Source organism: Pongo abelii, chromosome 12 (genome assembly GCF_028885655.2).
Source record: "Pongo abelii isolate AG06213 chromosome 12, NHGRI_mPonAbe1-v2.0_pri, whole genome shotgun sequence".
Lineage (NCBI taxonomy): Eukaryota > Metazoa > Chordata > Mammalia > Primates > Hominidae > Pongo > Pongo abelii.
In genome coordinates this window covers 53,333,978-53,406,066 of record NC_071997.2, presented here as the reverse complement: position 1 = coordinate 53,406,066, position 72,089 = coordinate 53,333,978, and the positions used below count along the sequence as shown (strand labels likewise).

The 72,089-nt window shown below is 36.3% G+C and overlaps 2 non-coding genes across 2 annotated transcripts; both read left to right on the top strand.

Moving 5' to 3' along the window:
- The first annotated feature begins 39,045 nt into the window (after nt 1-39,045).
- On the top strand, nt 39,046-39,153 carry LOC112132126 (U6 spliceosomal RNA). Its single transcript, XR_002913941.1, has one exon. It is a non-coding gene; the product is annotated as a U6 spliceosomal RNA (small nuclear RNA).
- Nucleotides 39,154-39,227: 74 nt separating this feature from the next.
- On the top strand, nt 39,228-39,334 carry LOC112132240 (U6 spliceosomal RNA). Its single transcript, XR_002914035.1, has one exon. It is a non-coding gene; the product is annotated as a U6 spliceosomal RNA (small nuclear RNA).
- The last annotated feature ends 32,755 nt before the right edge of the window (nt 39,335-72,089 follow it).

Sequence of the window (72,089 nt, the reverse complement as noted above, 5' to 3'; positions counted from 1 at the left end):
ATCTATTTTTCACTTAGCTGTGGGATCACTTTTATTTCATGAGTTTTCTAATTATTTAATTAGAAGGGCCATTAGTTATGCCTGAGTTTTTCCTTTCTTTGATCAATTCTAGGCTCTGATGTTCTGCTAACTCCTAGAATTCACCTAAAGAAGCAAATGGCCACAGGGTGCTGTGGCTCATGCCTGTAATCCCAGCACTTTGGGAGGCCAAGGCGGGAGTTCAAGACCAGCCTGGCCAACATGGTGAAACCCTGTCTCTACAAAAATACAAAAATTAGCTGGTCATGATGGTGGTGTCTGTAATCCCAGCTTCTCAAGAGGCTGAGATGGGAGAATTGCTTGAACCTGGGAGGCTGAGCTTACAGTGAGTTGAGATCGCGCCTTTGCACTCCAGCCTGGGTGACTGAGCGAGACTCCATCTCCAAAAAGAGAAAAAAAAAAAAAAAAGCAAATGGCCAGTCAGAGTTCTAAGCAAATGGCCAGCCGGAGTTCTGTTTTTTCTTTATTATGCTACTTATTAAAATTTATTGAATGTCTATACAGAAATTAGAGAGGACAGTAGGAATGTCTTTACCCTCTAGTAAGTCTGAATAGTCCTTACAAGTTTGGGACAGACTAGATGGTCCCTAAAATCAAGAACAGATTCTGGTTTTCTTTGTTTATAATGTTAGATTTTAGGCCAATTAATATTCCAGTTAGAACCTTGGGGATCCCTGCAAGGAGGTCCTGCATTATTTCAGTTCTGCTTTTCATATCTTTTTTTCAGTTGATGCTAGATCAAGTTGGACTAAATCTTCTTGGATGTGTCTATTTGGCTTTGTCTACCCAAATTTTAGCTTCATTAGTTGACTTCATTTGCTTTCACCTTGTGTCATGAAGGCCAGTGCAGTCATAGCAGCATCAGCAACAGCCATCAAGGAAACGTCCATCCTCAAGGTACAAAGGGAGCAAGTTCCACTGGGCATATGGCAGTTGCATCTCAGCAGATAAACAGGAGAGAGGACATATGGAGCAGCCCTTGTAAATAACACAAAGCTGGATTCTTTTAAATGTTGATTTGCAAATCTTTAGTTACAATAGATAATTAAAATAAAAAAGTTAAAAGTTAAATTTGATATTGAACTTGATGATTGTGAGTTCAGCTATTACGGCATAAAATCTGTGTTTCATAAACATCGCTTTCTAGATATATTTTAAAAAGTAAGGTGATAATAGTCATAGTCATGATGATTATAATTTGTAGAATAAAGTAAATATTTCAGAGCTTTTCTGAAAAACACTACAAAATGTGTTTGCCAAATATAAGTTCATTAGATCAATAACCACAATATTGTTAATCAATATTAACAAATATATAACAAAGCCATTATGCAAATAATAGCTTGTTTGCTTGAAAAAAACTGGACAAGTATTTTATCAAAAAAGAAATAAAGCTTTATTAATAAATTGAAGAAAACTAACTAGGTGTTCAGCTATAGAAAGACATGCTATGTTATAAATGTCAATTATCTTGACATTGTTCTACAGATTCCGTGCAATTTTAGTTTTTTAGAGGCATTTTTCATGGAATTCACAAATCATGTAAATAAATATAGAAATTCAAAGGATCAAGAAAAATTATGATACCCCTGAAGAAGAATAATAAATGGTACTTACTCTGTCAGACATGACAACATATTACACTGCTATAATATGCTGTAATAATCAAGACAGTGGCAGATATAAGTAGACCAATGTAACTGAATGTTAAGCCAAAGCACCACTTGATAAGTGAGATTGGTGTTATCTGTAGATCACTTCATGCTCCTAGGACAAATGATTATTCATAAAAATCAGTTTAATTTCCATATTTGCTTTAACTATGTAAAGCAAAACTAAAAACTTTTATCTGGACATATAGGAGCTATCATATGAGAATTTCAGGACTGGCATAATGATACAATGTAATTTTTCTATCCAATATAATAACGATAGATATTCTGACTCAAATATGGAATATCCTGTATTTGGCTTTTAATGTTTATCCCAAAATTTTACAAATGATATAGAAGAGCAACATAGGCTTTTCCAGGTAAGTTAGAGTAAGCACATTCCAATCCTATCTCTTATATGAAATGCAACTATATTAAACCTGGAGAGAATTCAGACAACAGCTATTTGAGGATTCTAAAAAGTGAATAGGATCAGACAGAGGGAAAAAGACCAGAATTCAAATTACCACCAAATCAGTGGTGAGTTTATCATTGCTTTTTTCCTCCGGCATCCCTCAGCCTTGACATATACAAGCCTTAGATTAATGGTCAGCCAATATTCTTGTATACAAACATTTTGGAAAGGTCTGTGGGTCAGTGCTAGAATTATTTTTCTCTGTGTGTGGGTGTTTTGTTTTTTGTTTGTTTGGTTTGGTTTGTCTTTGTTTGTTTGTTTTTTGAGATACGGTCTCACTCTGTTGCTCAGGCTGGAGTGCAGTGGTGCAATCTCAGCTCACTGCAGCCTTGAGCTTCCAGGCTTAAAGCAATCCTCCCACTCAGCCTCCTGAGTGGCTGAGACTACAGATGTACGCCACCACACCCAGCTAATTTTTGTGTTTTTTGTAGAGACAGAGTTTTGCCATGTTCCCCAAGATGGTCTGGAACTCCTGGGCTCAATGGAGCCTCCTGCCTCAGCTTCCTGAGTAGTTGGGACTATAGGCACATGCCACTACACCTGGCTAATTTTTTCATTTTTCGTAGAGATGGGGTTCACCATGTTGCCCAGGCTGATCTTGAACTCCTGAACTCAAACGATTCTCCTGCCTCAGCCTCCCAAAGTGCTGGGATTACAGGCATGATCTACCACTCTCAGCCTAAAATTCTTAGTTACATATTTCTCCATCAGGAAACATCTTTCATCTGTATAGTAAAAATAGGACATGGTGGAATTCTTAAAATCAAAACATACTTGAGATCAAGGTATTAGGAATTTATAAAATCTTTGATTCCCCTGTTGTGATGGTCAGAAGCTTATTAAATTTGATGTTTTTTATACGAGTATTAAAAAATACTTATATAAGAACTTTGTGTATTTTCTAGTTACTATTCAAATTATATAACATGACTTTCAATAAATATTATTTTTATTACCATGTGGTCCTAAGTAATTTCTTTTTCCTCTCAGGTTATCTTCTTTGATAAATTGAGAAGACTGCTTTAAATATTTCTCCCAAAAATAATGTCCCCTTCACAGTTTTTGCTGCTCTTGTCCTTTAATTAAGCTGTACACAACACTGTGGTATGTGTGTGCATGAAACTGAACATTTGATATTTAAGAATTGTTTTGCAACCTAGAGTTTGAACATTATTTATAAGTGTTCCATATGTGTTTGGGAAAAATGCGTATTCTCTAATTGTTTGGTGAGGATTTCTAAATGTCTATTAAATTATTCCTAATTGTGCTGTTCAGATCTTCCGTGTGTGTGTGTGTGTGTGTGTGTGTGTGTGTTCTTCTGCCCAATCTCTCAATTATTGAGAAAGGAGTGTGGCTGATTGGTAGTTTTATAAATTTTTACATTATATGCTTTGAGGTTACTTTTTAAATCCCCTCATATGAAACTGTTAATTTCCTGGTGAACTAAATATTTTTCTTTTTTCTTTTTCTTTTTTTTTTTTTTTGAGACGGAGTCTCGCTCTGTTTCCCAGGCTGGAGTGCAGTGGTGTGATCTCGGCTCACTGCAAGCTCTGCCTCCCGGATTCATGCCATTCTCCTGCCTCAGCCTCCCAAATAGCTGGGACTACAGGTGCTTGCCACCACGCCCGGCTAATTTTTTGTATTTTTAGTAGAGATGGGGTTTCACTGTGTTAGCCAGGATGGTCTTGATCTTCTGACCTCGAGAGCCTCCCATCTCGGCCTCCCAAAGTGCTGGGATTACAGGCATGAGCCACCGCACTCAGCCAAATATTTTTCATTTTACAGTAACCCTCTTTCTTCTATGCATCATTTTATTCTAAAATCTAAATTGTCCGATATTAAAATAGCTACTCTAACTTCTGTTTGGCTTATATGAGATTTGTAACTTTTCCATTATTTTACTTCTGTCTGTGCCTGTTTTCCTTACAGAGAGTACAGAGTTAGATTTTTAAAAACCTAACATTACAGCCTTTACATTTATATGTATTATCATTGCCGATGTGTTTGTTTTATCGTTTGAGCTTTTGACTTTTCTATTAATGTCTCTCCCACTTTTTAAATACTTCATTTTTATTTCTATATAAATAAACTTCCGTTGGATTAATTGGGTCCCTATTTTCTTACTCTAAGTTTTACTTCTACAGGTTTGAAAGCTACATATATCAATATTTAGTCTTCTAGTGGATATTTTGGCATACTTAAATTTATAAAGTTTCAATTAAATGAATATTTTACGTCTTTCTCTCAGAAAATAAAAGATTATCATATTTTAACTCTACTCAACCGTTCTCAGGATATATTCTACAGACACCAATAGACATTTTCTTATGTTTACCAGTTTCTTTATATACTCTTGCATCTCAAAGCTTCCTGTTAGTTAGGAATTGCATCTGGCTCCTAGAATTAGGTTGGTGCAAAAGTAATTGCAGTTTTTGCCATTACTTTTAAATTATTGCCATTACTTATTAAATTATGCCATTATATTTTAAATTTTAAAAGTAAATTTGCAATTACTTTTCCAGTGCCATAAAAATGTATATAATCAAGTCACAGAAGATTGGCGATAAGCAGTTCAGAGACGTGCTATGACTCCACAAACTCACTAGGAATTGTAAAAGAAAAATCAGCAAGACAAGATGAACAGATGAAAAGCGATTTTATTCTGATACTATTGCCAACCACAGGAGAGAAAGCACAGACCAAGTCTGGATTCTTACTCCACTGAAACAAAGAGCAGGGGAGTTTTTGAAGGCCAGGGTGGGGGTTGTCATAGGCCATATATGTTTGTTGATTAGCTTTTCTCAGAGGAAAAGTAGACTTTCTTCTATCTTCATGACAAGGCTTGCAGCCAGGAAGAAGCTTGTCTAGAACTTAGTCAATTTGAGGGAAACATTAAGGACATCTTTTTCAAGATCCAGAATTTTCTCACTTTTTGCCAACCTATCTTTTGTGTGTTGTTTCCATTTTCAAAGTCACAAGAGAGCTGTAGTACCCAACCCACAGTGTTTGTGTTCCAGGTTGGAAAGAAAAGGGCAAAAAAGAAAATGGCAGCCCTTATGACTGATCAGCCATCTTAAAAAGAATTACCAAAAGCCCTACCCAGCAACTTCTCTTGACATGCCCTAGTCCACTTTAACCTTCAAAAGAGACTGAAAAATGTGTGCTTTTAGCTGTGAATGAAATCAGACCAGAGTAACATATGTAAGAATTCTGTATTAAGGAGGAAAATGAAATAGAAATTGGTGGTCAAGATAGTCTCCATGACAGCCCTATTTAACTATTCACATCTCTGCATACACTTCTTCCACTCATTTGTTTCCATTTGAAAAGGCAAGAGCAGTTTCTGCATCTGTATCCCGCTCAAAGTCCGCATAATGTACAGCCCTTTCAGTCGTGTCTACAGGCAGCTTCTGTGGTCCAACTAACTATAAATTGAGGATATTTTGGAGATCTTCCACCCTGGGACACTTAATACAAGAGGAAAAAAGTATAAGAGGAAAATAAGTAGCTGTAGTAAAAACTTCCATGTGGAAAAGAGAAAAATGGGAACCATACAACCATCAGTGTGCCAGAGCAATTAACCCAATCTGATTGGAAGGAATAGTGAGAACTCCTTTTCTTGGCAATGGAGTACATTCTATGATTAACCCATCTGACAATCTCTGGTTCTGTTTTCCATTTCCCTCCATGGCCTCTGGCCCTTCCATCTGAGAGGTACATCTGTCCGTTTTCTCTCATGCTCTCAACAAGGTGGGCATTGGCAAAGTTGCCCTTCCTGGGGGCTGCAAAGCTTTACAGATTAATTCCTCTTAGTTGAGGTCTGGAGGCCTGGGATTGTTTGGGTAATTAGGCTGTGAGAAGATATTATACGCCTGGCTTGGAGAATCTTCAGAAATATTATTTTCTCAAAACTTGTTAAGTTCTCAGTGTAATTACTTCTGGTCGGGCCCATCTTCAAGTAAATACTTGAAGCCCACGGTCTTGACTAAACATGGTTTTTAAGTCTGAGAATTCACGTTTAACTCAGTGGCTTTATACTTGGCCCATTTCCTAAACTCCAAAATTAATGGTGACTACTTCAAGATCATTGAAAATAAAAGGCTGCATAAGAAAGCAATACCATTAATCTGACCATTGACTCTATGCTGTGTGTGATTATTCTACCAGAAATTTTTCCGCTTGATCCATTAGACTCTAAAGTATTTATATGCTAAAATTATTCCTGTTATATTGCCAATGTCCTTGAGAAGTGTTATGGAGCCCCAGGTTCTTCATCTATGAAATGCAAATAATCCCCCAAATACTGCTGCATTTGCATGCTTTGAAGCAACACACAAACAAAACAAATTATTTATTAGAAGATGCTGGAAAGTCAAGAGAACAGTGACAAAAGAAAGAAAAAAAACACAGAAAGTTATAACTTTCTTTTAGAAATTTCTCTTGTATTTGTACTTCTCTAAGTAAGTGAAAAAGCACAACATTGAATTTAGGTGTTTTTTCCAAAAATTTATACTAATATAATGATGATGACAATGATAATAATGATGTCAATGGTGAATAAGTCTTATAGCTGGGCACCATGCTAAGATCTTCACATGAAATATATCAATTCATTTTTAGGACAATCTGCTGCGTCATGTTTTGGAAGCTTGCTACCAGAGTCTCTGATGTGGTCTAGGAATAAAATATTTAAATTATTTTATGTTTGAACAGTTCCTATGCATTTACATGGAAATGAGATCTATAGTAAAGAAACAAAAGACATGCATATATAGTTGACACATACTGAAATGTGTACGACCTCTTTTTATTTTTGTTATTTTAATTTTGGGTGTTTATGCAGCACTTTGAGACCTCATGATTCTCCAAGGACTTTTTATTAAAATCCATCTACTGTTGATCCTTTTATAATGGACAACTCTGCCTGTTCCAGCTGTCACTGTAGCAACAAGATGTGTATTAACCATGACTTTCAAGCCAGAAAGTTTCGCATTTGTTTGGACAGCCTACAGTGAATTATCTACCAAAAGCAATTTCTTGCGAGACTATTATGAGCAAGTCCTTGCAAAGTGGAAAGTCTGGGGATCTTTGGATGTGAGAACTTGCTTTCTCTGTATGGAAAGACATTGCATTGTTGACCAAGGCTGTTCCCTACCAAATGAACTATTTTATAAATCCAGTTGGTTTTCAAGATGGTGAGCTTAGCTTTCAAAATACCTTTTTCAGGTTGAGACAGTAAAAATGTAGAAAAGATGAACAGAATTCTGTCATTTGTAAAATGTAATCTGTGTCAATGATTTTCTTGTCACAGAATTTTTTGCAATAGGAAATAAAATAGAGGCTGGTAAAAAAGAGGTATACATTACCCTCTTTATGTGGAGAAACATACTGTGATGTTGCCAAAGGTAGAAAGCACACAAAAGAAAAAATGTAAATAATTGGCTACATAAAAAGTAGAAGAGTGAACTCCTTTGTGAGTATGTGTATGTGTGTGTGAGAGAGAAAGAGAAAATGCTAACAATAAACAGATAAAACTACATGTAACATTTGACATAAATAAAATGTTTTATGTTTTTTAATAGCAGGTAATTTTTTCAGCATTTATAGTGTGCTAAACATTGGACTAAATACTTTACACAAGCTATTTTATTGAGTCTTCCTTCACAACAGTCCAATGATATAGTGTTATGGTTGCATTTGTGTCCCCCTAAAATGCATATGCTGGAGTGTTAACCCTCAGTATATCAAAATCTGACCTTATTTGAAAATAAAGTCAATAAATATGTAATTAAACAGGAGTTAATATTAGTTAAGTTGAGGTCACACCTGAGCAGAGTGGGCCCCTAATCCAATATGACTGTGTCCTTGTAAAAAAGAAATTTGGAATCAGGGCTAGATAAACAGGGAGGACATCCTGAGAAGCTTAGAGATATCCTGCCAGGAGCCAAGGAATGCCAAAGATTGGTGGAAAACCAGCAGAAGCTAGGCTAGAGGAATGGAGCAGATTCTCCCTCATAGCCCATACAAGGAACCAACCTGGTTGACATCTTGATTTTGGACTTCTAGCCCCTGGAACCGTGAGACAATACACTTCTATTGTTTAAGCCACCCAGCTTGTAGTACTTTGTTATGGCAGCATTAGCAAAGCAATACAGTAGAAATCATCATTACTCCCACTTACAAAGATGAGGAAACACACGATCAAGACGTTTAAATAATTGTTTTATTGTCATGCAATTATTATTAAGTGGATATTTGAACTAGGCCTTTCTAATGACAAACCAGGTGTTTTCTACAATTTTAGAATAGGGAAGAGAATATTCCAGGCAGAAGGAACAGCCAGTGAAAAACATATGGAGCCAAGAAATGCACATCATTTGGTGGAAATGGAGGATAACTTCATTATAGGTAAAGATTAAAGTCCAGGATTAGGGAGGTAAATGGAGAGGGGAAAGAGCAGTAGATCTACTTGACATAACTCTTCTAAATAGTATTGAAAGTTGGATTATGCACTATTTTGTTGCATGGCTGGCAAAGATTTCTTCCTCCTCTTCTTCTCCTTCTTCTTCTGTTTGTTTGTTGTGTTTTTGTTTTATAAAGGGTTTTGCCATGTTGCTCAGGCTGGCCTTGAGATCCTGAGCTCAGGTGATCCTCCCAGGTTGGCCTCCCAAATATTAGGATTATAGGCATGAACTACCATGCCCAGCCCTAATTTTCTTCATATTACTTCACGTTCTCAGGAAAATTTCCCAAGTAATTTTCTTTGTGACACATTAACAAACGGATCTGAGTGATGTTATGGACCTTTTTCACAATGTTCCATGGCCAGTGACCTCTCGTTTACCCAGTAGGGAATCTCACTATTCCATAGTGCAAACATCAAATGATGAGTGAGTATAACTATCTATTCCCAATCCCTCATCTTTGTACTCTTCATGGACACTCTCGCCTCAATTTTGCCTGCTCTAATTATTATACCACTGTATAATGGACATTACTCTGGCATTCAGCCTTTAGTATCTGTTTTTGTTAGCCTCATTTACTAAATTTAAAAAGATGCATTTTTAATTTTTATAGTCAGTATAAAAGACATAACATTCTATTTTTTTGTGTAGAATGTTTCCAGCTTGTCTCAAATATAAATTCGTATAATTTTATATTCTTTGAAGTCAACTATCCAAGATTTTTTTCTTTCTGAACACTACCCTAAATACAGCACAATATTTCATTTCTGATATAAGCATCTCTTTGTATGTTTACCCATTTTTCATAAACTAAAATAAATTGTAACATTTGTTTTGTGTGTATATCATGTATCTAAAAGAGTGGAATGACAACAAGAAAAACCAGGAAGGCCTCCTTCTACATAAATAAAGGCAAATATCATGTTATAGCTAAATTATTTATGGAAGAAAATATTAAAATGTCACTAAAATGTCAGGAAAAGATCTGGGAGATAATCATTGATTTTTGGAATCTACTTAATTGCCAAAACATTTAAAATGTATAAGTGACCATTACAACACAACTTAGAATAGTAGAATCTATGCTTCAATATACTTCAAATTATTCAGAAGGTTATTTATTTAATGTAGATATCAAGTTACTGAAAGCAATGTTTATTCACTCAATTCAGCAAATAAACATTAGGTCTACCAGGCTGAGCGGTATAGCAAGAAAAATAAGATCCTTTCTACAGAGATTTTACAATCTACTCGGGGATAAATCAACAAAAAAGCTTATTACAGATTGACATTGTGATAAGCACTATGACCAAAATAAAAAGAGTGATAAAATAGCGAGTAAGTGGAAGATATCTCTTTAATTGCATGGTCAGGAACTTAAGGAATGAAACTGGCTTAGCCATCCAAAGAGTTGGAAAAAAAAAGAATTTGTAATAGTTTTCAATCTCTGCCTAATGAATTAGCATAAACTTAGTGGCTTAAACAACAACATCCATTAATTAACCTCAGTTCAGTTGGTCAGACAAGAGGCAGGCTCCACAGGGTTCTCTGCTTAAGTACCACAAGTTCTTAACTAAGGTGCTGGCTGACTGGGCTTTTATTTACAGATGCTTGAAGAATCTGCTTCCAAGCTCATATTCAGATTGTTGGCAGAATCCAATTCCTCAGGACAATATGTTTAAGGTCCCAGGTTTCTTGCGGGAGCAGACCTTGGCTGTTCTCAACTTCAGGGATACCCCACTATCTTCAACCCATCAATAGTGCACTGAATCTTACTCATTTGTCAAACATCTTTGACTACTCCTGTCTTTCTTATCTACTGCTATTAGAGAAAGTTCTCTGTTTTTACACATTCACGTGATTAGATCACACGTCCCAAGATAAGCTCTCTTTTTTTAAAGTCAACCATACCATATAGCATAAAACAATCACGGGAGTGATATTTCATCACTTTCTTAAGTTCTGTGAATTTGGAGGCTTGAAAGCTTTGCAGGAATTTTTAGAATTATGCCTACTACAGAATTCTAAACACTAATGGGCACACATAAAAACCTAGTTTGATTTGCAGTTATCTTTGCAGATAGACGGTTTTAAACACAAAGCCCATGAATGGGTTAAGAGTTACCATTTATAAGATCATAATTGTTCTCACAGTGCTGAGGATATCTGTAAAGAGAGTTATGCTGTGTTGCAAAATTTTGGTCTGATTAGGCACCTTGCCTTGGACTATAAACAAGGGTCAGATATTTCATTTGGTTTTATTGTATTCCAACTTGATCAGCATAGCAGGACTCTAGTCCATTGTCACAACTACTAAGCTTCTCTCCAAGAAAAGCAAAAGAGAATTTGGTTCTGCAGATATTACAGCAGAGGAAGGAATCATCTTCTCTTCAGGTACAATAAAATAAAATAAAATAAAATTGACTGGTTTATTTATGAAACCACATATAATTACAGCATATGTAAAAATAAAGAAACTTTTGCTAATTATAGAAGAGAAAATATAGAGCTCCTGGGTGAATAAGAAGTTGGATCTTCTTTGTACATAATATGAAAAGCCAAACATTATTTTTTCAGTATGTTGTCCATTCTTCCACTTTCTTATCTGTAGAACAAAAATGATATTAAGACTCTAAAACCTAACCCATAAGACACGGGCTAATATACGTGCGTATGCATTGCATCATGTCTACCATATAGTTTTTACTCCAAATGCTAAGTCCTGTTTTTTCCTCCCTGTATGAACCCAAGGCCTTCTTAACTATAGCAAAATAAAAATGAACTGCTGTCCCTTGTCCCTTTTTATCAAGCATTGTATAAATCTGCATGATTTTAATGTCAAAATGTATTTAAAAATATAGCTTGCCATTTACAGGTTGTGTTATATTTTTCTGTGCAGTGCTCTCCAATTAAAGCATTCTAGGTAGGAGTCTGTAATTGACTGCCTGGTTCTTTAAATACTTTCAACACCAAGAAAAGAAGTACTGTGGGGAAAACTCATCATGAAACCAGTTCTCTCAATGCTGAGTGGCAGCTAGAGTGGCAGTTCATGTACTGTAGGGTAGAAAATGAGAAAAGCTGGCTTGTACATTGGTTTTTTTGGAACCAATGCTCAGATACTGAGCATGAAATGATTAAAATGTGGCCACAACAAACAAGAAATGCTTAATTGTATTCTACCTGAGGTGTCATCATTGGATGTAGTTTCTACTCTGAATTCAAGCTGGAAGTGACTCTTCTCACATGCATGGAGATAAGTGACTTTTCTACCACTACTGTTAAGCAGAGAACCTTAATAGCTGGCCAGGAAAACCAAAACCTCAGAGCAGCAGTTCCGACTTCAGTCTCTTCCTCAGCATGTCGCAAAAAAGAAAACCATTCCAGAATGTGGCTTTTAACAATCCTATGTATTATGAAACAGATACTATATGAATTAAAAGCTAATGTTAATATAAAAAATTAAAATATTTTATGCATATTATATTTCTTTCTGTGTAATGATATATTTTATCAAATATTTTTATTTACTTATTGTAAATCTCTCCCCCTTTTTCACTTAAATGAAGACAGCCTATCTCACAATCTGTATAACTTATAAATTATCTGGCAAGAGAATTGAGACAGGAAGAATAAAATATTGGGATTTATGGATCTACTATTGTGATATTATAAAGCAAAATTGCAAGTATTCCCAGACCTCCCTAACAAGGATCAGTCTAACTACCCCTGGATTCTGAAGAAATCAGTAGCGAAGTAAAATTTGTTCCTTGGTCCATAACACATTCTTGTTCATAAGAAAATTCTATCTTAGGTCCATTATAAAAATGATTTAATGATTTAGTCCAAAATACTGCATATTTTTGGAAGGCACAATAGAAGGAAAGTCAAAAGTGATGGGGAAAATAAAACAATCAACAAAGTGAAGAGACAACACACAGGATGGGTGAAAATATTTGCAAACCGAACATCTGATAAGGAGTTAATACACAAAATATATAAGGAATTCAAACAACTAAACAGCAAGAAAACAAATAACCCAATTAAAAATGAGCAAAGAAGCTGAACAGACATTTTTCAAATGAAGACATACAAATGGCACACAGATCTATTAAAAAATGGCTCAAAACCTCTAATCATTAGAGAAATGCAAACTAAAACCACAGTGAGATGTCACCTTACACCTCTTAGAATGGCTACTATAAAAAGATGAACAATACCATGTATTGAATGAGGACATGGAGAAAATAGAACCCTTGTATACTGCTGGTGGGAATGTAAATTTCCCCCAAATTTACATTGTATTCCCATATTTATTACAGCATTATTCACAATAGCAAAGATATGGAATCAACCTAAGGGTCCATAAATGGATGAATGAATAAAGAAAATGTAGTATATGTACAAAATGGAATATTATTCAGCCTCAAAACGGAGAGAAATTATGTCATTTATGGTGACATGGCTGAGCCTGGAGGACATTACGCTAAATGAAATAAGCCAGGCACAGAAAGAGAAATAGTGCACAACCTCACTTAGATGTGGAATCCAATAAAGTTGAACTCATAGAAGTAGTGGTTACAAGGGCCTTGTTGTGGGAGGAGAGACTGAGGAGTTGTTTGTCAAAGGGTATAAAATTTCAGTTAGAAAAATGTTTTTGAGAACAATTGCACAGCAGAATGACCATAGTCAATAATTCCAAAGTAGCTAAGAGTACAAATTTCACAGGTTGCACTACAAAAAATGATTTTAAAAAAGTGAGGGTATGGATATGTTCATTAGCTTTATTTAATTATTTTGCATTGTCTACATGTGTATATAAAACATCACATTGTACCTCATAAACTTATACAATTGTAATTTGTCTATTAAAATAATATTAATATAGAATGATGAGGAAATTATTAAAATACAAACTAGAACTAATTCCAGAGATGATTAATTCTCTAACATTAGTCATAATATCCCTGATACCCAGAAATAAATCAGTGCAAGAAAGCATGAAACAAAAATAGCCAGAGAAACACGAGTCTCAGCAGAAATGAAAAAATTCGGATCCCGATCTCACCACAGTAAAGACCATTCTCCAGTTATATTTGGCTTTGTTGGCTTTGGGTCTTGACTTAAGAACAACTGATATTTCCAAAGGTTAAAATGTAGCCAATGTCTCTGCAAGGGCCTATCACTTGCTCCTTGATACATCACCCACCACACACACCTTCCCAGTCTTATATTGTACTCTTTTCCCTCTCACACTATCTCCTTCACTCTTGCCTGTTGAGTTGTAACCCTAGTGGCTTTGCTGGCTTCCTTTTTCTCCATAGCATTGTTTACAATGTACTATAGTATATATTTCAATTGCGGTTTGTTGACTCGTTTTTTTTTTTTTTTTTTTTTTTTTTTTTGAGATGGAATCTCACTCTTGTCACCCAGGCTGGAGTGCAGTGGCAAGATCTCGGCTTACTGCAACCTCTGCCTCCCGGGTTCAAGCAATTCTCCTGCCTCAGCCACCTGAGTAGCTGGGATTACAGGCACCTGCCACCATGCCCGGCTAATTTTTGTACTTTTAGTAGAGACAGGGTTTCACCTTGTTGGCCGGGCTGGTCTCGAACTCCTGACCTCAGGTGATCTACCCACCTCAGCCTCCCAAAGTGCTAGGATTACAGGCGTGAGCTGTTTTGTTGACTCTTTATCTCATCCAACTAGAACATTAACTCTGTGGGAGCTGGGGATTTTATCCTAGTCTGCAGCACTAAGCACAGCAAAAACATTTGTAATCATTCATCACATGAATGAATATTAAGACAACAATGTAATCATTCTAAATTAATTATTCTTCCCCCATCTTCTTCCATAAAGATACACAGTAAACAACAACCCCAGAAATTGTTCTAGATAGAAAGATAAGCCATGTCAACTTTCAACAAACCATTGAATCAAGATTGTGGTTTTCTCAGCAAGCAAACTGCACAGAAGTCACTCATTCCATGATACTTAACCAGCATTATTTCTCTCTGAGTGTCTTTCTAGGTCAATCCTTATCCCACATAACTATTTTAATTGATTTTAAATAAAAATTACATATGTTTTTCTGAAAAAAGTTCTACAATTCTGTTCTATTACCTTTGTATTATCTTTCATAATAACATTGTCCTTGTCTTTATTTTCAATTAAGAAATATAAAAATTATCATACATAATTTTTAAATGTATAAATTTCTGCTTGTAAATAACCCTTCATGGGAACATCATGGAGTTTGGATGTGCCTGTGTATATAACCAGGAGATAAAAAGAATGGAATTTATTTTTCTTTTCAGAGCTATTAAGCCTATTGTTCTTTCGTTCTGGTTCTCTGTTGCATCTTGCAATCTATCAGCTTACTTGGCTATGAACCATTTATATGTCCCACACAATGCATGCTTTGGAGTTGATTGTTGTGAGAAGGAAGCAGTATACAGGGCTTTATGTGTAGATTCAAAAGTGTCCAGTGTTTTATTATTTAGTTCTTATAGGTTACAAAAACTAGGAAATCCCAGGTTAAACCTGGAAGGAAGGTAGAGAATAGGACAACATTGAACATCATTTACTTACAGCTTCACAATTACTCTAGCTCTGAAATCCTGAAATGTAATGCATGCAACAATAATTTAGTATCGTTTGATACTTACTTATCTTAGTTTTAATATCCAGATTTATTTAGTGTTTGTTTTTCCTACGAGGAAGACTCATATGGAGCGCCTAAAGCTGGGCAGTATCCCACCATACCTACACAGAGACGCTTATGCCCCCTTGTGGTGGTTGGTTACATTACACGCAAACTCAACATTATTAATTCAGCGACCTGAGTAGCTACTGATTTCATCAATGGAATGAACTGTTGCAGTATAATCCAAAATTACTGCTTAGGTTCTCTTTTTTCAGAAATCCTTATGGGCTGAGCAGACAGCATTTCATTATATACCATCCATTTCAAGAAAGTCCTCAGTAACTTTCTTACTGTGAAAGTATACTTTCAAGGACTGCAGCAAATGTGACTATCATGCACTTGTGAAGAGGGAAGAGAGAGAAAGAGAGACCATCATGAAGGAGCTAAATTACCAAGGCAGCATTCTGCAAAAAGTTATTCCTAGTTGGGGCCGGTGCGGTGGCTCATGCCTGTAATCCCAGCACTTCGGCAGACCAAGGTGGGTGGATCACGAGGTCAGGAGACAGAGACCATCTTGGCTAACATGATGAAACCCCATCTCTACTAAGAATACAAAAAATTAGCCGGGTGTGGTGGCACGCACCTGTAGTCCCAGCCACTCGGGAAGCTGAGGCAGAAGAATCGCTTGAACTTGGGAGGCGGAGGTTGCAGTGAGTCAAGATCACGCCATCACACTGCAGCGTGGGCAAAAAGAGCGAAATTCCGTCTCAAAAAAAAAAGTTATTCCTAGCTGGTTTACTTGCAAAGAGAACCATAATCAGGGTTCCATAGTCAGTTGAGGGTCCATTTGGTCTTTTTAACTAGAACATTATGGGTGTTGTTGTTTACCTCATGATACTATCAACAATGAAAAAGAGAGAGAATAATTAATTCAGAAGGATTGAGCCCACACTTTGCTGTGATTTACATATGCAATAAATATCTATTGAGGGCCTGCTATTTGCTTAGGTGAAGACATGAGTTTCTAGTAGTCACATAGAATAAGACATGACTGTCTGGCCTAGAAGTGTGAACTGCCAAACAGCAATGGGTGTTAAATCTGGAGTTTGGAGGAATCTTTCCTTCTGAAAAGAAATGGCTTACTTAACATGTGAACTTTTTCTGCATGTAAATGGAAATATTAGTGAAAAGAGTACTTGGAGCACCTTTTGTTAAAACCAGCAACCTCAAAAGCAGAGAGATAGTCATCTTCCTAGTTTTTCAAAGCAGCACTTCAGTATTTGCACAAATTTACATCCTGCTTTCTTCTAAGCTAGTGTTGTGCAACTGAGGGTCCCTTACCGGGTTGCAGGGTGAATGAACAAATGCACCACAGTATGCATACAGCGAATCTTCTGGTTATAATAATTTATAGGTTATAATTCAGCATTAGATGTTTTCATAACAATAAGTAATGATAAAATCTAGACCAGACTTTGGACCACCCTTAAGTAAAAAAGAAGATTATTGACATTGTCCCTTCCATGGTTGAATTGTCGGAAAACAGTTCACTTTTACTATTGCACCAAATTAGATAAAATTAATCAAAATTGCTTGCTTGCACCACAGTTATACCAGAGTTGCTTAACAATAACAAATAAATTCACATATAATACAGCAATAAAATAAGCACTAATTAAAGTTTTAGAGAGACCTAGGAAAATAGGTTTAAAATTGTAATATGGCTAGAAGTCCCCAGAACCATCATGATTTTGTGATGGTATCTCACAAAAGCACCATCAAAAATACATAATAAGAAGAAAACACAAAACATCACCAACAACACCAAGATATGGCATGGCAGAATTTTGGAGTAATTGTAGAAAACATATGACAGGTGGAATTGACATGTAAAAAAACCTATGCAATCTAGCTCTGGCTAAACTCTGTGAAACATGAATCTCTTTAAAATGGCAGGCCTTGGCCAGGCGCGGTGGCTCATGCCTGTAATCCCAGCACTTTGGGAGGCCAAGGTGGGTGGATCACAAGGTCAGGAGTTCAAGACCAGCCTAACCAAGATGGTGAAGCTGTGTCTCTACTAAAAATGCAAAAAAAAAAAAAAAAAAAAAAAAATAGCCAGGCGTGGTGGCAGGCACCTGTAATCCCAGCTACTCGGGAGGCTGAGGCAGGAGAATCACTTGAACCCGGGGGCAGAGGTTGCAGTGAGCTGAGATCGTGTCCCTGCACCCCAACCTGGGCGACAGAGCAAGAGTCCCCCTCAAAAAAAAAAAAAAAAGAAAAAAAGTCAGGCCTTTTATTCAGGCCTGAATTCACTGTGGGCCCTTATATTCTTCATTATTGCTATGCACGTCTCCACATGGTAAATACCTCCTTATTTGAACTAACTTGATGGAATTTCTGTATTTTATAACCCAGATACTAACTAAAGCACATTTTTGTTCTCTTTTTCTTTTCCTGTCTTTAATAGCTCTCACTTAATGTTATAAAAATTCTGGTTTTCTAACTTTAAGCATGTTATTTGTGCACAGTTACACACACATTCACATCAGCAAAGCTGCCGCCATGGTTCTAAAGGCCTGTCCTACTGGCTCACCCAGGAGTTAAACATTCAGAGACAAGACATTGTATAAATCCTACAGGTAGAAGTTGCGTGGGAGAATTGAATGCACTATAATGCCTTATCTCCATCTTTTTCACTTGTCAGACAGCTCTTCATTCTTCAAATCACCTTTCATATTGTATTTTCTGGGAAGATTGCTTTGACAGCCTCCTTCCTACCCCAACAAATGTGTCACACACTGAATCAGCTGCCGTGAGTTTGCGCCATGAAAACAGCAATGGCAGCAACAAGAGCAACAGCGAACAATTTTGAGTGCTTAACATGTGCCAAGCAATGTACTAAGTGCTTACACACATTGCCTCACTCAGGCTTCACCAAAACCTCAAGAAATGACAGTATTTTAGAGGTGAAAAAAACTATTATTTTACAGATAATAAAACTTAGGTTTCAAGCACTGTGGTTAGTACTTTACATTTATTCCTTCATTTTATCATCACAGCGGTAGTTTGGAGCTATTTTTAGCCCCACTCTAAAGATGAGAAAATAAATGCTCATAGCACTTAATTGTCTAATCCCTTACTTTTATCTCCACTATATCTATTATGACATTTATTTAAACAGAAATGATCTGCTTATGCGTCCACTTCCCCTGTGAATCAGTAAGTTCAAGGGAAGGACTCTGCCCTACTTATCTTTGAATATCAAATTATGTGCTCAGTAAATATCCACTTGCAATGCAGACTCCTCCCTGATGTGAGTCCTACGATTCTTAAATTTTAAATACGTTTTAGTAAACGAGTAAACACACATGTCCTTTTTCTGAAAAAGGCTCTAGAGTTTTTATTTTACCACCACCACATTGCTGTCTCCCTTGGAAATGACCCCCAAGGGATCATTCTTCTAGTGGACCCAGCCAAAGCCATGGTTGGCTATTGTTGATGACCCTGTCAGGCTTAAGAACAGAAATTCTGCTCTTCTGGAGCCTAAAGCATCAGTCCTTGTTGCTCTTGAGCCTACTAAAAGACTCTAGAACTATGGCCACAAATGCTAGTTGTCCCCAACAATCCATCACAATTCCACACTATTGCAGTGAAAGCTGTAGCAAATAGTAAAAGGCTTGTGTTACTGACCATTTCAAACCTACCTCTACAGGACTAGGGTACACTTAACCTGAGTGCTGGACCTCCTCAGGTCTTTGCAAGCTTTACCCTTAGCCTCCTCTTCCAAGGACGCAGAATGAAAAGAAAATAAATGCAAAGATAAGCCTCATCGGTGTCCTCAGGTAAGTTCCTTCAGAACATGAGGAGTAGGGGCACCCTTTCCCTCCAGGACAAAAAGATGCAACATTGCCCAATGATCTCCAAAAGGGAACTACAAAAATATCCACATAGTCTTAAATTCTTTCATTTTATCCCTGGTCACCTTGATAATAATATAACATTAGTGAAAATGAAGGTAAAATGGCTATGTATTACCTGAAAGCATATCATGAAAGTTAACATGAAGAACATGTCAACAGACTCCTAACGACATCGTTGTAATGAAGAAAAGCTCTTTTCTTGCAAAGCACCAACGTGGCTGATAAACTGCAGAGGCTCTGCTGTGTGGCAGAGGGATTAAATTTTGCCACCGATGCCAGACAGCATTACTCCTACTGCTTTCATGGCAGAAAACACGTCATCAAACTGTCGGAACGTCACTGAATTTTCCCCAAGTGCTTTTCCTCTCATTTCGATTGAACATCTAAATCTTTTTTCTACACGATAAACAAAAATGAATGGATGAAATATGGCTTTAAATCTCTCTCCACAACAGTGAGCTTTATAATCTTATGAATGAAGCTAGGCCTCTTGTGCTCTCAGGATCTACAGGGACTGATTTATAAATCAACGAGTAATGCACTGATCTTTGCTCATTACTTCTTTGACAAATCTCTTTAGTAAGTTATCTGCATACTCATCCTGGAAAGGCACCCTTCCATGTCTGGAGTCTGGCTCTTTTCATAGTGCAGCAGTCAACATCATTGTGAAGTGGATTATGATAGACTTTTCTGTCCTTGGAACAAAGAATCCTAAAATCTCTTCATACATTTGTCTCATTATTTCTAGGCCATCAGTAGATGATTTCATTGGCATCAGAAAATAAAGGTTTAAATCGATTTTATTCATCTATTAAAATAAACTTTATAATAGATTTTGGATTTGAAGAATTGAAATGTGTTTAACCACATCATTTCATTTCTGAAGCAAATTGTGTAGTGACTTATTAAACAGATTTAAAACTAAAGATACTATTACTTGACAATTATGCAAATGGAAAATCCAGAGGAACAGATGTTCAGATTTAAGTTGGATATGTTCCTTGAAGAAGTATATTTACACTTTATGGCACTACTAGAAAATTCTAGAAAATTCTTCTGGAAATGAACCTTTTCTTCCTTCTTCTCTGGGGGAGTTAAGAGTTTTCTTCTTTGTTTTTCTTTTCTTTATTATTATTATTTGGCTTTGTGTTAAGATGCTTTGATCTGATGTTGGAAATGAACGCTAGATACTTTTGTTGACTTCCACCAAATAAGATTGGGGAAATAAAGCAGTTCTTGGGAAAGTCCTTTATAATGATGGTAGGATGCTACTTTTTAAGCTATCAATAGTATAAAGACTTAATTTCTTTTAGTAAGTAACTTACCTGGTTGGAAAGAGGTCAATTAAAGGATTTCTTACATTTTTTCCTGTAAGGCCTAAATTGTCATTGTTAACCAAGGAAACAGGGTCAGGCTTGAAAAATCAAGGAATTCATTATACCTGCTGAACTGAAGTCAAAATTACTAGTTGTTCAACATTAACTTTTCCTAAACTCAAATCTATTTTTATAAACTAATGTAAATAATGTTCATATTAGAATTTAACTGATTTTCATTTTTATAACTGGTAGACTAGACTTTCCTTAAACTTTTAGAAATAAAATGAAGGCTTAACTGGATTTGTGAGGATAAAATACATTTTCTTTAACTGTCCTAGAGCAAAGTAGAATAGTCACCGTGTGTTTTTTGTAACAATGCAAATTGTAATTTATCAAAGAAAAATACATACATTGCTTGGTCTTGCAGAAAAGTTCCCTTGAAAGAACCTTTCCAATAAATAAAACTTCCCAAATTAAATAATAATAATGTTTTGATTTTTTTCCGAGGGAATCTTGTTTTGTTTTGTTTCTAATGCTTTTTTTATTTTTCCTTTTTCCCCAGTTCTTTATCATTTGCTGTAGATGGCTTATTTTGCATTTATGCAGACTAGGCTGCAAGTTTTGTTTCATTCAGTAAACTAAAAGTTATTAATTAAAAAAATAAGGTTTGAAAGAAGCTCCCTAGTGGATACAGGTTGCTCACTGTTGTTGTTTTCTGTGTTGCTTTTTAATTCAAAGATGCTAGCAGGGTCAGCCTTACCACCAGTCCCAGTCTGGTTCATGGGGCTGCAAACCATTTTAGGCAGATGAATAAGGGAGGCATCATGTTGAAGTCAGCACACAACACAGATACTCAGCAACACCTACAGGAAAAAGTGGCAGCTTGAACATTTATATTTGTTTCTTCTTCTGCTTTCCTTATCTCCATTTCTCATCTTCCGGATACAACTGAAATTATCTACGAAGTGAAATGGTGAAGGAAAAATATAGGAATGAATTTTTTTTTTTAAAAAAAGAAACCAATCACAAAATTTAAAACAGGATGTAAGCATTCTTGTTAAAAATTAGAGTCAGCTCAGGGTGACATAAAATTGTAATGAAAGAAACCAAGAACCTTGGAATTTTTGCCTTACCTCTATGGATGTGCATTTACAAACTATTATCTTCCATCAAAATAAGAAACACCTGGATGTGATTTGGAGGGTTTGCCAGGGTGGGGAAGGAGGGAAGAGGAACAGGGAGAGAGTTACTTAGTCCTGATTTATTAATAATTACATAATTTATTAGAGGTAAGAACTGGAATTTAGAGCAAAAATTCTACTCAATAATATATATGCACTTGTTCCTTTCTTCTTGTGCACTTGTATCCATGATGAAACTTACCAGGGAAAAGATAATCATGGCCTAGGATATGAACAAGGATATTGCCAGCATTGCTTAGAGCTGACACGCCCAGGGGCAACATGAGCCTTTGCTTTTCTAGGCACAGGAAAAGACAAATGAACTTATTATATTCATTCATCCAGCCCACAGTGACTTGTTGGGACTCACTGTGAATTAGGGACTGTTTTAGCCATTGAAGACACCTGGAGAACCAAAAGGAGACATGATCTCTGCACAAGTGTGCTACTTGACTCCTACCTTCTACTCTGTGGACAGCTCCAATCACTACAAAATTAACCACTTTTTAAAATTTAACCCCATATTTAAATTAACACAATTAACCACATATTTAAAATTTAAGAATCACAGGACTCACATCAGGGAGGAGTCTTCATTGGCAAGTGGATAATTTGTAGTGGTTAATTATCATTATTCCTCAACCTTAGACAGGGTGCCAAGGTTGGAATAAAAAATAAGAGCAGAAATGCAATGCACTTCCTCAGCACCCATTAGAGCCCCACATTTCCAATGCAGTAAGGAGAAAACAAGAAAAAGAGTGATGACAGAAAATAACATGCTGCAAGGAACCAAGAAGACCATTAATGACAACAAATGCAAACAGGCTACATTCTTTTCTAAATTTGCAAATTCATCTAAAATGTGCAATTAAACTATATGGCATCTACAGAATGTATTATGAAGTAAGAGATAAAGATGGGAAGAGAAATATTAAATAAAAGCTAAGATAAAAATATTAATTTCAAAGAGTTGAGTTCAAACAATTTTGCCTTACCTCAAAGGACATGCATTTACATAACATTATTGCATAATTACTAGAGGACTATGAGAGGCATTTGCTCACATATTAGCTGGTAATGACACTAGTGAGAGGAGAGTTACTGGGATAAGTATGTTGGAGTTGGAGAATCAGGAATTCACTTTTGAATATTACTTCTGAGATGTCTGCTATGATCTAAATGTTTGTGTCCCCCCAGAATTCATATTTTGAAACTTAGTCCCATTAAGGGCTGGGGGCTCTTAGGAAGTGAGGCTCTTAGGGGCTCATGAGGGCAAAGCCTTCATGAGTGGGACTAATTCTCTTATAAAAGAGGCCTAAGAGAGCTTAATCACTCCTTCCACCACATGAAAATGCAGCAAGAAGGCACTATCTACAAAGCAAAGAATAGGTCCTCACCAGATACCAATTCCGCTAATGCTTTGATTTTGAACTTCCCAGCCTTTAGAACTGTGGGCAATGAATTCTTGTAATTTATAAATTACCAGTCTTAGGTGTTTGTTGTATTTGTTTTAACAGCCAGAACAGACTAATATAATGCCTAATGAGTTGACAACTGAAATATGACTTAAATATAAGGAAGAGCTGTGGAGTGAAGATGAAAATGTCTATATCATCAGCATATATTTCATATTTACAGACATGAAAACTATCGCCAAGGAGAGAAATGATACAGGAAGTATTCCAGAATGGAGACCGAGATGTCTGTTCCAACATTTAGAATTTAAGTAAAGGTAGAAACAGCAAAATAAATTGAGAAAGATAGCCAGGGAGGTTAAAGGAAAGCTGAGAGGGAAGAGTATTTTAAGGGGGAGAGATGGTCAGCTCTGTAGAATGGATTGTGGGAAATCAAATGGATTCATGTTAGAAAAATACTCACTTGTCATGTGGAAGTTGATGATAATTCTGACAAGAGATATTGCATATGAAAGTAATTTTTGAAGCTACAATTATTCAATACCTATAAGTTGTTCAGATTGCTCAAGTAATTAATCTAAGTAAAAACGTGTCCAGGCCTGCAATCACTCAAACATTCCACTCCAAAATATTCTATGCTGGACAGGAGTCAAACTCACTTTGGAATAATGCAGTCAGTTCCAGAAGTTTTAAATGTGCAAAAGTCCACAGCCTACAAACGCTAATTTAAATCCGGATGCCTTATGTAAATAATTTATTTTAAACAATTTCATTTTATATATTTGCTGAACTTTCATTTAAATTTTGATTTTTAAAAGTTGAAATCATAGAAATTGCCTTAACCCAATAATATGTTATTAGCTTTGCTATATTGTAAGAAAAAAAGTATAATATTATCCTATATTTTTAGAATTATGTCAATTTCAAGGACCTGTCCATTATTAAAGCTCATGCAGCCCAAATTAACTAAGGCTCACATATATCAGCTATCCATTCTTTTCTTAGCATATAATCAAGTATTTGCAGGCAGGTATAAAATTCCACCCCTTAAGGACTCAGAGAGCTCCATAAATGTGTGCAAATTCCCTATATGTATATTTTAAATGCAAATTTCTGTGACAATTTTATGAACAGCTGTAGAGTTCAAAAAAAGTGCATTTCCTAATTCATACTATATATATGCAAACTCACGAAAAATATCAGATGTGATATGCTATAGCTTGTTTTAGTAGAATATAACCATTTATATTTATGGCACACAGCACCCCTCTTTCACAAGTACTTCCTAAACTCAAAGAGAAAAGTTTGTTAGCCTGCCATTACAAAAGAACCATCTTCAGGATGAAATAGTGGCTTCCTCTCAAACATGACGCAATAAGCTGCTTCAAATTGAAAGAACAAAATTATGGCTGATCAACTGCAAGAATTTTGAAAAGACTGAAATAAGCTTAAATTTCACTTGGAAACCAATGGCAGTGTAATTGAATGAGTATCAAACTGGAAATCAGAGCTATGTATATGTTCCAGCTCTGAAAGTAGGAATCTAAGTGGCCATGAGCAAAGCCCTCAATTTTTTAAGGTCTTTCTAAAAAAAAAACATGAAGGGAGGAACCTAATCAGTCTCTAAGATCCTGTCCAGTTCTGTATTCCACAGTAGTAGGCAAAACTCTTCTGGCAATTAAGCTGGCCTTAGCTAAAAGCATGGACACATCTTGATCACAAGGGAAAAAACAAATAAAGGACAATGATGGAGAGAGAACACCATCTCTTCCATCTTTCACATCAGTGGGGTGATAATAGAAAATTAGAAAGCAAAAAAACACTTTATTATAAAGAAAAATGTACTGATCACATACATCCTAGATCTTCTTTATTTATATAAGCTATATTTTCTAACAAATACGTGTCTATCAAAAAGTACTTATTGAGAGAGTACTGTGTTGGGTGCTGAAGGTCATGGTATGCTTTTACTGAAATAGCATAGGCTACCAAGCAGAGTCTTATCAGGGCAGCCAGCCAGTGTGAAACCTGAATGATGCTACAAAACTGACCATGCCTCAGACACTTACCTCTGTTCATGATTAGCCTGCTGGACCTCTGGGAAAGAGATCAAAGCTAGACAAGTTTACACCAAAAAAAAAGGCATAAATGAGACTGTTAATGTAATGCCGACGTGCAGATAACCCCAATCTTTCTTGTTTCATGGTGCCCTTTAGTACCTCACTAATTGCTTCATGTAAATCTTAGGTCAAAAGAAATACCTAACAGTTTTAGGTATTAAGAAGTTGGAAATGTTAACCTTAGTAACAGAGACAGGGTCTCTAAAAGAAAAGAATATTTATTCAAGAATAGGTCATTGCAATGAGAATACATGTGCCATAGTAAACTATGTGCATATTCAGGGAGATAAAGGAAGACAAAAAAATAGAAGAATTAAATAATTATTTTGAGATAAATATCCTTGGCTATATGGGTCAATAACAAGAGTAATGCTAGTTTGAAGCTGTAAAGACAGTTGCGGGACAGATGTCTTCACAAAAGTTTTTTTTTTTTTTTTTTTTTTTTTTTTTTTGAGACAGGTTCTCATTTTGTTGCCCAGGCTGGTCTCAAACTCCTGGGCTCAAGTGATCTTCCCACCTCAGCTTCCCAAAGTCTACGGTATGAAAAACCATGCCCGGCTTCCTCGCAGACGTATTTTTTTTGTGTAAAATTGCAGTTGTCTTTGTGCAACGTTGTGGTTTCGGTAGAGTTTTTTGTGATAGTTCCTGTTATTAGGTGCTTATGCATGAGAACCCTCTCTTCATGATCTTTTCTTACTCTATTTGTCAGGGTTGTTGTTGTTGTTAACACAAGTGACTCCATTTTGATTCTGACAACTTTCACATTTTCCCCTTTTGATAAAAATCTTTCCCTGAAAGCATCACTGAACAATGACCCTGTAGTAAGGTTTTCATTTCTTTAGTACCAGGATGGACCTGTCTCAAGTTGCTCATCTAGTCCCATGTTGGAGGGAGTAATTGGAGGCTATGAGTCAATTTCAAACACTTTTACCCACATTTGAGCCACAATGAAAGTTTGAAGGAAGAAATGCACTGGCCATCAGTCCACTTGTCAGCTGGATAGTTGGATGAAGAAAAAAAAAGCTTCATTACGTGACCAAGTTAGGACCAAACAGAATTATTAAAAATTGTCCTCTGATCCATGAGAGCAGTGAACACAACACCCTGATTAATTTTATTCTTTAAATTTTGGGGATGGGGTGGGTAGGTGGGTAATTTGTTCTTGTGGAACAGAATGCTCATATTTTCTTCTTGTAGTATCATTTCTCCAAGCAAGTTAGTATCTGAGAAGCCAATATTAGTCATCACATGATTGCTTGTGGAGCAAAGAAAACAAGTTGTTTGAAAAGTGAGGCTAGACCTAAGAGATTCATATAATCTAGGCCATGGAAATTCTCTTTGACTCATTGTAAATTTTACTTCCATGGAAAGTTAGCAAAGACATAGTTCATGTACATTCCTTCCCCTTAAACCCTGGAAGTATCACTAATCAATCAGGGCATGCTTTCTCAGTGAGCCTGGAAGGAGCCTGACAATCATCTCCAATACCCTCTGCCTATTGAACACTGCTCCTTAACAGACTGTATTTAGAAACGAAATCTGTTTCCCAACTTAGGCCTACAATGATTGTATTGGAGATTCAGCTTCTCTCCCTCAATACAATTTGACTTATAAATTACTATTCGTTCCTTCCCAAAACCTTTTTCTTTTTTTTACATTTTTGCTCTTTCTACTGTAACTACAATCTCTATTTATATGAAATAATTCACTGATTATCATTAAATCAAGGTGGTATGCTAGTGGTTCATAGTGGGTGCTAGAAACTTTTACCCATTAAGTGTTGAGTAAATAATAACTCTGAAAAAGTTATCTTAATTTTGCATTCTGGAATGACAACACATTTTTTCCCTATGCACCAACTACATCTTAATGACCAGGAACTCTTTAGACTGTGGTTAACTCCAGCCCCAGGGATTGATCCTCCCCTCCTCAATTCTCAAACTCAATAGCCTCAGGAAAACAAAATCACTCTCAAAACTCACATGAGATTATTGCAATCTGACTACCATTGTTCATAATGAGGAATATAATAACCACACGGAACATTAGGCTATCAGTCCATCTTCTTCCCATTGGAGAGCCTCCTTTAGGAATTCAAGAAAAGACAGCATGACCACTTAGAAAGGATTTGGAACAAGAGTAATTGATGTAACTAACAAGCATAATCTAGCCCAAATCAGCCAGATGCTATTCTTGGCTAGCATCTATTTTCTCTTGCCAGGCAATGCTATAATATAAAACTCTTCAAGTTGCCATCTCAGATCTTTTGGTGTCTGCATAAAATCCTAATCTCTTCAAAAGAAAATCTTCTATAGATAGCAACCTCAAAAACGTCTTGACCTCAGAGGCAACTATCACGAGCATTAAGACAATTCAAATAGGGCAGCCTGAAAACAAACATATTTTTAAATAAAACTGAGATAATATATGTTCTGTTCCTCAAAAACACAACATCTCCATGAATTCTTTGCAAATGCTACTTCTATTAAACATATGAAGCTAGAACTACAAAGTTTTGTTGTTGCTGCTGTAGCTGTTTACAGGACACGTATGGTTGTAAAACTCCAAAACACATTTTCATTGTGAATTAGTATATGCATAAAACCAAGCAGAAATTTTTTAGGTTTTGTAAAAATTAAATTATAGCAGTCTTTCTCATTCTAAAAGAATGATAGTTAGCTAGTTATTATTCTTCATTTTTAAAAGTTATTACCCAAGAAAATTATCTACGTATAAATTATGTTATACCTAAGAAAAAAGAAAAGTATTTAATCATTTGAAATCCCATCCCCATAGTCACAATATTGTGGTTTATAATACACGTTGGCAAACATTTTCTGTTTGCCAAGGGCCAGATAGTAAATATTTTACTGTTTTGCAGGCATGTAATCTCTGTCTCAACAACTTAACTTTGCTACTGTAGCATGAAAGCAACTGAAGATAATACATAAACAAATGAATATGACTGTGTTCCAATATTTGCAAAATCAGGTAGTGGGATGGATTTGGACTAAAAGAAGTAGTTTACCAACCCCTGGTATATGCTTTTACAAAATTATTCTCTATGTCAATACACATGATGTGCAAACACCCACATACCCACATATATGTATGTATATGTAGATATGCATATGTTTAAATATATATTTGATAATCATATGTATGTATGTGTACTCATTTATGTGTGTGTGTGTTTGCACACATGTATTCACAGACAATTTAGAGAAATCTATTTTTCATAGCGTTTTATAAGATCAGGTTTGCCTTTGAAAGTATACTAAATTATTTACAGTCAGAGTATCATATTTAAAGCTGCAAAATATTCACCGAATACATCACAATTTTTTAATTCAATGGCTTTTAATATTCAATTTGTTGTTTTATTTTATAAATGATACCGTAGTGACTATTCTCGTTTAGCCTCTTCTGAGCATCTTATTTCTCCGGAGTGAGTCCTCACAAGTGGAATTATCTGGTGAGAAAACGTTATATGAGTAGGCTCATTTCCCTATACCCTAATCAACATAAGCGTTAGTCTGTAGATTGTTTTCCAAATTGATATTTAAAAAGTAAGATGGCATTTTTATTTCTCATTGCTTTTATTAAATATTATTAACCTGTATACATATTGTCCTCCTTTTGCTGAGCACGTACATTTGGGGTGGGCAGAGGTCTCATCTTTTTAAAATTGATTTGTAAAATTACCAGCTTTCTCCAATGCAAGAAATAGAAATTCTATTCAATTTGGCTCAGAGAGGTTTTCTGTAGATGGTAGAAAAAAGAGAAGTTGTTATTATAATGATACATTCAATGCATTATCCTATTTCTTCACTGGCCACATAGCAGAGCTTACAAGACTTCAAGAAGCTCTCACAGTGTAAGAATCACTTTTTGTGTATGTCTTTCCATTTTTTCTCTCTGAAGATTAATTTTCTTGGCAAGTTTTTGTTCCTCCACCTACAATGATAAAAATAAGAACATTATAGTAGGAATACTTATATGATGGTTAAAAGTGTTGCTAGGCGGCCGGGCGCGGTGACTCACACCTGTAATCCCAGCACTTTGGGAGGCTGAGGCTGGCGGATCACGAGGTCAGGAGATCGAGACCATCCTGGTTAACACGGTGAAACCTCATCTCTACTAAAAATACAAAAAAAATCATCTGGGCGTGGCGGTGCCTGAAGTCCCAGCTACTCGGGAGGCTGAGGCAGGAGAATGGCGTGAACCCGGGAGGCGGAGCTTGCAGTGAGCCGAGACTGCGTCACTGCACTCCAGCCTGGACGACAGAGCGAGACTCCGTCTCAAAAAAAAAAAAAAAAAAAAAAAAAAAAAAATGCATTGCTAGGCACATTTACATTCTTTTCATAAAGCAATTTATTTAATCCTCACAACAGTCCTATGAGGTAGGAACTATCAGGATCCCCAAAGATGAGGAAAATGAGGAATTAAGTATTTTATTTAAGGTTATACCAGTCATAAGTGGTAGAGATGAGAATCAAAACTAGGCAGTCTGGCTCCAGAATATTGCACTACAAACCAAATCATCTCTTGTATGGTTAGGGTTGCCAAGATATAAATTTTGGCTTCAACTCTGAATGGTCCTATAGCTTGTGAATCCTTGAAGTTTTTTGCTTGGCTTAATCTCTAATTCTCAATTCCAAATTTTCACAAAAAGAGAATATGATTTTGGCTCAGCTTGATTCAGAAGTTGACACAAACTCAGTCATCTGTGGTCAAGGGGATGAAATCATATGTTTCTTAGAGCTATAAATGACAGGCTGTGAGCAGTATTTTCTAATCCTGCAGTATTCCTTACTCTTTTTCACATAATGGCACACAAAGAAATCATAATACTCTTATGATCTATGAGGGTAAAATATGAAACTGTTTGCAGTTGGCTACTTCAGACCCTGCTCAGTGTCCTAGGAAATCAATATCACAGTCTACTGGCAAACTCATCATGACACATCAGAGCTGCAGAGTACACTGATTAGGAAAGTCTGCTCCAAGGATGTGGGGAGGATTAGGGGAAAAATTATTGCAACTATTAGTATAAAATATGAATTCTCTATTAAATATGTAGCAAATATGTTTTGCAGGATTGTTATATGTTTTAAATTTACTTTGTATATTATATTTATTCTTCATGTGGAAATTTTTATTTTAATGTTGCAAAACCTATTAGTCTTTCCCCATATAGATTAGAAGCTAAAGATCTTTCTTTTTTTTATTTTATATTTTTATTTATTATTATTATTATTATTATTATTATACTTTAGGTTTTATGGTACATGTGCACAAGGTGCAGGTAAGTTACATATGTATACATGTGCCATGCTGGTGTGCTGCATCCACTAACTCGTCATCTAGCATTAGGTATATCTCCCAATGCTATCCCTCCCCGCTCCCCCCACCCCACAACAGTCCCTGAAGTGTGATGTTCCCCTTCCTGTGTCCATGTGTTCTCATTGTTCAATTCCCACCTATGAGTGAGAATATGCGGTGTTTGGTTTTTTGTTCTTGCGATAGCTTACTGAGAATGATGATTTCCAATTTCATCCATGTCCCTATAAAGGACATGAACTCATCATTTTTTATGACTGCATAGTATTCCATGGTGTATATGTGCCACATTTTCTTAATCCAGTCTATCATTGTTGGACATTTGGGTTGGTTCCAAGTCTTTGCTATTGTGAATAATGCCGCAATAAACATACGTGTGCATGTGTCTTTATAGCAGCATGATTTATAGTCCTTTGGGTATATACCCAGTAATGGGATGACTGGGTCAAATGGAATTTCTAGTTCTAGATCCCTGAGGAATCGCCACACTGACTTCCACAAGGGTTGAACTAGTTTACAGTCCCACCAACAGTGTAAAAGTGTTCCTATTTCTCCACATCCTCTCCAGCACCTGTTGTTTCCTGACTTCTTAATCATTGCCATTCTAACTGGTGTGAGATGGTATCTCATTGTGGTTTTGATTTGCATTTCTCTGATGGCCAGTGATGGTGAGCATTTTTTCAGGTGTTTTTTGGCTGCATAAATGTCTTCTTTTGAGAAGTGTCTGTTCGTATCCTTTGCCCACTTTTTGATGGGGTTGTTTGTTTTTTTCTTGTAAATTTGTTTGAGTTCATTGTAGATTCTGGATATTAGCCCTTTGTCAGATGAGTAGGTTGCAAAAATTTTCTCCCATTTTGTAGGTTGCCTGTTCACTCTGCTGGTAGTTTCCTTTGCTGTGCAGAAGCTCTTTAGTTTAATTAGATCCCATTTGTCAATTTTGGCTTTTGTTGCCATTGCTTTTGGTGTTTTAGACATGAAGTCCTTGCCCATGCCTATGTCCTGAATGGTAATGCCTAGGTTTTCTTCTAGGGTTTTTATGGTTTTAGGTCTAACATTTAAGTCTTTAATCCATCTTGAATTGATTTTTGTATAAGGTGTAAGGAAGGGATCCAGTTTCAGCTTTCTCCATATGGCTAGCCAGTTTTCCCAGCACCATTTATTAAATAGGGAATCCTTTCCCCATTGCTTGTTTTTCTCAGGTTTGTCAAAGATCAGATAGTTGTAGATATGTGGCATTATTTCTGAGGGCTCTGTTCTGTTCCATTGATCTATATCTCTGTTTTGGTACCAGTACCATGCTGTTTTGGTTACTGTAGCCTTGTAGTATAGTTTGAAGTCAGGTAGTGTGATGCCTCCAGCTTTGTTCTTTTGGCTTAGGATTGACTTGGCAATGCGGGCTCTCTTTTGGTTCCATATGAACTTTAAAGTAGTTTTTTCCAATTCTGTGAAGAAAGTCATTGGTAGCTTGATGGGGATGGCATTGAATCTGTAAATTACCTTGGGAAGGATGGCCATTTTCATGATATTGATTCTTCCTACCTATGAGCATGGAATGTTCTTCCATTTGTTTGTATCCTCTTTTATTTCCTTGAGCAGTGCTTTGTAGTTGTCCTTGAAGAGGTCCTTCACATCCCTTGTAAGTTGGATTCCTAGGTAGTTTATTCTCTTTGAAGCAATTGTGAATGGGAGTTAACTCATGATTTGGCTCTCTGTTTGTCTGTTATTGGTGTATAAGAATGCTTGTGATTTTTGTACATTGATTTTGTATCCTGAGACTTTGCTGAAGTTGCTTATCAGCTTAAGGAGATTTTGGGCTGAGACAATGGGGTTTTCTAGATATACAATCATGTCATCTGCAAACAGGGACAATTTGACTTCCCCTTTTCCTAATTGAATACCCTTGATTTCCTTCTCCTGCCTAATTGCCCTGGCCAGAACTTCCAACACTATGTTGAATAGAAGTGGTGAGAGAGGGCATCCCGGTCTTGTGCCAGTTTTCAAAGGGAATGCTTCCAGTTTTTGCCCATTCAGTATGATATTGGCTGTGGGTTTGTCATAGATAGCTCTTATTATTTTGAGATACGTCCCATCAATACCTAATTTATTGAGAGTTTTTAGCATGAAAGGTTGTTGAATTTTGTCAAAGGCCTTTTCTGCATCTATTGAGATAATCATGTGGTTTTTGTCTTTGGTTCTGTTTATATGCTGGATTACATTTATTGATTTGTGTATATCGAACCAGCCTTGCATCCCAGGGATGAAGCCCACTTGATCATGGTGGATAAGCTTTTTGATGTGCTGCTGGATTCTGTTTGCCAGTATTTTATTGAGGATTTTTGCATCAATGTTCATCAAGGATATTGGTCTAAAATTCTCTTTTTTTGTTGTGTCTGTGCCAGGCTTTGGTATCAGTATGATGCTGGCCTCATAAAATGAGTTAGGGAGGATTCCCTCTTTTTCTATTGATTGGAATAGTTTCAGAAGGAATGGTACCAGTTCCTCCTTGTACCTCCGGTAGAATTCGGCTGTGAACCCATCTGGTCCTGGACTTTTTTTGGTTGGTAAGCTATTGATTATTGCCACAATTTCAGCTCCTGTTATTGGTCTATTCAGAGATTCAACTTCTTCCTGGTTTAGTCTTGGGAGGGTGTATGTGTTGAGGAATTTATCAATTTCTTCTAGATTTTCTAGTTTATTTGCGTAGAGGTGTTTGTAATATTCTCTGATGGTAGTTTGTATTTCTGTGGGATCGGTGCTAAAGATCTTTCATTAGTTATCTAAATATTTTCTAATATGTTTAAGTTTTGATTATATATTTAATCTATTTCAATTTAAAATATATTTTGTAGTGATATATAAAGTAGTAATTTAATTGTATTTACCCCCAAAAATACCAGGCTGACAGTCTTGTCACCATTTCTTTAACCACAAATTTTAAATGTTATCTATTTTATATGGCAAAGTTGACAGAAATATAAATTTAATTATCTATATTTTCATTTTCAATCCTGATTCGTTGATTCACCTATTTATTATGGTACCAAAAGCATACTTTTACATTTATTGTGGTTTTATAATATTTTTTGATCTTTTAAAGTCAGTCTCTATCCATTAGTCTTCTTTTCTTCTAATATTTTCTGACAATTCTCATCCGTTTGTAATTATAAGAAGTCACATAGTAATTTGGGGTAATTTTCTAAAATTACTCTACTTTATAATAAAATATAAGTTCATTTAACAAGGACAAACATCTTTAATATAGTGAGGATTCCCATAGAAAGATATGATTTGTTGCTCCATTTACTAAATTCTTATTTTATATACTTCAATAAAGTGTGGTGATTTGGATAATATATTATGGTTGGACTCATCTTTTACATTTATTTATTACTTTTTTTTGTTTTGATGGATTATCTGGCTATAGGCACAGATGATATTGCTCTGGTTTTATTATTGTCAAGGCTGGGAATAAGTGCTATGCTATCTCCTATGAAAGAATTTTGGCAAGTTCTTTCTGAGTATTTGTGAATTATTTTGAATAGAATATGACATTTTTACCATGAAAATATATGGGCTTGGAACTTTGGGGACTAGAAGATTAGTTACTTGGCAACTTTCTTAATTACTTTCATAATTACTGGCTGCTTCAGGATTTTTATCAAAACAAATTTCTATAGTGCTTAGAAAATCATCCATGTCATCCAGATTTTGAGAAATATTAGCTTAATTATAAAGTACATGTCTAAATAGTTATTAAATTCATCAGTATTTGTTATTATAATTCCTTTTTAGTTATAATTTTGTAGTTTTTTGTGTATTTTCACACACACACCCACCCACCCTTCATTATTTATTTATTTTATTTAATTTTTTTTTTTTAGTCAGGCTCTTTGGTGATGTATGAGCTTCAGTATGTGCTTCTTTTTTCTGCTAAAAATTTGCTATGGGATCTTGGGTTTTGTTTTTGAATAATATTTTTTATTTATAAAATGTATTTATTTCTTTTTTCTTTGTCTTATTTTAAATAGGTTTTATTTTGTCTTTGAATATAATGTCTTGATTCAATATTTCAACATTTATTTTTATTGTCTTTTAGAAGGAAAACTTTTATGCTTATTCTTCTACATACTATTTGGCCAAAGTCTTAGTTATAATAAGTATTGTGAACATTATCAACCTTCTGTAAATCACTGAGACAATTTCAGATTAGATTCAATAATTATTTAGATGTGTTTTTATCTAGTTGAAGTTTTTATTTTTACTTTTACATTTTGATAGAATTGTTCTTACAATGTATTGGGAATTTCTCTGTGAATTGATCCTTAGTAAATTTTTATAAATATCCCATAGCAGGTGATAAGAGGAATTTATTTTCTGTTGTACAATACAAAGTGCTCCTTTCCATTGATGAGGGACTTAGTGGGTTGAAATGTTTCCCAGCCTTTCCACAGCATACACTATCAAGTTGGGCACATATCAAAACAGCAATAATAGCAAAAAAGACTCAAAAAATTTAAATTAAAATAAAAAACCCAGCAAAGTGTTACATTCCCATACATGTTAGCAGTTTGGTTCTCAGCTTGAAAAACTAGGTAAGAGCAGAATCATTTTGTACACTCAATTAATTTGTTTCAAAACGAAGTCTGTCAGTTTGTAAAATCCTTTATGTAAGTCAAAGTAATTAGGTGATTTCTATCACCTTAAAAAGAGAACCATAATGAGAAACAGCCACCATTACACTTTCTTGACTTGGAAGCCAGCTGAGGCATTTGAACCTCTCTTGTCATTTTAGAAACCCCAGTCAAACTGATCACCGTGAACTGAAAATGAACCGATGCCATTATGCTTATTTCATATTAAGCCTGATCAACTTAATTGGCCCATGGGCAAATTTTTCTTTAGAATTTCTTTTTTTCCCTAGCAAACAGTATTCATTTTAAATTAACTCAAGTTCTCAGTATCTCTTTCTTGGATGAATAGAACTACTTCTTAACTGATTTCCCTTGTTCCAGCCACACTTTCCCACAGTTCCCTCTCAACAAAACAACTACAATGAGACTTTTGACCAGAAGATAAACACTTTTTAAAGATACAAGCCTGTCTTTCAGTTTTGAAATTATTACATCTGCCTAAAATGTTTTTTCCTCCTAAGTTCATATGCCTAATTTCTTTATACCTCTGATGTCTTTGCTCAAATCTACCCTTTGCAATGAGACCCACTCTGACCTTTTAATACTACACCCTGCTCCCTGATGCTAGCATTTCCAATATTTTCTGCTTTATGTCATTGCTTTTCTACAGCATATATTACCTTCTAATGTATTATATGTATTCATGATTTATTGACTCGCCCTCCTTGCTTAAATGTAAGCAGCAGGTCAGGGATGTTTATCACTTTTGTTCACTGAGGAATCCCAAGCACTAGACCAGTTTCCTCCACATAGTATGCACTCAACAAATATTAGTTAAGTAATTAAACAATGGTAAGATTTTCAACTCACCTGGAAAAACACATTCTTAAAATGCAACAATAAGAAAAAGAATCAATCAAAACTCACTATCATAACTTAAAAGTCCAAACACGAACATTTAAGCATGTAAAAACTAAGTGTTAAACAAACTTTAGTCTTATGAGACATGATGAAACACGTTATACATTTACGTGCTGTCTCATGAGGGTGATGGCATGAGTCTCAAGCATGCTCCTCAGCCCTATCTGGGATTGAGCTAAGCACAGAGAAGTCCTAATACAGAAGTGCACTCAGTTGTACAGTTTTACACAAGTAGACATTCATGAGCCTGGATTTAAAACAAACGAATATAAACACAGCAGAGCTACACATTTCCTACTCAAGGGAACATTTTCACCTATTCAGGTTTAGACATGGAGACTGCAGGTAAGCTTTTCTTCTGAGGTCTTCACAAAACCAAATTCACTCTGGTACACTGATACACAGATTATGTAACTCCAATGTGTTAAAATATGGCAAATGATGTATTTGAGAGTGTTATTCTAAAATTACAGACTGCCAAAAATATTAAAAAGAAATGTGACTCAAATAATTACAAGACAGTTTTTTAATTGCCTGAAATAATAACAGACTTATATAATGATCTTTGCTGTCACGACAATAAGATGGGAGTTTTAAGAACACCTTCCATATCCATATCCTCAAAAGTTGGTTGTAAATTCAAGCAGTCATGCTTAACACTGTAACTGGTGCATTTGTACTTGTGGCTTATTGGCCAAAAGTATAGACATCAACAATGTCCTTCCCTTACCCTTCAGATCTTTCTTTTGCTTTGACAAACATCCAATGGCCAGTATCTACATCTAGCTGCCTGGAGTCTTTTTTTCTAGATCCTAGGAAGGCCCTTTGCCTACAGGGGCAGATCACACCCAATGGTTCAGGAAGCTAAGTGTCCTAGCTCCCTCATTCTTGGAGTAATTCTGACTCATATGGTGTACATTTCCCAGAGTTTCCCTCACGGGAATAAGCTTTCTATTGGCTTAAAATAATATACCATTTATCTTCTGCCAGTACCTTTCAGGCATCACTTGCCCATTCCCCTTCAGATGTTTCCTGAACCTCTCTCTCTCTCAAAAAAAAAAAAAAGAAGTATTTTCACTCAAATCCTCCAGTTAACCAGCTAGTTAAAGTGCAGCTGGCATAAAACACCACCAGTAGTTGACTATGACATTGAATATTTTATGATTATTTTTCTGTGCAAATTTGACACATTATAATGACATTGTACATATTTTATTCATGTCAATGTGTTCGATATCTTCATTTTGCCCCTCTAGATAGAGTCCCACCCTTTACACCTTGTTCTATCCTGCTCCCGGGACATATTTGCGTGGAGTGCATTGTTCGATAGGCTCCCTTGACCTCTGGCTTCTAAGCTTTCAGTCATGGGAGGAATCTGCAAAATATAAAGAGTGAAAGGAGAATGGAGTCAGGGTAATTATTCCATTGGTGTCTTTCCTTTCTTCCACGTCACTATAGATTGGCTGTATTTCTTTTGCACATGCCACCTTCTTGTCAGGCTGCTCTATCCATGTACCTTATATAATAATTCCCAGTTCTGGTGACCACTCCCTCCCATTCTTCAGACCTACGAGGTGTAATGGCCCCTACTGTTACTAAGCCAAGATACAACACTATCTACTGTTTGTAGAGATGGAGAAACCAAAATTATAATAATAATCCCTTAATTAAATGCTCCATTGGTTACTCAGTTTGAATATGCTTTCACTTCATGACAGGACTCTGACTTTTACAGTAAATAATAAATGTACATGATAAAAAAAAAAACAACAAACTCAAATTAAACGGATGGTACAAAATTCTTATGTTCTTTCCAATTATCATTCCCTAGAGGTAAACATCTTCAACTGTTTCTCTCCAAATAATATATTTTTTTCCGTATGTGTTTTTGGTTAACCAATATCTAGCAATAACTATGGACTCCTTACTTTGAAATACAAAAGTTTAGCTCATCTACATTTCTAATACTTCTCTTCCCCATGCTCCAACAGTCTTGGCAAGTGATATTAGAATGTTCAGATCACCTTCTATCTTTAGGATAGGTAATAAAATGCAACTTCTTTTTCTTAATCCATCAACTTCTACAAAATGTGTCTTCAGTTCCTGCCACAGAAAAAAAAAAAAATCAGTGGCCCCACATTCCCTTACCTTTCTTTATTTTCCTCTCCACTTCCCAATTGTTTGTTGGCTCTAGCATGGATTGAATACTACCAGGTTAAATAATTGACTTTTTTTTTTTTTCCCCCAGAATTCAGACCTCCAATTACTCAAACAACTTTTGGGTTTTCCTGAAATTTCAATGTCTTGTTTACATTTTTCCACTTTAAAAAAAAGATACTATGCCTGTACCATAGCACTAAGTTCATTCAGCTTTCAAATACATAATTTGCTGAAGTGAACACAATTTCACTTTGTGTTTTGTTGTGAATTGCTGTCTACGCCTACTGCACACCTTGTATTCTAAGCTTTCTTTTCATTTCTCTCCTCTCATAATTATACATTTTTTTCTTTTTGATTATATGTTTAGATTATATTTTAATATTCCTAGGACATATTCTTAATTATTTTTCTTGGTCAATAAGTTCATTAAAGGTAAATTTTATGATATCTCGCATGCAGAATATTCTTAATTTTGTCCTTGTGGTTAATTGTTACTCAGTTTAAATACAGAATACTAGTTAAAATAATTTACTTTAAAAACCTTGAAGACAATACATTCATTCTACTGTTTTGACTGAAGTTTTGCTAAAGTGAATATATTGCATTTTCTTTTTGTTCTGGCAGACTTTTTATTTTATGAATGCTTTAGTGTTCTTTTGATTTCTTTTTGATAATCACATACTTTTAATTTCTAAGAATTTTTCTTATTCTCCTATTGCCCCTTTTCATTTATCATTCTACATTTCTTTAAAAATGCAATATGTGTGTTCACTTCAGCCGCACATATACTAAAATTGGAATGATACAGAGAAGATCAACATGACCCCTGCACAAGATGGCATGCACATTCTTGATGCATTCCATTTTCTTAAAAAAGATGCAATATCTTCTTGTGTAGCTGTGAAGAGACTAAGTAGATTATGTTTTAAAAAAACATATCTTTTGTGCTCGCTTTGGCAGCACATATACTAAAATTGGAAGGATACAGAGAAGATTAGCATGGCTCCTGCACAAGGATGACACGCAAATTTGTGAAGCATTCCATATTTAAAATAATAATAATAAAACATATCTTTTAATGTGTGATTTATTCATTTTTTCAAGGTCTGTATTCTACTTCCTTGTCTTGGGCCTTTTCTGTTTTGCTGTTTCTGTTCCTTGCATACCTATTGCTCATTAGATATGAGTTCATAATTGTGAAGGAAGGATTAGATTGATTAAATTCTAGCAGGATTCCTCTTTTCCTATTAAAGTGCTTTCCCAACAGTCTTGTCATGAAAATGAGACTATTGACCTAAATTTATATGTCTACTTGGGCATGTTATACGGATGGTCCCATGTACACTGGTTGGGCATGCCACGTGGAAGGTCCTATGTACACTTGTTGGGTGTGTCATATAGTAGGATTCTCTATATACTGCCCAGGTATATCACATGGAAGAACCTATATTCTCTGATTGGCAATGTCATATGGAAGTTTCTATGTATGCTGATCAGGCATATCATATGGAAGTTTCCAAGTACAATGGTTGGGCATATCATATGTAGATTTTGTTTATCAATATGGGGAAGAAGTAGGTAAGCTATGTTCTATAAAGCCAAAATTGAGGAGAGGTTTATTCTGTTGGATTGAGGCCAAAACCAGAAGTCCTAATCCTTCACAGACATATCATTAAATTTCTTCAAAACAACAGTGGGACTTTCAGCTTCTGGTCTTATATATAAGAAACCTGAAAGTCATCATTTCATCCTAATAACAAATAAAAAGCTGAACAAACTAAAACTGAATACATTGTCTTAGATCCATCAGAGACATGAGGTCATAAGACAAATCCCTGTCCCCCAAATTAGAGAGACCAACAGGAAAATAGAGACAATCAAAACTTGCTAAAGCAGAAACTCTAGTGGAGACTTAAAAATGATGCCCCAACACATGCCTCTTTGGACTTCAAAGCACTTGGGGAATAGCAAATAAAGGAAGGGCTTTCTCTGAAGTTACCCTCCCTGCCTAAAGACTGAATCTTTCAGGAAATATCCAATTGTTGTGATACCCTTCCTTAGATATTTCATTAATCAGAGGAAATCAATGTATATTCCAGGAAGGAAGACTGATGCGGACACCACACTCAGAACCCAGATGAACTTTGTCTCAGGCTACTGTTTGTTCTTTAGGCCCATTCATTTCCCTTAAAAACAATTGATTCTTCTTCTAAAAATTGCCTATATCCCCCACTTTCTTCTGTCTTATGAAGATGATATATAAGCTTCAACCATCTGGTCCTTTGTTGAGTCTCATATTTTATGGGACTGCTGTTCACTGGCACATAGTAAATTTCTATGCCTTTTCTCCTATTAATCTGTCTATTGACAGTTTATTTCAGCCAACTAAATTATCAAAATTTCAGGGGAAAATTTGAGCTTCCCTATACTCATGATCTGAAAATCTGTGGAAACCAGTGCCAGGCAGGAAGTCCTGAACTGTAGTTGACACACAGTTGGAGGCTCAGTATAGACAAGTCTGAGACATAAAAACTCCAGGGGTGCTCAGTCATTTTGGAGTCCCAGTCATTTGGGAGCTCCAGTGATTTTTTGAGTTTTACCTCCTGGAGTTCTACGAGGTTCCTACAGAATAGAGAACCCAGAAATAAAGCCAAATATGTATAGTTAACTGATCTTTGACAAAGCATACAAAAACATAAATTGGGGAATGGGCATTCTATTTAATAAATGGTGCTGGGAAAACTGGCAAGCCTCACGTAGAAGAATGAAATCAGATCCCTATCTCTCACCTTATACAAAAATCAACTCAAGATGGATCAAAGACTTTAATATATGACCCAAAACCAGGAAACTTCTACAAGACAAAGTTGAAAAAACTCCTCTAGACATTGGCCTATGTAAATATTTCATGACTTAGACCCCAAAAGCAAATGCAATGAAAATAAATCTAAATAAATGGGACCTAACTCAACTATAAAGCTTCTGCCCAGCAAAAGGAACAATCAGCAGAGTAAACAGACATCCCACAGAATGGGAGAAACTATTTGCAAGCTACGCATCCAACAAAGGACTAATATCCAAAATCTACAAGGAACTTAGACAAATCAGCAAGAAAAAAACAAATAATCCCATGAAAAAGTAGGCAAAGAACATGAACACACATCTCTCAAAAGAAGCTATGCAAATGGTCAACAATCATATGAAAAAATGATCAACATCATTAATCATCAGGAAAATGCAAATTAAAAGTACAGTGAGATGGCACTTTACTCCTTCAAGAATGGCCATTACTAAAAAGTCAAAAAACAATAGATGTTGGTGTGGATGGGGGGAAAAGCGCATACATGGCTAGCGGGAATATAAATTAGTACAACCTCTATGGAAAACAGTATGAAGATTCTTTGAAGATCTAAATGTAGATTCACCATTTGATCCAGCAATCCCACTACTGGGTATCTACCCTCCCAAAAGGAAATCATTATATTAAAAAGAAATTTGCACATGCATGCTTATAGCAGCACAATTCACATTTGCAAAGATGTGGAACCAATCTAAGTGCCCATTGTCTAATGAATGGATAAACAAAACATTATATACATACACCATGAAATACCACTCAGCGTAAAAGGAACCAAACAATGTATTTTGCAGTATGTGGATGCAGCTGGAGGCCATTGTTCTATGTAAAGTAATACAGGAGTAGAAAACTAAAAATTCTATTTTCTCACTTATAAGTGGGAGCTAAGCTATAAGTATGCAAAGGCATACACAGTGATATAATGAACTTTAGAGACTTGGAAGGGGGAGGGTGAAAGGAAGAGTACAGATAAAAAAATACATATTATATACAATAAACACTATGGCTGATGGGTGCAATGAAATCTCAGAATTTCCCACTATATAATTCATCCATATAACAAGAAACCCCTTGTACCTCAAAGCTATTGAAATAAAAATTAAAGATATGTATGTGTACATATATTATATATATATTTATACACACACACAATAAAAAGATAGAGTCAGAAGATAAACAAAAGAACACCCAACTATATATTGTCTAAAAAAAATCCATTTTAAATATAAAACACACATAGATTAAATGTTAATGGATGAAGAAAATTATACCAAGCTAAAAACATGAATCAAAAAAAAATAGGAGTAGCAATATTAATTTTAGTTAGAGCAGACTTCAGAGCATGGACATTTATCAGGGATAAAAAAGAGCACTACATAATTATAAAGGGGTTAATTTTCCAAGAATATATAATAATTCTTAACATGTATGTGCCTAACAACAGAGTATTAAAATATGTGAAAGAAAACTAATAGATCTGTGAAGATAAATATATAAATACACTATTATAGTTGGAGACTTCAATACACTCCTATTAGAAAAGAACAGATCCAACAGACACAAAATTAATAAAGACACAGTGAAATTCAACACCACCATTCATCAACTGGACATAATGGACATCTACAGACAACTTTATGCAACAATAGGAGAATGCACATTATTCATAGGTTCACAAGGGATATTCACTAACATAGACCACATTCTGGGTCATAAAAAACACCTGAAAAATTTAAAAGAATAGAAATCACACAATGTCTACTCTCAGACCACGGTGGAATTAAACTAGAAATCAATAACAGAAAGATAGCTGGAAAATCCCTAATTCTTTGGAGATTAAACAACACTTCTAAATAATACATGGGTTCTCATTCTTATTAGATTAAGGGTTCACTTGTTACCCAGTTCTGATGATGAGACTTAAAGTTGAGATTCAGAGATAGCTCAGAATAAAGGGCTCTAACATTGCTTCTTTCTTATTTACATTAAATTGGTTAAAACACTGCACTTGATTACAACTTTTTAGTTCTCTTTGTGTATGTAGCACAACTCTTAGCATATAATGAGATTTTGTTATTGCAATCCCTACAACTTCACAATATTACATTGATGTCTTTCTTTTCTGAAATATTAATAAAGGTATCAAATTTTATTTTTCCTATTGAATATGTTTATATATAATTAGACCACAGAAGAAAAAATACTGGCATAAGTTCTCATTATTTTTTAATAAATATATATTTAAGTATTTTTATCATTTCAATACACTCAAAATGTTGGCATTTCAAATAGATGTCAGTTTTCAAGTAACATACACTTAACAATTATATTATTTTAAATAATGGTGATTTTTTTTTTTCTAATTGGCTAATGTTTTAATTCAACAAACCTGTAGAAAACATTGTCCTTCTTCAAAGGGCTTCATTCCTAACTAGAAAATATTTTGCCCTAAGGAATGAGAAAACAGCACAGAAAAAAAGTCATAATCTTTCTCAGTAGCTGATATTCAGACAAAAAATGTCCTACATGTTTATATCATTTAGTTTACATCCAAGATTTTGACACTACAATGAAAATTACAATATTGAGAAAGTCAAAAGCATCTACATTTGAATAAAATCAAAGAGAAGGGAGGAATGAAAAAAATAAGCAAACACACTCAGATCCTTAGCTCAGGTTTTTAAACAGCTTCATAGCATCAGTCCCTTCCACTCTAAACAGCAGCAGCAGTGGCAGCAATACAGACATTCAACTATGAAATGAGCATGATTTCCAGATGGCCTTCTTCAATAAGGATAGCATTAAATGACTATTTAAATTTGCCAGGAAGTGAAACATTTCTCAAATAAGAAGCCTATACAATTGAAATTCTGTGCAGCACAGCTAAGGGAAGATTTGAAGCTGATACCTACCTACTGCTACCACCATCAAGCGTTCCAACATTTTTAAAATGAGCAAACTAATGATAATGAAACTAATTTTACCACGTCACCCTGGGAGAGGAAGGTTTTCTATAAACTTTTGCTGTTAACAGCTAGGATATTCTGAAAGTATTTACCATTAAGAGATAAGCACAATGAGAAAGGTAGCTTTTAATATACAGCAGAGAATGTGCAAATAAAACCACTGATATAACAGAATCCCAGTATAATAGCGTTTGCAACAGTCAACTTTATAGTTAAGGTTACAACTCAATTTCATATCCCTGCTTTCCTTGCTCATAAAAACTTGGTGGAAAAGTTCTTCAACATTAAAACTTTTCATACTTGGTCTCCAAGTAAATATGAATGATAAACATGAAGGTTTTTCAATTTTAATAAAAGATTTTTTCTTTCCCTTTCTCCAAGGATAGTTCCTTCACACAAGTACTCCGACAAATAGCATGAACAAGGGGGAATTTAAAATGCATGAATTTCCTAATTAAACTTCAGACATTTATTATGGACCCTTTTCTCTTAAACAACACCTGAAGTTCAGGGAATTTAAAAACTTTCTGACAAAGCACTAGTCCTCTGGGAGGAAAAATACTGTCTAGGCTTTGAAAACCCACTCAATAACCTGAAACTCATTTAGATCTTAACTAGAGAAAATCTGAATGTGGTTATGGAAATTTTGGTGGCCTCAGATTATAGTAATACTCTATTAAAATTACATACAATTACATTTTTGCTAATAGATCTGCCCTGGAATTTTCCCCATTATATTGTGAATATGTTTTTAATTTACTGTATATTATAATTTTATTATAATTTATTTTAAAAATACTATTGATATATAATAGTTGTACAAAACACATGTGATATTTTAATACCTGTATATAATGTGTAATGATCAAAGCAGGGTAATAGGACTATCCATCACCTCCAACATTTATCTTTCCTTTGTATTGGGAACATTGCAATTCTTCTCTTCTAGCTATTTTGAAATATACAATAAATTATTGTTAACTATGAATTCCCTCCTATACTATGGAATACTAGAACTTATTCCTTTCTATCAAACTGTGTTTTTATACCCTTTATCCAACTTTTCTTCCTCTCTCCTTCCCTTCCCATCTCATATTATCATTTGTAATTGATACATAATAATTGTATATATTTTTGGGGCACAGGGTGATATTTTGATGCATAAATACAATGTGATGTTTTAACACATTAAAAAACCTTCCTAGCTGAGGAGAGACTGCCTCTCCCTGGATTAAGCCAATTCTAAGAGATAGTAAAAGACCCAGCAGGAGTATGCCTTTGATAAACAAAATAACCACCAGAGCCATACCTTCTCTACCTGGCCCATCACCCCAAGAGGTAACAGTCCTCTGCCTTAATCATCCCAGGGCCAAGTAGCAGGCAAGTAGGGGCCACCCCTATGGCCCAAAGCCTGCCAGTTATTCAAACTAGCCAATCCTAAATTATTCAACCTTCCCCACCTTGCCTTTCCTGCTGACCCCAACAAATGCAATGGCTGAAACCATCCTCTCACTCCTGTCTTCTGCCCTTTGACCACCCTGGTGTCTTTGCTGTGTGGCCCTGTGTGGCACGTTGTGCCTCCTTGTCTTCTAGGACCTGTGAGTATAATAAACTTCATTTTTTCCTGAGCTTCTCCATTGTCTTCTCTTGTGGCCACACCTCACTGACCATCACATAAAAGAATACAAAACACCCTTCTTCCCAGATGTCACCTAACACTTTATTGGCAAGGATGCATCACTAAGTCTGACCAATAAATCAGACATGTAATATTTGACAATAAGATTTTTTTCCATTCCTTTTCATCTCACAACCTCCTTCAAAATCTTTCTGATATCTCAGGCAAATATCTAGCTCTGTTCCCATCCATAATATCTCTTTTAGAAACTGTGGACACCCCTCAAGACCTTCCCCTTCCTTGAAGGATTGCTTAACCTATCCAGTGGCACTAACCAAGAACCACAGCACACCTACCCAGAGGTGGTAGGAAATGTATGGAAATAGTACCTTGGGGAATAAGGTAGGGAAAGCATTGCTTGGCTTTTGTGGGTAGGAGCTAAAGATGCTTATTAATTATCTGGCAACATTCTGCAATGATACAAAATGAATTACATGGTTCAAAATGTCAGCAGCACCTTGTTGAGAAATAATAGTGTACATGATCTCTCACTTCAAGAAATTGGTCAACTAGGAAATCATTCATATTAGATCTGCCCAGTCCTAGATGTCCTAGCAAACTAGAGCTATAGAAACATATTATGTAATTCACATCAGAAAATGGATACAATTGTTCCAATTCTTGAATAGATCTTGAGAAAATAACCTCTCCCTCCACATGAGTATGGAACCCAGAAATGGTCATTTGAGATTTAAATATTCTGTTTCTAAAGGACTTTGGACATTCATAGATAAAATGAAGTCAGAAATACAAATCCCCACACTCCAGGTCTTTATTATCTAGACTGACAGAGCATAAAAGTGGTGGTGGAGGGGGGGGTGACATGGGGCAGGTGGTATAGGCACTGCAGCAATCTAGAAAAAGATGACTCAATACTATTCAACCACCAAAACCACAGGACAGGTAAAGAGAATGTCCTTTAAGACTACAGACTTTCATATCTGACATTCCCAGGTCCAAGTCCTCTGTTTTGTTGCTTAATATGAATGACATTAGGTACTTGCTTCTAGAGGTTGGGACTTCTAATAGATAAAGTACAAGTAAAAATGTGGAAAGAAAGAACTAAAGACGAGTTTAGAATCTATCTCCTGAGAAAAGCAGCAGCATTAGGAAACAATAATAGGTAATATTTATTGAATGTTTATTCTTCACAAGGTGCTAATACATGTATTCACTTCATCCTTACAACTCTAAGAGGTTTTATGACCCATTTTGGCCACAAAGATTATGAAGGTTAGACAGGTGACATCACTTGAACAAGGTCACAGTTGCTGGTACATGGAAGAGTTAGGGCTTGAACCTAGGGCTTCTTTACTTGAAATCAAAAACTCTTAGACACTACTCTAACCTTCCTTCTCAGAGAGCATCATGAAAGGTGCAGTATTATGGTGGTAAAGACACAAAAGCAACCCCAGGACATCAAGACAGCCTCCTTGGACTTCCACTTTGCTAGGGAGAATAAGCAGCATTTGAAAGGAATGATGCTGCCAAGATTTGCCTAAAAGCTATGCCAGGCAGAAAGCCAGTGGAAAGGTGGCAATCTTATCACTGGCACAGCACAAAGAAGGAGCTTGAACAAAGTCTCTGTGACAGGCATGGAAATGTGCCACTCAGCTCTCCCAAGTGGAAGCATAACTGACAGGAGGCCCCAGCAGCTGCCTTTCTGACTTCACTATTGCGTTCACACCCACGAGCTCTTCCCAGCTAATGCCTAAGAGCTTCAGGAACACCAGTGCAGAGGAGACATGGGACTCCTCTGGCAAGCCACCTTGGCTTGTGGAATTCCAGTTGGCCTGGCTGACACTTACTTAGAACCATGCTGCAGTCTGAGACTTTTTCTGCCCAAGCCTCCTTCCTTCTGTCTCTCCTTCAATGGGATCAGACCTGCATTAAGAATGTGGCTTGAAGGTTCTCTCCACTCTCTTCAGCACCTTCCCATTTCTTCTTCACAGATGTTTTCTCTAATACATTTATTTCATGTTTAAACCCATATTGGTGTCTGCTTCTTCTCGGAGGATACAAACTAACAGTCACAGATTATTCGTGATCCCTAGTAAGAGGGCTTCTTCAATCTCAAAAAACAACAAAAGATGTGATTTCCTTTGCTGTGATGATCAATGGCTATGTCTCCCCGAAAACTTACTAACCTTAGGCATCTGGGGTTACTAAAGCAACTGGAAAATTATGAAAAAGAAAGAAAATGGACATAAGTAAGGTAAGAATCGCAGCATAAATCAAAGGACAATTAAATAATTATATTAATATTTTTATCAGCACAAAGCATAACTGATTCCACAAAAGAGACTTGATGATATGGAAGATCCATTGAAGAGCTCTCTCTAAGAAAGAGAGTCAAAATCCATGAAACAGCATATCGCAAACTGAAGGACAGAGACCCAAGAGTCAACATGTTTAGTGATATGTGATCCAGAAGAAAAGGCCGGAACTAATAAATAACAAAGATAAAATAGAGCAAAATATTCCTGAGCTGAGGAAAGAATTAGTTGTACAGAAGAAAATGTTTCCCAAGCTACAGGATAAATTGATAAAAGGGCAGCCCAATTGCTCTAATCTTTCAGTCTAGTCCTTATCTTTCAAGCAACAGAATCTTTTTACATTTCTGGAGATTTTTCTCTGCTTGATCCTCCTTACATCCTTAAAGTGGGGTTCAGACAGTTTTTGTCAAATATTATATGAGTTATAGGAAAACCAGCATCACAGCTCTGTTGATTCATTCTTTACCCACATTAAGAGGGGCAAACTGATGTTAGCTACCAAAGTGCTCTCTCCTGCCTATCAGCTATCTCAAACACTGTCCTTTCAGCCTGCTGACGGTCTGTTTTACCCATCAGACCTGTTGTGAACTGAACAGAAACACTGCAGTCAGACAACATATGAGCATGAGTTATTATGAGGGTTCTCCCTAGGATTTATATTTATTCTCTACTGATTACCTCTGACCGACAACCCCTACAGTTAGGACTGAAATATGCTTGGAACATTTGCATCAGTTCAGGTTTCGGTCATAAGAGTAGGTGAGGAGATAAAGGGGAGGGAGGAACCAGAGGGACTAGTAAGAGCTCTCTATTTGCTCCTTTTTTTCTTTTTTCTTATTTATGCAACCTAAAGGTACCTACATCACTTCTCTACCAGGCACAATTGATATTTTGTTGTTGTTGTTGTTTTGTTTATGATACAGAACCTCACTCTGTTGCCCAGGCTGGAGTGCAGTGGCATGGTCTTGGCTCACTGCAACCTCTGGCTCCCAGGCTCAAGCAATTCTCCCGCCTCAGCCTCCCGAGTAGCTGGGATTACAGGCACCTGCCACTGCGCCCAGCTAATTTTTGTATTTTTATTAGAGACAGGGTTTCACCATGTTGGCCAGGCTGGTCTCAAACTCCTGACCTCAGGTGATCTGCCCGCCTCGGCCTCCCAAAGTGCTGGGACTACAGGCGTGAGCCACTGCACAATTGATATTTTAAAGAGCTCGCTATACAAAGATTTCACTTCATGTAGCATGCCTTACCTATGAGGGATACAATGGAGTGATTGCTTTGCTTAGCCACTGTTTGTGTGCAATTTAATGAGGTTTTCCTTTCTTCCTTTAAACATATAGAGATGGGATCTTGCTATACTGCCCAGGCTAGTCTTGAACTCCTGGCCTCAAGTGCTCCTCCTACCTCACCCTCAATATATGAGTGTATCAAGCAAGTGTCTTAGTTGCAAACTAATAGAAGCTAGCTGATTAAGCATAAATGAAGTCGAGAAGTTTAAGTTGACATAATTATGGGAAGGGCTAGAGAAACAAGTTTAAGAATAGTCTTCCATTCGTCAACTCTCGCCTCCCGAAAAGACCACTAGAAAAACCTGCAGATCATGGAAAGCTAAACCAATTAAATCTACATAAGCAAAAGATAAGACAAAGGAAAAATACTTATTTCAGAAGAGGGAAATCAGGGCAGATAGTTGTAGGGTATTTCAAACTCAGGCTGAATGATTTTCATGCTATCGTTTCAGGAGTGGAATTTCTTGGAAATGGGTATGGCTCATGATATAATAGCTTTGGATTGGTAGTCACAGTGAGGTGAGAAGGTTCTTGAAGAAGGAAAATATGATATATCTGTACAATGGAAAATTATTCAGTCTTAAAAACATAAGAAATCCTGCTCTGCTGAGGTTATAGGTGCACCAAAATCTCAGAAATCACCACTAAAGAACTCATTCATGTAACCAAACACCACCTGTTCCCCAAAAACCTATTGAAATTAAAAAAAAGAAATTAAGAAATCATATCAGGGCTATGTAATTAAGATTAAAAATTGTGCAACTACAAAATATGTGTTGTGATATAGAATAAATAAGCCAAAACAAATTTTAAAAAAAGAAATCCTGGCTGGGCATGGTGGCTCATGTCTGTAATCCCAGCACTTTGGGAGGCTGAGGAGGGTAGATCACCTGAGGTCAGAAGTTCGAGACCAGCCTGGCCAAAATGGTGAAACCCTGTCTCTACTAAAAATACAAAAAAAATAAAAATGAATAAAAAATCAACCAAGCATGGTGGCGGGTACCTGTAATCCCAGCTACCGGGGAGGCTGAGATAGGAGAATCACTTGAACCCAGGAGGCGCAGGTTGCAGAGAACCGAGATCGCGCCATTGCACTCCAGCCTGGGCAACAAGAGGGAAACTCTGCCTCAAAAAAGAAAAAAAAATAAATAAAAAAGATATCCTGCGATTTGCAACAAGATGGATGGAAACGGTAGACATTATACTAAGTGAAATAAGCCAGTCACAGAAGGACAAATACTATATTATATTACTTACATGTAGAATTAAAACAAACATGTAGAAGCAGAGAGAAGAATGGTGGTTACTAGGGGTTAGGGGAGCGGGAGAAATGGGGGAGATGATGGTTAAAGGGTATAAAGTTTCTGTTTTGTAAGATAAATATCACGAAGGTAGATCCTATTGTCTGTGTGTATGTGTGTTTTTAACAGACAATAATAATAACAATAGTTGTTATAATTATTATTATGATAGAGGAGGCAGAAGGAAACTTTGGGAAGTGATGGGTATGTTTAAGGCCTTGATGGTAGTGATGGTTTCACAGGTGTATACTTCTCTCCAAACTCATTGATTTGTGAACATTCATTAAGTAAAATTTTTCATGTCTCAATCAAATCTCAATAAAGGGAGGCCGAGGTGGACAGATCACGAGGTCAGGAGATCAAGACCATCCTGGTCAACGCGGTGAAACCCTGTCTCTACTAAAATTACAAAAAAATTAGCTGGGTGTGGTGGCATGCACCTGTAGTCCCAGCTACTCGGGAGGCTGAGGCAGGAGAATCTGCTTGAACCCGGGAGGCAGAAGTTGCTGTGAGCCAAGATCGTGCCACTGCACTCCAGGCTGAGTGACAGAGTGAGACACCCTCTCAAAAAAAAAAAAAAAAGAGAGATAGAGAAGGATATTGAAAAGAGAGTACATTGATAAGAATTGTGGCTGAAAAATAATGTGTCTAGCAGAAAAATTATGCATCCAGGATGTAGGGGAAAATGATCTTGGGGGGATAAATTGTTTCCACCACATGAAGTGACTCAAAACTGTATTCCTGGATGGTGTGAGCCCTTAGTAATTCTGATATTTGAGTAATTTTTCATTACTTTTGACCACTGAACACAACTAAGCTAGAAGGTTTCCTCAAAAGTGCCCCTAGAGTCAAGACACTATTTCCTGCCTTCACTGTGTGTCATCAATGTGTTTTGTCCATTAACAATCAGGCACATTCAAACATGTCAGTCAGTTTTCTAAACTCTTTTTCACCCTGTGAATTATGTAGAATAAGAAACTCAAAGAATTCAGGTGGTAACCTCCATCTCCCAATTAAACTTTTTTAATAATGAAAACCTTCCTGTCTCAGGGACCAGATAGCTAAGTCAGTAGAGCTGAGTAGCTGGAATTATAAATCAAAATTTTATAACTGAGTTACTTAATGTGATAGTGAAGGAAACATGTCCACTTTCATTTTGTGTTACAGTGGACTGCCTCTTTTGTACTCTTGATTTCTATATAAAAATATTAAATAAACACATATTAAAATATTAAATAAACAAACAAAATAATCACACACTTAGCCTCTAGTCTCACCTGATAAATCCTCCCACAAAGTGGAGTGAATGGGTTTGTAATCTGTTTCTTTTCTCCTTCCCCCCTCTCCTCAAGCCAGTGAGCAAAGGCAACCCAGCTAAATGTTTTTCCATAAAAATTCAAATCTTACTCTGAGAGGCTGTCTTAACTCCTAGACCAGTAGGTATGGAGTTAAAAGGCCTGTTATGTTTGGCTTTCACTATAAGATGTGTCCTCCAAGCTGTATTTATCAGTCATAGGAATGACATGTTCCACTTGATCTGCAAATAGCATCTCCACTCTTCCACTTACCCATTTGGTGGGTTCTACCATAGACTGTACCCACTTAGTCAAAGCCACCCTCATCTCTTGTCTTAATTATCATGAAGTCCTCCCCTGGCCATGTACCCCCGAACCTCTACTTGCCTCCAGGAATCTCTTCTTCACATTCAGCCAGAGAGAACCTTTAAAAACAAGTTAGATCATAAATTCCTCTGTTCAAAAGTTCCTAGTGACTTCAGAGCACTGTATCATCAAGGTCTGATCCCCACCTACATCTCTTTCATATCTTACCTACTTTCTTTGCTCCGTGCATCAGCCATGCTAGCTTCTTTGCTCTTTCTGGAACATCCTAAACACTCCATTAAGTCTCCTTCATTTGCTGTTCCTTTTGCCTGGAGTTTCTTTCCTACACATAGCCACATGGCTATCTGTCCTGTTTCCTCCAAGTCATTCCTTGCATGTCACCTTAACAGTGAGTCTTACTCTGACAGAGCTGTATTAGCTAACACCTTCCTTATCTCATCTAAGCATTTTTCAACTTTTGAAACAGTCAATTTCCATGTGTTAAAATTCTGGTTTCTCCTATTAAAATTTAAACTTGCTAAGAACAAGAGTGGATTTGTTCACTCGTATATTCCTAGAACAGGAAAAATGCCTGGCATATTGTAAATGCTCAGTGAACATCGTTTGAGAAATGAAAACCAAACTATGTCAGATTGGAAAACCGTCAAGGGTGACAGGAACATTGAGGAATTTCTGCAAGGTAGAGCATGTATGGTGACCAGCACACAAGAATTGCCTGGCAGATCACATGTCATTATAAATAAAGGGAAAGCCCTGATTCCCCAGGACTGTTCCTCTGAATAACCCACTACAGAATGTCAGGTGCTTGTAATTTAACTGGCTTTCTGTCAAGGAAGCACTTGCCACATTCTTTCTCAATTGGCACAGGACTCAGGCAAGGAGGAGGGTAGCTGTTTACTGACTCCTTTGAATCTCAACACCCCTATAAGACAGACTCCAACTTTACAAAGGCTTGTCTTCTATCTGGCACTGTAACTGAGTCTTCTGTATGCCTTTCTACCCATATGTTAGGGTCATTTTGATTAGCTACAGTAAATAAATAATGAGATACAGATAAACTAAGACCAATGAATCTAATGAAGATCAGTTCATTGCTCCACTTTTTTCGCTGCCTGAAGAATGTCTTGGCCAGAAGTAATAATAGGGTGATATCATGGCAATAAGTAAAGCATGCAAATAGGTCTATCGTGGAAGTGTTTTAGGTAAATAGATTTTGTATGTAGAACAAAGGGCTGCTTGTCTGCTGCATGACACTTTGAGATGTAAATCTGAGTGTTAAATCTGTGATTCAGTGTTTGAAAACTGAAGTTTGACAATTAGGCCATAACTCATTCGGTTGGGTCATAAATACACTCCACGGTTACTTTATTATGTATGAAACCACTGAACAAGCGCTGGGATAGATGAGGAAAGAGGCAAAGTGACATTTGGGGAACAGATAATCTCATCCACATAACTGAGCACTTCCTATGCAGTGGGAATATTTCCATGTATTCACACATATCCTCACACTCTGGGCCTATTCTGAAAGACTGAACCACACCACGCTTCCCTAAATGTCCTTGTAACCAATTATGTCATCCTGCTTTATTCAAATCCTTGACCATCCAAGGAAATTATTTACCATTGTTGATTAATCAGCATATCTTTGAACTTCAAGCTACCTCTTTATTCCAGGCAGGGTGGAAAACTACATGTGCTACTTGACTGGAATGACTTCTGTTTCCCATTGTCTTTCTGCTACTAATGTGCCTCTCGCACTCATATTCTGAATGAGGCTATACTGTTGCAGTATTCTATTTCTGTGCATTACTGGGATGTGAAGGGTTGTCTATAATGTGGGCTCATTTTCTGCTCCTTGATAACTGATCCTGGGTGTTGAGCAAAAGTAGATCCATCTGGCCTCATTATAATTCCTAGGGTGCCATTTTTTTCCTCAAATAATTCTTTATCTTTCATATAAGAAATACAGAAAGGCTTTGAATTCAACAACTCACAGCTACCCATGGATTTGAATTTTGAGTCTGTGTTTCAGCTATCTCAGCCCTGTGGCTAGAATTGATACAAGGTTCTTATCACTTAGACACAGAAATTCCGTGATTTTCTATCTTTGCCTTGAATGTAAGACTTTGTGCTTGTCATCATTTTTAATTTAAGTTGTCCAGAACAGTTAGAAGAAACCAGCTCACACTAGAATCCTTTAATTTCTCATGTTGTTCGTGTCAGAATGTGTAGTGTTTAAGAGCATACACTCTGGAGCTAGACTGCCAGGGTTTGAATCTTATCTCTGTCACCAACTAGGTGTAGGCAAGCTGTTAAATATCTGTGCCTCAGTTACCTCGTTTTAAAGAAGAGAATCGTAATGAAGATCAATTAAATAAATTTCTATGAAGTGCTTAAAGTTGCGTATGACACTGAGTAAACACTACATAAATGTTTAATCTTATCATTTTTTCTATGGATTGGCCACTAGCCATGTCATCATTAGTAACGTGGTTCAATCATTGTCTAGCTACAATTTATTCAGTTGTTTTGCCTTGTGCATCACACACTAACAAAGTTTCATCTCTTGATACTCATTGCATTTTCAGAGCCGTCATCCTGAAGCAAGAGAGATAATCTCTTGAATAAACAATTCAAGAATTAATTTTATGAATAGTCAATAGTTTTCTTACAAGAAAGAAACTGACTTGAGTGGAGTAATCACAAAAGATGCCTTTTTAAATTCGTTTATTTTGTAAGATAGTGGGTAGCTCACAGAACAGTTGAAATGACTGCCAAACTAATCTTGCCAAAATATAATGCTATCCTCAGTGTTTCTGGCACACTCAGTAGTTTTCCTGTCTAGTACTGATTTTTTTTTCATTTATTCAAAACGTATTAATTGAGCATTTACAAAGTGCCAGGCACTTCTGTTTCAGGACTACAACAGTGATCAAATCTGTCTCTGTTCTTAAGGAGCTTAGAGTTTAATAGGAAGAGGCAGATCATAAACACATAGGAATAGACTAAAACTTGAAGGATGTTTCGATGAAATGAAGAAGGAAGATGCTGTCATATATTTTGGTCAGAGAAGGCCTCTCTCTGTGTGACTTGAAGGAAGCCAGGAAAATAGTCATGAGTTTATCTGTGAGAAAGGAACTCCCGGCAGAAGGAAGAGCAAATGGAAAGAGCCTTAGGGAAGATCATGTTTAGTCTATTCCAAAAACAGCAATAAGGTCAGCGTGGCTGGGAGAGAGAGGGCAAGAAAAAGCATGGTAGGCTGTGGCATCAGAGATGTAGAGGGGGGTCAGAACTTTAGATTGTGTTCTGAAGTCCCTGGGAGATTTTTAAGAGAAATATAAGATCTAACTTGTTTTTAAAGAATCACTCTGGCTTCTTGTGAAGAATGGACTCAAAGAGATGGTTAGTGGCAGTGGCAAGAGAAGGTTTTTATAATAGTCAAGCCAACTAGATTAGTACAGTCTGAGGTAGAGCCCATTGAATGAGTCAGTGGAAGAATGGAGATCCTATTTGCTAAAATGAGAATGAGTAGAGGAAGAAAAAGTTCATGGAAAAGGTAAGTTTGCAAAATTCAAGTGTTTTGGAGGGGGTCATATTAAATTGGATATGTCAGGATATGTCATTTATATAACTGTTGAAATATCAAGTAGAAAGGTAATAGGTGTTTGGAAATAAGGGGAGAACCTCCTTTTTTATAATGTATGTATGTGTGTGTGTGTACACATATACGTATATATAATATATTTGTGTCATTTCAATAGAAATTTGAGATAAAGCACAGTTAAATTATTTTAAAATGATTCCATCTTGAAATTGAAACTGAAATTTTATCAGGTACCAAGAAACAAAGTTAAGCAGAAATCATGGAAGGTCGTTTTCATATAGAAATTCTGTAAAGATTTGCTTTCTCATATTTGATCTCTTGAAATAGCCTGGCTATTTTTTTCTAATTTTCTTGATGAAAGCCATGATTTTGTATCTGTGTGTATATATACATATATGTATATATACATATGTATATACGTATATACACATATGTATATATGCGTATATACATATATGTATATATGTATATATATGCATATATATACACACACACAGACACACAGACCTTTTTTTTCCTCCAGACTCATCTTATTTCAGTAGTTACTTTCAAATAAATAGGACTTGTGTTTGTGTTTGCATCTCACTATGCATATACCTCCTCCTAGGAGAACAATTTTAATTTTACAAAGAATGTGTCTTAGCAGAGGGTTAGGTGACATCTCCCTGCCAAAGTTAGTGGTATAATTAAAATGTGTATGAGGCAGATAGATGGCAATTGACTCCCTGCAGTTCCCTCTAATATAGATTCCCTAAATCACAGGCCTTGGTTATGACTTCAGCAGTATGTTGCCTTCTCCCTAACTACTTTCTTTACAATTGCCTGCACCATGCAGGGGATGTATTTTGCCTTACCAGCTGCAGAAAAGTGAGACACAGCACAAAGCCTGAGTACAATTTTGCCCATTTTCTTTAATTGAGGATATACAATAACATGAAAGTTTCAAATTCACAGAAGAGAAAAATCGTTTCCCATTTCCTATGAAGTAAGCTTTAGAGAGTAAAATGACAGTTTCTTCCAAACAAGCTAAGTGTACTCATTTAGCAAAGACAAGTTGCTTTGGATATCACAGTTTAATAGAACATTGCCTGTACTGAGGTGTGTCTTTTAGAGCTGTACATACTTAGTAGAAGACAGAATTGAGTACTGGTAATTGAATATGAGAATCGTGAAGACAGAATCACACAGGCAGAACATGAAGCTTAGGTCTGCAGAGAAAAAGAAAACTTTGAGTAAGTAATCAGGAAAAAAAGTATCACTATTTACTACAGTTGTATAAATGCATAATCGAAGGCTGACAATATCTACTCCCAAATATAATATAAACCCAGAGTAACCTTATTCATAATAGTCAAAACACTGAAAACAACTTAACTATACATCCTCAAAAGAAGAGAGAAATCATGGTTTCTTCACACGATAAAATTATAAGTAGCTGTTAAGAGTCATGAATTAGCGCTGTCTACAACAATATGAATGAATCTTGCAAACATAACAGTAAAATTGAGAGAAGTTATGGGTTATGTAGGAAGAAAACAAACCCAAATTGTTTTTTCTATTCCCTCGCTCAACAACAATCAATAGAGAAAACGTCTGTGACCAAATGTGTGGAGATTTCTTCCCACCAATAAGTAGGCAATCAGTTCTGCAGTGGACACCAGCTAGATAGGTGTCCTCCAATTTAATCCAGACACTATCTACCTGGAGACAGCATCAGAACCCAAAGGTTGAGGGCTCAGTCCCACAAGACTGCCCCCTACAACTTATGCCAATAGTAGGCCTAGGTTGTTTTACCTGTGATTCTGACCAACTGGTTATAGATTGAGGTTCCAACAGCCCTCTCCCTGTGTTTGACTAATTTACTAGAGCATCTTACAGAACCCAGGGAATCACTTATTTATATTTACCAGTTTATTATAAAGGACAATACAAAGGATAGAGATGAAGAGATGCATATGGCAAAGCATGGCAAAAGGGGCAAAGAGCTTCCATGTGTGCCAGAAACTTCCAGCTATTCAGAAGCTGTCTGAACCTAGTGTTTTTGTGTTTTTATGGAAACTTCCTTCTGTAGGCATGATGGATTAAACCATTGGCCACTGGTGATCAACTTAACCTTCAGCTCCTCTCCCGTCCCCAGAGGATGGGGGTGGGAATGAAAGTTCCATCCCTCTAACCCTCTAATTCTGCCTTTCTAGTGACCAGACAACATCATGAAGCTACCTAGGAAGTAGTAGCCATCAGTTAGCCATCAGTTAACTCATTAGCTACAAAAAGACATCACTTTAGAGATTCCAAGGATTGGGATGGAGACCAAATAAAGACATTTCACAATATCACAAGGTAAACCTTCAGGGTTGATGCCGGTGTCTATTTCTTGACCTGGTTGATGGGTATAAGGGTGTTTGCTTCAACACAATTCAAAAAGCTGTAGGTTTTTGTTTTATTTACTATTATTTATGTGTGTTACACTTCAGTAAGGAAAAGTTTTCAAAGTTGAATGCAGAAATCTACCTGAAAGGATGAGTTAGTAAAGTTCTAGCTATCAGAAATTTTACAGGAGCCCTATTTAACTTTGATTGCTACTAAACACAAGCTACAGTGAAAGAAAAAAATAATATTCTCCTTAAGCTACATTAATATAAAATCACAGAGGGGGCAAAAACTAGTTTGTGACTGTCGTCAATTTTGCCTACTAGGGGAATGGAAATTCCTCTCTTGGAAAGATATCTTCTAATTGAGAAAAAGAAATAGCTATTTTGAATGTAGAAAGAGGCCAGCAGTGGGCAGAGTATGGAAGGAGACAGCAAGAGTGAGCTGAATTGCTCTACCTAGAAAAATACCAAGAATGAAATTGGGAGAGATTAAAAACTGGCAGGTGGGATAGGAAGGTGGGCTTGAGAGATGCATCTGGGTACCTATCTTTTCTGTAAAGTTTAATGTGCACAACTTGAGCTGTGTTTCCATTTAGTTCTGCATAAAAATCACAGAAAAGGCAACAGCCGCAAGAGGTATGAGTGCTCAATACTGAAAAAAGTTTAAAAAGCACAAACAGGAAATGCAAGGAGTGCAAGAAGCAACTAAGAGTAATGTTAGCCTTTTCAAAACAACAACAGATAAACCCTAGCAACACGAAGACAGACGTGAGTAGTCCTTCATATGTGAGATGGGGTTCAGGCCGTTTAAATTTTATAAGACAGGGTTGTTCCAGAAAGCTGAAATATTTAGGTACATCTGGGTAACATAAACGTTTGCATAGTGTCTGTTAATGTAGCACTTTTCACATTTCATCCTCACCAAAATCCTTTTCGGTATTATTATTAACTCTATGTTACACATAAAGGTGCTGAGAATCAGGGCAGTTCATGCTACTGGTATGTGATGGAGCCAGAGAGATCAAAATAATTCTATATTCTTTCCACTGAATCCCAGTAGGTCAAGAAAACCAATAGTTTTCTAAAACAAATTCCATGTGAACTAAGTTACCTGTCATCTGTAAATACTTTATCCTGTAATTGGATCCAGGTATGATACAAATTTTGTTTCATCCTTTTTAAAAAAAAATGTTTTGAAGAACATATTATATTTCATGTTTGGAAAGCCCAGAAAACAATAACAAAGGAAAAATTCATTCATTTTCTCATTATTCAGAGATAGTTTATAAAGTACAGAAAGATAGACTAGACTATCTATCACTCTAGGTCCCAGATTCCATAGCAGAGCTCTAAGAGAGCAAGAAACAAAAATATTAATATTACTACCGGAACTATAAATTAGTGAGAAAATTAGTCCTTTAAATGCTCAGTTGTTTAAGCAATTAAATCCCTTTGGGAGTGGTAACAAATTTAGTGAACTGTCACCTTAGAAGTGAGTGATTCAAGCCATTTTTAGGAACATAGAGACTGTTCCAGGCTTTGGAACATCATAGACTTTGGTTGGAAAACTGGTTAGAATACCTAGTCTGTCATGTACTATGTAACATTTTTAAAAATTTTAACTTTTATTTTAAGTTCAAGGGTACATGTGCAGGTTTGTTATGTAGGTAAACTTGTTGTACAGATTATTTTGTCACCCAGGTATTAAGGGTGGGGTTTGTTGTACGGATTATTTTGTCGCTCAGGTATTAAGCCTACACCCATTAGTTAGTTTTCCTGATCCTCTCCCTCCTCCCAACCTCCACCCTCCAATAGGCCCCAGTGTGTGTTGTTCCCCTTTATGTGTTCATGTGTTCTCATTGTTTAGCTCACACTTATAATTGAAAAATGTAGTATTTTGTTTTCTGCTCCTGCATTAGTTTGCTAAGGATAATGGTCTCCAGCTCCATTCATGTCCTGAAAAGGGATATGATCTTGTTCTTTTTGTGGCTGCATAGTATTCCATGGTATATATGTACCACATTTGCTTCATCCAGTCTATCATTGATGGGCATTTAGGTTGATTAAATGTCTTTGCTATAGTGACTAGTGTTGCAATGAACACGCACAAACTATACACATGCAAACTGTAGCTTGCAGGACAAATCTGGCCTATCACCTGCTTTTGTAAATAAAGTTTGATTAGAATACAACCAAGTCCATTTGCTTACATCTTGTCTATGGCTGCTTTCACACTACAACAGCAGAGTTCAGTAGCTGTGATAGAGACCATACGGCCCACAAGGCTGAAAATAATTATCAGCCGGCTTCTTACAGAACAAGTTCTTTTTTTTTTTTTTAAGAGGAAGTTTTGCTCTTGTTTCCAGGCACAATCTCAGCTCACTACAACCTCTGCCTCCCAGGTTCAGCTGATTCTCCTGCCTCAGCCTCCTGAGTAGCTGGGATTACAGGCACCCTCCACCACACCTGGCTAATTTTTGTATTTTTAGTAGAGATGGGGTTTCATCATTTTGGCCAGGCTGGTCTTGAACTCCTGACCTCAGGTGATCCACCTGACTCGGCCTCCCAAAGTGCTGGGATTACAGGCATGAGTCATCACGCCCGGCCAGAAAAAAGTTCATTTATAGGGTATAAGGAAAGGACCTTGGCAGCTGGACTCTATAAATATTAGCTTTTGATATTAGAATATTGTATATAGAAGGGGGCATTGCCAAATCAAGGATCAATTTCTGTTGCCTTGGCTTTTTAAAAGGGTTATTAAAGTTAGAAATAATCATCATCACTTTATCTTGCCATACTTCTTGCAAATTTTAGTCACTAGCATAATAGTAGTCAGACATTAATTTGAAAAATCACGCAAAGTTATTATTATTACTGCAAAAACCTAAATGTACTGAGCATATAGAGTAAGAACATAGGATTTCCTTTCTACAAAAATCATGACCTTTGTGATTATGTAATATGATCCTTATTGGCAAAAGATGCATCATGAAAATAAAGACTACCATTTTTTGTTTACATAAAGACATTGTAAAATATAAAAGTTTGCAGGCATTATTTTATCATTACTGTTTAATTGCAACAGTAACAGTAACACTAAGCATTCATTAAATGCTTACTGTTTGCCTGATTCAGAGTTATATAGGCAGTCTATGATTTAATAGGTTCTAAGAGTTGGAATATGATCTGATACTTATTTTCTTCAGGTATCTTTATATTTTCTAAAAGTTTACAATAATCTTCTGTGTTTTATAATTAAGAATAAATCAAAGCACTTTTTTACAAGTGGAAAGAAAAGCAAATCTAGCTACTGCAACTCACCGAACTTATACCTGCCTCAGCTTTCGTCATCGAAAAATTTGGGAGAGAATGCTAAAGACAGCCAAAGACAAAAATAGACAAGAAAGGAGACCAATAGTGGAGTTACAGGTTAAAAAAAAAAAAAGGCAAGAAATAGGAATAAAAATAGCGGCCTAAGGAAACTGAAAATAATGAGCTAAATAATAATGATAATGACAATGATTATAAGCACACCCAATGTGAGAAAAAGAAAAGATTTGAAGTCATACGCTATTTCGAGGGCAATAACCAAGCAAAAAAGGAAAGGAAATACAATTCATACAAATCACAAAGAATTTGAAGAGAGCCATGAAAACATATTTGGCTTCATCAATAGGTGCAGCAAGAAGCTAAATGAAAGTAGAATAAAAGATTGTCAGAAATCAGTTTAGTAAGAACATGATTCATACAGGCAATCTGAAATTGGAAGGGAAATATATTATTTTCCATGTTTGTATTCTAAAGAGAACTGCCATATGGCTAGATGAATGGAATACAAGATGTGTAATATATAATTGAGAATAACTTTTTTTTAATATATATTCTGCACATCTGAGAGAGGAATGAAAGGAAGGTGGACAAGTTCCATAAGCTATCATCAAATACCTTATCATTCAAAAGAAATCTCAAGTGGTTTCTTCGAAGTTGATGAGAAGAAAAAACAGGTTTCCACTGGCCATGAACTAATGAAAAAAAACCCACCAAGTATACACTGATGAACCAAAAATATGAAGGCAGATCTAATGTGGGGGACTGTCCTAGTGTCAGGGCTGAAAATCCTACTAAACCCTTCAGACTAGGGCAAACCCTTAGTAGTCAGGTCCTATTGCCAATACTCATACCCAATCTTAGCAAAGAGACCCACTAAGCAAATCACCTGCTCATTAACAGGGACTATCATACCCACAATGCTCACTACCTTAATGCCCAAACATACAGATAACCCTGTCTTCTCCTAGTCAAAGGTGGCACAGATAAGGACACAGTAGTCATGAGCTTTTGCCCACAGTAAACTGGATGATTACTGAAAGAAAGGGAGGCTGACAAGGAGAGCCTGTGATTAAGGTAGAAAAGGTTTTCAACCAGGGCCCTTTCAAGCAGCACTGAGAACATTTCAGCTTCTTCCTTCCAGCCTTGGAGAGGAAAGTACACACACACACACACACCCTATCTTTTTTTTTCTTTTGACTAAAGAAAGACAGATGATGACATGGTTGGCTAGTATTCACACACACTCAAAGAAGTTAAATGCTTTTTAGCTGACAGTCATCTCAAATTCTTCTAGAAAACAACACAAAATACTTTATGTGATTTGCTGGTCACTTCACCTTTTAGTCCTTGTAAAACCATGAACCAAAGTTGTGTCATATTTTCATCTTTCTTTACCAAAAAAGTAAAGTTCTCAAGTTGATCCACTCCTACCTGTGATCATGCAGAACCAGTAATAACTGAACAAGTATTTATTACCTTAACAGGAGTATACTGTATACTACTTTCATTATTTCATTAATACATGCAAACATACACACGCAAGAAAATATATGTATTATAATTAATTACACTTTACAGGGAAAGAGACTGTGACTTAGGTTAAATAACTTGATCTCCTTTCATAGCTAATAGAATTAGAAACAGAATTTGTGTCAGGTCAGCCTGGTTCCTGAAGCATGTGTCCTTAATTACTCTGTCATACTGTCAAAAAAAAAAAAAAAAGGAAAATATGTTTGCTTGAAAAACAGGAATTCTCAGATTCCTGACTGAGTTTCAAGAAGAAAAATATGAAGAAAGAATTTCTCTCTAAGATGCCTTAGACTTCATTATACAGTATTATGTTAATGATACTTAGTAATTTATTTTCTAAAGGCTAAAGTGAGAGGAATTTGAATGCTTTTACTTTGTGAGAGGTGAAACTCATTACCTATCACAGAATATAAAAACCGTTATTGTTCCAAAAAAATTTAGAGGCATTCAGGAAAGTAATGAATTCTAATTCAACAGGTTATGCCAGGCAAAACTAAAAGGGTCCATTCTTACACGCATAATGATTGACTATATCATCTATGTTGTATAAAGTTCTGTTTAATTTTTCAATGAAGCACTTTTGACTCACAATCTTCAGCACTTTATGTATGAGAGTAGGGAGATTTTTTTTTTTAAGGAATATTTTTGTTTGCTTCAGAAAAACTCAAAACCTTGTTAGGAATAAAATATACTTGAGGAAAAATCTGAAGAGCAATTTTAAATCAACAATATGTGCAAATTAAGACAATCAGAACGCATAATATAGTCATTATACTAGTTGAGAAAAATCTCTTTTAAAAGATAACCACAGCATAATAGGCAGCATAATATGAAATACTACAAATACAATATTCTACTGGTACCAAATTAATGACCTGCCACAAAATGAATGGGGAAAAAACTAACCAGTTCATGTTTTTGTTCAAGTGCAATGAATCCTAGAACTGAACAAATATTAATTAGCAATTTAAGTCATAAAAAGCAAATCAGTTTTATTTGTCATATTTGTAAAGCTTAATCTCTGACTTCACCATGTCCTGTAATGCATTCATGTTATCTAACCTCCAACTCTTTTGATAACCACATTATATTTTTGCAACACTCACGTTAACACAGTTGCATCAGTGGCTAAATTATTTCCCCTAGAAAGTATGACTCTCTAATGCTCATACTAATGCTCATTCTAACATTTTCCTTACTAGAACTTTTGAGAGGTGTAATGAGAATCTGAGTCGAATCAATTGTGTGCTGGATGTGCAATTATTGGGATCTTTAGCATATATGCAATAAGTAAATAAGCACTGAAGGATCTTGCTGTGAAGGAATAAAAGTAAAATAAATGATGGAACCACAATTGAGGAAACAGATTATTTCTCACCAGGTGTTGTGGGAATATGGAAACACAGTGTAATTTTTTTTTACTGCTTACTCTTCGAAACAATTGGAAAATGCCCCAGGAATGACATTAAGACAAATAATTTATGCCACACAAATCATTAAACTATAAGCAACTTCATTAAGTAGCTTCCCATTGGTAGCCTGAAATAAAACAGCTGCCATGACTGTTGGATACTGAAGAAAATATAAAATTTCTTTTGCAATAAAAACCCCTTCTCCCAGATTTATAATGAGTTACTTTATTTAAAGTGACCTGAGGAAAACAAACCAGCCAAATTGATGCCGACAATTGGGGTCTGAGAAAAATCCAATGAGATGTTTGCTCTAAAAAGTCCCTGGATGTTTTATGGTAACAATGATAGTTTGCATTTACTGAATGCTTACTATGTGCCAAATACTATTCCTAGTGTTTTACTTCTATTAACTCATTTAATGTTCATAGCAACCCTGTAAGTATTATTAGGACAGGTTACATCATTCAAGAGGCCCAGTGCAAAATGGGAATGCACAGTCCTTTGTTCAAAAAGGATGAATCTTTTTTTCAGCATTTCTCCTAAGCTATTATGTTGTTTTTATTTGCAATTTAATATTTTGCTCCTTTGTACCTGGAAAGCCAACTCTGAGTCTCGTCTTCATTTTAAAGATGAGGTAACTGGGGACAAGGAATCTAAAACATTCATCTGGACAAAGTCCAGAGAGGGCACATGATGCAATCCGAGCCAATGACACATGAGGTGGCATCGCTGGGAATCCTGGGGCGAAGACAGACTTTTCTCATTTGACTTTAACATGGGAGGATATGATACGAGTTCTGGAGCTGCTGCCACCATTACCCTTTTGTATGAGGCTGATCCTAAAATCAGTAAAGCAGAAGACAGAATCAAACTGAATCTCTGATATGGTTTTAAATTATTGGTCAAGATATATTTCATTTGGTTTTCTCAATTATATTAGCCCCAACATACCGTCTGTGATTGATTCCAGCTTGAGTTGGGTTTTAGGTTTATTACAGACAGAAAAATGCTCCCCCATTCCACCCTACCCAACAAAGATGTCCAGGTCCTAACCGCCAGAACCTGAGACTATGTTACCTTGCACAGCAAAAGGGATTTTGCAGATGCGATTAAACAGGATCTTGAGATCAGGAGGTTATTCTAGATTATCCAGGTGGACCCAAAGTAATGACAATAGTCCTTATAAGAGGGAGGTAAAAAAGGTCAGGATCAGAGAAGAAGATATAATGACAGAAATAGAGGTCAGAGTGATTTGGGTATTATGACCCAAAGAACAGGGAGAGCCTCTAGAGGCTGGAAAAGGCAAGGAAATGTAGTTTCCCCTATAAGCTCTAGAAGGAACCCTCTTGATTTAATTCAGATCTTTGACCAGAACTATAAGATATAAACTTGTGTTCTTTCATGTAACTTAATGTGTGGTAGTTTGTTACAGCAGCAATAGGAAACTAATATACCATTTATTTCAGAAAGAGTCCTAACCAACATATATTTATACCAGGATACCAGGTAGAAGATCATCATTTATTTAAATATAAAAGAAAAGAAGAGCTTTCTGTTGGCAACACAGACATAAATTTGTTTTCCATATCCTATGTCCTTCTACCAAAATAAGCTTGTAAGAAAGTGGTTATCTTAATAGCCATTTCACTATTAGTATTTTATTATAATTTTGCCCAATACTCAAGGTTTTTTTGTTTGTTTGTTTGTTTGTTCTCAAGAATTTATGGCCTGTGCTACTCTCAGAACAAGCTGTGATATCTAGTGATTAAGTCACTATGGGAGCTTCTAAAGTTTCAGAAACAGACTCATTAGAACAGGCATTCTCAACCTTTGTTCAGCTCCCTACACCCCGGAGGGATACTACACACACATCAGAAACAGTAAATTTCAAGTATGTGAGCCTGCTTCCATTGTGAATCTCATCATTAGCAATAACTGCCTTATTGTAGCCTTCGCATCAACATGAGAGCAGAGAGCTGTAGCATTCCATTTTTGCTAACTTGGCTGCAGAAGAAAAGTGCAGCATATTTATGTGTTGGAAACTTATCTTAAGTGTTAACCATATTCCCTGCTGGGAATATCTGGAGGATTGTTCCTGGAATCTCTGCTAAGAATATATTTATATGAAGGATGCATAAGATTGCTATTAAAAACGTCATCTTCAGGGAAGAGCTCCCTATGAGTTGTGAGAGGAGAGAAGCAATTCTGATTATAGCATGGAATGTGTCACTCAGATTTGTGCTCTAGCCCATCCTCATGGGCTAGGATCTGATTCTGGAGATGAAGAAGCTACAACTCCAAAAAGATTGTAATGGCAAGAAGTATCTTTAGAGGAAATAAACATGACAAAGTACTAAGATAAACTGGGGCACTGGGACTGGCAATGAGGATTCAGTCTTCAGCAGAGAGCCTTGTGATACTGTTTTCCTACACTGATGGCTGAAGTGCCTCAGCTCCAGCAAGAATGGGACCCAGCTTCCAGGGGAACAAATAACAGACACCTCCAGAGGGGTGGTGGCCCTACTGGAATGCCCAGCACACACAGCTCCAACAATGGCAGGATCCAAGATAAGACAAGGCAGGCAAAGAAGACAAGGCCATTCTTGAAGAGGACTGGGGGAAATGGATGATTTCAGCAATATTTGATGGAAAAAAGAGCCAGGAAAATACAGCTTCCCATACTTTATGTGTCTCAATGTTTACTTCCAAGGACAATTTAGGTTAAAAAACACAATGATTGATGTGTTTATTTTTATTTTATTCTAATTTACCTTTTCCATATTCACACAAGTAGCCCAAGCCTGCTGCCTCTTCAATAACCCCCCTCCCCTGTCTCACACACACACACACACACACACACACACACACACACTCTTTTGAGTCCTTGGTTTGGTTTTTGGCCATTCATACTTGTTTATGATTTCAAGGAGAACTGGCATAAATTGTGAGGGGCAAGGAGGAGAACTTCTCTGTCTGTTCCAAGGGTGGGAATGGATAAAGATTGTTAACAATGAGGCAGGAGAATTTGTCCAAATTTAATCAGAGACACTTTACACATTTCAAGGCAGAGGGAGAAAGTGGCAACGAGTAGTTGTGTGTTGTTAAAGGTTGGTTGATGGTAGCAAGCAAAAAAGGATAGGGAAAGGCATATAATATATTTTTCCATATGTAAAATAAATTTATTATTTTAGTAATAATGAGGTAACACCCTTGCTTGGTCACAGTCTAGTAGTACAACATGAGGCCCCTAAGACCATGTCTGTAGGAAATGAAGAGGTATCTTATCAGGCAGTGAAAAAGAAGAGAAAGCCGAGTAAATGTTGCCTGAGGACCCAAAATGGTGTCCATTCCTCTCTGATTTATTAGTAAACTTTTATTTTCCCACATCTTGAGTGCTTAAAGATAGTTTTCCAACTGAAAAAAAAAAAGAGAGAGAGAAAGAGATAAAAGAAAAAGGAAGGAAAAGGAAAGTAGGAAGGAGAAAGGGAAAGAAGGAAGGAGGGAGGGGGATTAAGATGGCCTTAACATTCCCCTCAACTTGACTAAACTTTAGATAGGCCTCTTCCTGTCTATAGGTCCCACATCTCCTTTTCTTACAGGATTTACTTTAGGAAACTTGCAGTTGTGAATAATTTCTCTGCGCCTTTGAGATGTAAATCTTTTACAACCCAGGGATGACTTTCACAAGAACCTGGGAGCCATCCCTTTGATATATAACTATTAAGAAAGATAGGGCCCTTATCCTTTAGTCTCTGTTGTAAGGTAAGAGCCTAACTTTGATAAGAGACAACTAGCAAACACAGATAGTTTAATCACACTAACCAACCTCCTCACTAACTGTCCTGTAGCACTTTTCCATTAGATTGCCCCAGCATTTAAACATCCTTCTGCCTTTTCTTTGAGCAGAGTTGAGTTGAATTTTTCTCTTCTATTTATTAGTCTTGACCCCTATTGCAATAGTTTTAAAGTCTTCCTCGCCTTGACTGTTCCGGTGCAGATTTTCTTTTATTAGAGGAAGAATCCTAATTCATAATTTAAAGGTCTGGGTTACATATTCCATAACTTTGGCTTTGTCCTTAGCTCTCTGCATTCAGTCTGCTCTCATCTAATTGAAATGTTGTCTGGGTTTAGTCCTCCCTGTTTCTCTTAAATACCAAGTGAGCTGCATCTTTAGAGTGAGTGTAAGAAATAGAATTAGACCTAGGCAACATTTCAACCAAGCGGAGCCCTCAGGCTCTCCTTTGTTTTACCTTTTCTCTGGGTATCTGCCTTGTCATCAGCCCCCTTTCATTCATTTCTTTAGCAAGTATTTATTGATCATATGTTTTATGCCATTCACTATAATAAACATCAGATATCTTCCACCAAAACCTAAATAGGTTTACATTAAGGTACACACTTTTGGGGATCAGGATATTACATAATCTCTTATGGGTATATGTGTTTCTATAAAAATAACACATTCTTAACCTATGGAAATGACAACCTTACTGAGTTATTAAATCAGTCAAGGGATAGTGAATATTTGAAAGGCAGTTTGCATAAAATACCTGTCTAAAAAACATTGTGTACGCAGTCATGTGTTTGACCCTTTCATCAAAGGAAGACACTATTACCCATTATTAAAGATGTCTACATTAGTGACAAAAGGTCTGGAGGCATTTTCCTATAATGCCCTACTCTTTTGAATTTATTCCTCTTATTTTCTATGGCAAGGAAATGAGAGTGGTTATCAGCTTGACATTTTGTTGATTAAATCAAGTTTCCACAGCACCGTAAGTCAAAAATATATCCCCCCAAAGAACACCTTTAATAGCCTATCATTCATGTTTAAGGAAAGAAATAAAGAAAAGAAAAAATAAAGCTACATTTTGTAAGAGGAAGATAAAATTCCATTGTGTTCAAGTATTTCAAGCATAAAACCTTCTGAAATCCACTGTCATCTAATCGCCCTGCTCTATGGGAGTAAACTGTTCCCTGTTAGAAAAGCAATTAACTCTTTCAGACCTCAAAGGAGAGAGCAGTGTTGTTTATCACTCAGCTTATGGATGAGGCTTGAGGTGTTTAGGACTATAATACATCCAATTATACCTCTTTGGAGTTATTTTCTATCTTTAGGAGGGCATTTTGATGTTTTATGATAGCATTTTATCCAAGGAAGAGAAGAAAATATATTATAAATATTTGGGTGTTTCACACTGATAGCATCTCTGTGGTTTCAGCAAATGGCTTTGAGATGCTTTGCCACATAATGGCTGCACTCAATACAAATACTAAACCCACAGTACCAAGGGCAATGGAGCAGGAACTTACTCCTGTAATGAACCCTAACTATTGTTGAAACTCTTTTAAAGACTAAATAAAATAATATTTTAAGCTTTGTAAATGTCTCATTTCTATGAGTTATTGTAGCAATAATAAATAAGGTGAGAAAGCAGTTTAGTGTAATAATTAAGAGTATGGGATTTAGAGTCCTAGGTACCCGAGATCACATTCAAGCTTCTTCATTTCATCCTTCTGTGACCTTGAATAGGTTACTCTCTAAAGCAGTTTTATTATTCATAAAAGAGGGCTATCAAAACCTTCCTCATTCCTCAGAGTATTGTTGAGGCAACAGGGGGAATGCCCAACACAATGTCTGGCACATTGTAGGCACTACATGATTGGCAGCTCTTATTACTGTGCTGATATAGTAAAGTGGTTGTGAAGTTGTCATTCTTTCAAAAGAGAAACACCGAATTGAAAAATAAGGCAAACTATCATCTTATTAATAACATACTAGACTTCTTAGGAAAGCTATTTTGAGATTTGCTTCTATTAAGTGAAGTAGAATGGGCTCAAGAGTTCAAGTTCCTTCTGATACCAGCCTTGTCCTTGAAGAAATTAGAGAATCAGACAGTCTAGTCTGATAATACTGAAAACGCATGACTGATCTTGAAAAAATATACTTACGTCAAGATGATGTGAAGCCTCAGGATTTAAAATCCTTGGCAAAAAAACCCAGCCAGAATAACCACAGGACTTAAAAGAGACAAAAAATGTTTTACATCTATAGTATTTAATTTATAAAATAATTTCTCTACTATGGCAACATGAGTATAATGAGATGCTGGAGGACAGATTGAGAATATAATGCATGACTCAACAGAACAGCATAGCTGGATTTTGTGGGCACCAGACAAGGTCACTGTGAAAGCCAGAACTGCTAATGTCTCAAAAGTTTATTCTATCATATCTCCAGCACAAAAGAAGCCTCAAGCCACTCTTCTATCAAAATGTGTGTTACTCAAACTCATCTCAGAAGAAGCCATAAGAAAGAATCTAGGATGGCAGTTAAGAGCACAGACTTCTACACCAAACTTGCTCAGGTCCAGTCTTCACTCTGCTTCTTATCAGCCATATAACTTTGGACAGGTTTCCTATCCTCTCTGATTTTGTTTCCTCTATTGTAAAATAAGGAATATAAAAAAAGAAACATCAAAGTCAAGTGGCTTTTTGGAATTGAATGAGTTATTGTAAGGAGAGTTCTTAGAATAGTACCTGGCACATAGTTAATGCTCATTTAAGTTAGTTATTTTTACCATTTGTTTTTTCTTTTTTATCTTGGCCCCTGGTCTTCACATCTACACAGCTGCCATGGTTACAAAGCAATCACAATTACCTGGTCATACGCCCTCCATTTCCTTTTTTACCTGTAGCAATGAATAACTCAGACCTTCCTCCAAAACCTTCAGTGATTTTCAGATAAGAAATTTTTGACATCATCTGTGGCCACATTCCTAGTTGGCTATATCTTGTCTATGTCCAAACTAGTCTTTAAATTCCCAGTGTTGGAATCAACCAATGAACAGAACTAATTTTATACCATGAGCTTAAACCATCCATCCCTATCTCTCATCTTGAATTATCTAGTCTTCTCTATGAGCCTATTTGATCAAACTGTCATCAGTTTCTGCCCAATATGATCTCAACATATTCACTCATTTGATAAGCATTTACTGATCCAGGAAACCTACTAGGTGCTAAGGAACCAGAGCAGTGTGAGCCTTCTGGTGCTGGCTAAGGAAGTAGGCAGCTGTCATGAGATGCATATACATATGGATATTTCCGTTTTATAACCTATCCTCAGAACTCTCCAGAGTTACATCTCTATGCAAAGTAAAACTGCCTGGTTCACAACTCCTGGTTCTCAGGAGGCCATGCTTTCTTTGCACAGCATGACTTTGGATCCTTGGTCACAGGTGATTGCCCAAAGACTGGATCTGGCCCAAGAATAGTTAATCCATAATCTATTTGTTTTTTTTTAAATTATGATCTATTCCATGTAATAAAAAAGATAATTTGGGCCAATAAGGCTTCCCTGTAAATATAAGCCAATAATACTTGAGGCTATTAGTAATAGGAGGTAAAGTGAAGGATGCTGTGAAGGAGAGTTTGGGACCATGGCAAGCTGTGTTAATTTACACATTAATCACCATCAGTGTTTGATTGCTGGAAGGACTCAAAGGGTTTATTACAGGCAAAGGATATAGTTCAACAGCCGGAGAAGAATATGCATTGACAGAG